The sequence below is a fragment of the Uloborus diversus genome, chromosome 9 (assembly GCF_026930045.1).
Source record: "Uloborus diversus isolate 005 chromosome 9, Udiv.v.3.1, whole genome shotgun sequence".
NCBI classification, from domain to species: Eukaryota; Metazoa; Arthropoda; class Arachnida; order Araneae; family Uloboridae; genus Uloborus; species Uloborus diversus.
This window is the reverse complement of record NC_072739.1, coordinates 3,595,235-3,667,323: the sequence shown is the minus strand read 5'-3', so window position 1 is coordinate 3,667,323 and position 72,089 is coordinate 3,595,235. Positions and strand designations below refer to the sequence as shown.

The 72,089-nt window shown below is 36.0% G+C and overlaps 1 protein-coding gene across 1 annotated transcript; it reads left to right on the top strand.

The window, feature by feature from the left end:
- Nucleotides 1-43,490: 43,490 nt before the first annotated feature.
- On the top strand, nt 43,491-63,402 carry LOC129229705 (probable low affinity copper uptake protein 2). Its single transcript, XM_054864070.1, has 4 exons — nt 43,491-43,575; nt 52,036-52,164; nt 58,361-58,371; nt 63,031-63,402. The coding sequence occupies exons 1-4, from the start codon at nt 43,491-43,493 to the stop codon at nt 63,262-63,264; spliced, it is 459 nt and encodes a 152-aa protein (XP_054720045.1). The 3' UTR covers nt 63,265-63,402.
- Nucleotides 63,403-72,089: the final 8,687 nt, after the last annotated feature.

The following is a 72,089-nucleotide window of genomic DNA, read 5'->3' as shown; positions in this document are numbered from 1 at the left end:
CATTATAATGAAAACACATTACGTCTTAAAATACATGTCGAGTGCCAAACTTTTGATAATGTTGCCATCTAGCAACCATGCTGCCAAAGTTTTCGCCAAGCCTTCCACCAGTCACATGATGTATCCATGAACCAATTTTTTCATCAGCAAGTCTGGGAAAGCTCGGTCTACTCTTATTATTAGTCTATGTATTGTTCATGTTGCCACCATGCTTGCTTCCCATGCTTTAATTTTACATTTTAATGTAGATTTATTACTCTTCAATAACTGATGCATTTTTTTTTCTTTTTTACATTTTAATATGAAACTTTGAATGTCGTCAGATTCTTTTGATAGAACTTTTCATGTTACTAAATAGCGTGTTTTTTTTTTTTTTTTTTTTTTTGGGGGGGGGGGGGGTCTTTATTTATAGCATAGTTCAATTATTCCGTGGTTTATTTAATATTTTTCCGTTATAGGTACGCCACTTTCCGCATTTTAAATCTTGGCTATTATTTTACATTTTATTCATTACAGCCATGCTTGGTCAAAACTAAATAGAAACTACTTTTTGCTGATGATACCAAAAGTTGTTTTGTCTCTATAAAGAACTTTTAAACAAACCAAGCAATTGAGCAAAAATAATCATCCAAATAATTAAATTAAGCCGCCCTAGAATGCAAAATAATCAACCAAATAAAAAAGCAATCTATGAAAAAGCGTGAAAAGTTTGAATAAAATACTCCGCCAACTAAATAAAACATTAAATACACCAACAAAATGTTAAATAATCCGCCAAATAGGCAAGTCACACAGGGCTGTCCACAAATGTCATGGTTTGAGAGGGGGCTTTTGTGTTCTTAGGCTTGTGAAATTGTGATAAGAGGAAGGGAAGGGATAGTAAGAAGTGTGACAACACGCATTTTTTATAAGAATATGTAACTGAAAAGTAGCATGACATGTGAAAAAGGGGGTGGGAGTGTGAGGAAATGGAAGTTTGACACTTTGTGACAATTGGGGATCGGGATGGGGGTCAAAAATGTTGTAAAAAATTGTGACACCCTCAGTCAACAAATTTTTATTAAATTATTGCAGAAAATGGGGAGGAAGCATGGTGGTGACATTTAAATAAGTAGCAATCGAAAGAGAATTGCAAAACATGTTACTGGACGCACAAATTATTTGCCCTTGTGTCCCCAATATCGAAATATGAGGTCGTAAAGCTTGCCGAAATTAAATTCAAAAGTTGCTTAATTGTTAATAGTTGCTAGGTTTGCTGCACCAACCCAATAGAAAACAAGTATAATTATATTACTATTGATGTTTGCCACTAAGACAAATTAGCAATGTTCATAATGCTGCCATAATAGCCATAAATGAAAGACTTCTAATTTCATTAGTATATTTCACTTCTATTTCATTTGTAACTTTTAGTTTTGAGTTATTCATAAGACAGTTTCCTATTTTTATTGAGAAACCTCAGTAGGTTATCTTTCCCTGTGGTTGTCCTCATAATTTTTAAATTAGGAGAATTATCATAATATGGAACATGCCAAATTGGCGAAAAAAATTCCCACTGATCAAAGCCATTTTTGTCCCTCATACCTTAGTTTTATAATTTAATGGAACTCTTCATTTTAGTGTATGACTTGTTTTTATTTATTTGATGAATTATTTACTACTTTAATTGCTTAATTTAATCATTTGGCGTCCCCCTCTTTTCAGTCTAATGCAGCTAAAAATTAAACAATAAATTTTAAGTTGGCAGCGCTTGACAAGTAGAAAAAAGCACTTAGTTTTGACTTGTTTGGGGAGAAAATTGTGAAAATGCGCCAAATGTTTCACGTTATGATTCCTCTAATTCGCCAGGATGTCATCGACGAAAGATTAAAATGTTCGTCTTCTAGTAGCCAAGTTAGGTGCACTTCCAAATGAAGATGAAAAAGCTCGACTCAGATGGGTGATATCAGACATAATAATTGGGAGATTGTTCAAGCTGCGTCTTTTCTCCTTGGCCATACTTTCATCAACAAATAATTTAACTTCATTTTTAGACATTTCTCCTTCTGATTGAGGTTTAATTTGCTGTATCGTTCTGCTTTCTTGCATTCCGCTGGATTGTGCCTCAATTTCTTCCTCGCTCCGTACCACGCCATCTTCTCTCGTCGATCTGTGATAGGTTAGATCCTTTGGCTGATTTGATGAACATCCTTCTGCAAGAACCATCCACATCAGTAAGAATAGGGACAAAATCAAAATTAAAGTGCAGTAGACTTGCGCTTGAAGGACGTTCAACGAAAAAGCTGTTGCATTGAAGGCAAATATTATGAGGTGATTTTGGTATGAACGCATTATTTTGTGCAGGATTGCAAGATCATCATTAGTAGATGTTGATCGATCCAGATATCAACTCAATTCAGAGAAAAAGTATTGAACACTTTGTAAAGTTAGTTAAAAATCTGTTGAATGGGTTATGATTTGTATATCCGTTACCGTTGGCATCGGTATATCACGACGCACTTGTCCCTAAATTCTTTTGTAGATACTCTCAGCTCATAGGAGTTTATCGGGTTCATACCTCGTTTCGACTCTAGTTATTGTGCTACACTCTGGCTGGGAGCATGCTCCTATCTATTTTCATTTCACTATTTTTTTTTTTTTTAAATTTCTTATCGACATTTTATCATTGTCTTAATTTTATTTTATTATTTTTATTTATTCAATTAGCCTAGAAATCCCCCACGGGGGAAAAAAGTATAAAACTTAAAAAAATATGTAGGAAGCGAAAAAAAAACTTAAACTTATTTAAAAAAAAAGAAGAACTTTAGTTGAAATTTACTTTGAAGAGCCTTCGGCTAACTATTATGGTACTCCCGTTAGAGGAAGCCACATCTCTCGTACATCCACGCAACCATCTTCTGCGCCAAAATAAAGCCATGTCCCCAACCGGGGAACTTTCAACATACCACACCAGAGGATAAGGGGCAGGGCCCCAGGTGCGTGCCTCAAGCAACAAACTTATATTTCCGTGGCATAGGAGTTGTGAAAGTCTGACTGAAATTTCAAGGCTGAAAACAGATCATGGCCCCACTTAATTCTTACAGGCCGTGACAATCGCTGAAACTCATGGCAACAAAGAGTTCGCTACAGGGAACCCCTCTTTCCATTACGTTGCCATTGATTGGTGGATTCAGGGATTCTATTCAGCGCCTCTTGCAGTCAAAATGGACGACGTCCAATCAAAAATAAACAAATTTTGAAACGTTGACATTGATTGCTGGATGCATGAGCTGCATCGGTTTAACACAGAAAAGTCATATAAATTGTCTAGGCCGATGCCGTCGCAACACATTGTGACGGTAACGTCTAGGCCCGTAAGCGCCAGCGCTGTCTAATGGGACCATGAGCAGATCTAAGAGTTATTCGAAATTAGTCTCATGAAATGAATTTCAATTAAGGCTGAAACAGATCCAACAGTTGCATACTGTTTGACCGCGGATTGTATGTAATTTGGCAATCTGCCAAGTAAAGACTATTCCATTTAAATGAATCTAGCAGGGGAAAAGGGAAAATAACGATGGGATTTTGAGGCACGCGTTTTATAATGTCACTAGTGCTTTATTCATTTATTGCATTTTCTAAAATAAAATAAGGGAAAACAAAAATTACCATGGAAACAACAAAAAGAAAAGATAGTCTTTTCATTTCGTTCAGGAACGTAAAAGCAAAATGGTAAGCTCAAAACTTTGTTGTGAATTAATAAATCAATTTTTGCCGTGAGAATATACAGGGTGTCTCAAAAGGTCGTTTACAAACTTAACATGCTGGTCTGTCATATCATGATGAACAAGATTTACATAGGAACATGTGTTCGCAAACGCAATGCTGGCGCACTCCATGCACACAAAGTCAGACACTAACGGATGCACAACATGTCACATATCTATTATACAAAGACGGTTTTATACAACATTTTAGTCTTTTAGGAAAGCTTAAAGCAGTTGCTAAAATTTGAGTCCTGCCAGCTCTCATAATCACGCTGCAACGACAACGCAGCGATCAGAGAAATCTTGTCAGAATGGATCGTTATTACGACGGTCGGTACTTCGTTCGTTGCGACGGTGTCTGACAGTTAAAGGCAGCAAATTTCAACAACAGCTATAAGCCTTCCTTGAAAACTAAAATGTTGTGTAAAATCGTCTTTGTGTAATAAATATGCGACATGTTCTGCATCCGTTAGTGCCTGACTTGGTGAGCGTAGTGCGCCAGCATTGGGCTTGCGAACGTATGTTACTATGTAAATCTTGTTCATCATGATATGGCAGACCAGCATGTTAAGTTTGTAAACGACCTTTTTGGGACACCCTGTAGATCGAATATACTTTAGATTTAAAAAATGTTGCTGTGTGAATATTTTCATTTTTTACAAAACTAAGGCTAAATAATAGAGAGGCAAAAGTGCACATCTGAAACAAGCCAACTAACACCCCTATAAACTAATAGATACGTCCATTTCCGCCTATAAACCGGACGTTAACCTTTCCATGTAATCGATGGTCCGACAGTAGGTGTTTTGACACATCCAAATTATATATATTTGATGGCTTAGTTCATTTGTTTGGTTGAACTTTTTTCATTTTAATGTAACTATATTAGTCTTATTTAATGCAGTTTTTAAAAACTGCAAAATCGCCCGTCAAGATATGACGGGAGAAAATTGTTTCTACATTTATACGAAGCCATTGCCGTCTTGGTGATATTTTGATAGCTGAAATTTTAACCCAAGCTCCAGTGGATGAACCTTAAACTCCAGTAGATAGCGTTCATTGTTGACCCCTTTTTTCGTTCCTTCATTCCCCTGAAATGACACAGTCCTACCAGTAAAACAGTTGAGTTACTGTATCGAGTTCAGCCTTGTCACAGTAAAGACTCCCCCCCCCCCCCCCCCATGTTAAACATTACCAAAACACATTATCAAATTATCAAGTCGTGGCGCGAGTTTCATTGTTGATGATGTCAGCAGCGTTACTCGATCATTGGCTATAATATATAGGAGGATTAAATTTCCAATTTCAGCAATATTGATTTTTGCAACGTTTGACAAACGAAATGCTTTTTTTTTTTTTGACCAGTTTGGCGGAAAATGAAGAAAATGAGCCGTGAAAAGTAGCACCCTTAACCTGTTCTTTTGTAAAAGCTTTCGTGGAAATATAATCGTATACAATTTACGCTCATAAAAGCGTACTAATTCTTTTTCCGCTGAAACTGATCCTTTTACCTTGCAATAATACACTGCCCTCATAAAGTTAAGGTATAACCGTTTTTTTGTATCTAATTTGCAAATAAATGAATGTAGAAACAAAAAATTTGGAGGATATGTGCATGAAATGGATTTTTATTGAATGCGTTATAGAAATTTGTATAAGTGTATTCCAAAAACGATTTATAACAAAAAAAAGCTATCTTTACGGAAAAATCCATTCTTGAAGAAAACAGAACATCACAGTGTTATGTTGCAAAATGTCAGAGAAACAATACTGTTACAAATCCTGTAAATAGTAATTATTGTAGGAACGTAACCTGTAAATAGTTTCCCGTAATGAATATACAACCCCTTTTTCATTCGGCTAAATTATACGACCCCTATTTTCTTTCTTTTCATTGATAACGGTCTACTACTTTACAGAAGCGTGTGGAATATTTGAGAAATTTCTTTTCGGTGTATTTAAGCCGTTAGCGATGGATAAACAGTTAGTTTCGATTGAGATTTCGAGCTGAGGGCATTTTGCTCTGTTTATAGCGAGGCATTTCGCTGTGTTGTTTTCGTATTTGGAAGTAAATACGTGTGTAAACGTTGAGTTTACGGTGTTGTGTGATAATTGCTTAATTGCTGATGAATAATTTAGCAGTGGTTGAAGATCTTTCCTGTACATAGTGTAAATAAATTTCCTGTGTTTTTATCAAGAACTGTGTCTTCATTTCAAGAAAGTGGAAGTCGCACCGAATCCGTTACAATTTGGCGCCCAACGTGGGGCTTCTTCTGGACTTTCTTGGAGTAAGTCTGACTTTGGACATTTTTTTCATAAAGACTTTTTTGAATTTGGACTTTATTTTTATGGTGATTACTCGCGCAATGGATGAACAATTAAAACAACTTCTTGACGCAATCAACTCTGTGAAAAATGATATGGCGACTAACCAAGAACAATTAAAAAATGAATTGGCGACTAACCAAGAACAATTAAAAAATGAATTGGCGACTAACCAAGACCAATTAAAAAATGAATTGGCGACTAACCAAGAACAGTTAAATAGTGATTTAACTGCTAAAATTACTACAAGTCAAAATGAAATAAAAAGTGACCTAACGTCGATGAAAACCATGATGGAGAATCAACTAACCGCCATGGGAGATAAAGTTGATGCTCTGGAAGAAAAATTTGATACTGTGGAAGAGCGTATCGCCAATGTGGAAAATAAGTTGGAAGAAGAAGACAAGAAATTTACCTCATTTAAGGAAGAAATAATTAAAGACATGGAAAGGAGATTGGCGACCGCGGAAAGCAGCTCTGTACAGTTTGGCGCTCCCACATCGGTTGCTCGACCGTCCATTAAACTTGCCACATTTGATGGGAAAACTTCGTGGCGGGTTTACAAAACTCAATTCATGATAGTGGCGGAAGCGAACGGATGGGACTCTGCTACCAAGGCCTGCCATCTTGCAGCATCCCTGAGAGGTGACGCAGCGGACATTCTTCAGACCCTTTCGGACAGCCAGCGCCTGGATTTCGCCTCCCTCACATCTGCGTTGGAGCTTCGCTTCGGTGAGAAGTGCCAGAAAGATTTCAGCCGACTCCAGTTGAAGTCCCGTTTCCAGAAAACCGGGGAAACCCTGCAAGAGCTAGCGGCGGACGTCGAGAGACTGTCTCATCTTGCTTTTTGCGACTGTCCTGCGGATGTTCGGGACAACCTGGCACTCAACTACTTCATCGACGGAGTTCGGAATCCTGAGATCCAGAAGGCCCTCCGGATGGCGAATGTAAACGACTTGAAATCCGCTTTGATGTATGCGATGAGATACGAGGCCGCCCAAGAAGCAACCCGTGTGGATCGCCATCTAATCCGGACTCAGGAAGCTGATGAGTCTGATTCCAGGTCGTCCCACCTCGCTGAACTTGAGAGACAACTCGGTGACTTGACAAGACATCTGAGCAGCATAACAGCCCATAAGAAACAAGAGCAGAAGTGCTGGAATTGCGGTAGTGAAGGACACCTGCGAAGGAGTTGTCCGGCTCGCCAAGCTACGCGAGGGAAGGAAATCACCACCACTAAAGCTCTGCAGATTTCCTCTTCTAGTAGTGGCAGTGATGGACTTTTCATTTACGCACATGTAAATGGGAACCTCTGCAGACTGATTGTTGACACTGGAGCCAATGTGACAATCATTAGGACAGATGTGGCTCGTGAATTTGGATTGAAACTGTTGTGGACATCGCCACGCGTAAGTCTCCAGACTGTGACAGGTGACAAAATTGAGATTGAGGGTAAAGTGGACTTGGAAATAGTGTTTGGGAATGCCACCTACCATCATACGGCATTCGTTGCTGATATCACGGACCCCTTCATTCTCGAATTGGACTTTTTGAAGAAATATGACTTCACTCTCGACTTCAAGACTAATGAGCTGCACTCGATGAGAGAAGACATAGCCGTTTTCCCTGCAGAAAGTGATGCAAAATCCGCTCATCAAATAATAGCCCAAACAGATCTATCGATTCCCTCAAGGTCAGAATCATTAATACCTGGCTCCCTTGAAGAAAGCAATAGTTTTCGATTTGGACTCATTGAATACCCTAACCTAAGCAATAGCCTAAAAGGAGTGCTGGTAGCATCTACGCTTGTGGACCTTTCTAAGGATGTAATTCCTGTGAGAGTCGCCAACGTGAGTGAAAGGCCAAGGAATATCCGAAAAGGTGAAGTGTTGGCAACTTGTACTCCAGTAAACTGCATCATTAGAAGAATCAATTCCCCTGAGACTGTGTCTTCTGAGTCCTTGACGTCGAAGTTAATTGGGAGTGCGCCATTATCAAAAGATCAGAGAACTGCTGCGGGACAATTGGTGGACGATTTCAAGCATTTGTTTTCATCTACATCGGAGGATGTTGGCCGTACGAGTTTAACGCAGCATAGGATTTACACTGGAGAACACCTCCCTATTAAACAGCATCCAAGACGACTACCGTTCGCCAAGAAGGAAGAGGTTGAGACCCTCCTGAAAGAGATGAAGGAGAATGATGTAATCGAACCGTCATCCAGTCCCTGGGCTTCTCCCATCGTCTTAGTCCGAAAGAAAGATGGCTCCACCAGATTTTGTGTCGATTACCGACGGCTGAATGAAATCACCAAGAAAGACAGTTACCCTCTTCCACGGATAGACGACACCTTGGACACTCTTTCCGGACACAAGTGGTTTTCGACCCTGGACTTGAAGAGCGGCTACTGGCAGGTTGAGATACACCCTGATGACCGAGAGAAGACAGCATTTACAACTGGACAAGGCTTATGGCAGTTTAAAGTGATGCCCTTCGGCCTCTGCAATGCACCAGCTACGTTCGAGCGTCTTATGGAGACAGTGTTAAGAGGACTTTCTTACGAATCCTGTCTGGTCTACTTAGACGATATCATCATCGTGGGACGCAGCTTCGAAGAACATCTGGCAAATCTTAGGAAGGTGCTGCAAAAGCTTAAGGAAGCCAATCTGAAGTTAAGCCCGTCCAAATGTAATTTGTTCCGCCGGGAAGTGAACTACCTTGGTCACATCATCTCTTCTGAGGGTGTGCAAACCGATCCAGAGAAGGTATCTGCGGTCAGGAGTTGGAGTCGTCCCGAAAACATCCATCAGTTGCGAAGTTTCCTGGGGCTCTGCACGTACTACAGGAAGTTTGTGAAGGGTTTTTCCAACATTGCACGACCTTTGCATAAGCTGACGGAGAGCAAGCAAAAGTTTGAATGGTCCAAAGAATGCAAAGATGCATTTCTACGACTGAAGGAGGCTTTAACATCAACGCCTATCCTCGCCTATCCTCAGCCTGAAAAATCCTTCATCCTGGACACTGATGCGAGCAACGAGGGAATTGGAGCTGTTTTATCCCAAGAAATTGACGGAAATGAACATGTCATCGCTTACTGGAGCAAATGCTTATCAAAGTCGGAGCGAAATTACTGCGTCACCAGAAAGGAGTTACTGGCCATAGTGAAAGCTGTAGAACACTTCCATCATTACCTCTACGGCCGAAAATTTCTGCTTCGGACAGATCATGCCTCGTTAACTTGGCTTTTGAACTTCAAGAATCCAGAAGGCCAGATAGCCAGATGGATACAGCGGCTCCAGGAATATGACATGGAGATCAAGCATCGAAAAGGGTTATCTCACGGTAATGCTGACGCTTTATCAAGGAGACCCTGTCCTCAGAACTGCCACTATTGTTCCCGAATCGAGAAACAGTATGGAACGACTAGCCCTACCGCCTATCAGGTGACAGTGACTCCAACATCATCAGAACCTGATCCATGGAGTGATGACCAAGTTCGAAAAGATCAACTTGAAGACCCCGACATAAAACCAATTTTAGAGTTCATGGAAAGTGACAGTCGACGCCCTAGCTGGCAGGACGTTTCCATCTTCAGTCCTGCAACAAAAAGATACTGGGCTTTATGGAACTCGCTCCATTTACGGAACGGCGTGCTACACCGGAAATGGGAATCTGACGACGGCAAGACATCTAGGTGGCAGTTACTACTTCCTCGATCCAGGATTTCAGATGTTCTGAAAGAAATACATAGTAGTGCGACTGGAGGACATTTTGGTGTCTTGAAAACTCTCAATAAAGTTCGGGAGCGCTTCTTCTGGAGCAAGGCGAAGGATGACGTGGAGAAGTGGTGCCATTCTTGTGACGCCTGTGCTGCTCGTAAAGGACCGAAGAAGAGGAGCAGAGGGAAGCTACATCTGTACAACGTTGGAGCTCCTTTCGAACGAATTGGGATCGACATCCTGGGTCCTCTACCAAGAACTGCTGATGGGAACAAATACATTCTTGTGTCCATCGACTACTTCACCAAATGGCCGGAAGCATATCCCATTCCAGATCAAGAGGCTACCACCGTAGCAGAGACTCTAGTTCAACATTGGATCTCGAGATATGGAACACCTTTGCAGATTCATTCCGATCAAGGGAGGAATTTCATCTCTGCTGTGTTTAAGGGCCTATGTCAAATTTTCGGAATTGAGAAAACTAGGACAACACCACTACACCCACAATCGGACGGCATGGTGGAGAGATTTAACCGCACAATCCTGAACAATCTCTCGCTTATGGTTTCCAGAAATCAACAGGATTGGGACAAGAAGCTGCCTTTGTTCCTGCTGGCCTACCGCAGTGCTGTCCACGAGACTACCGGATATGCCCCATCTCAGATGCTCTTCGGACGAGAGCTTCGGCTACCTTGTGATCTCGTCTTCGGTCGTCCTCCGGATGCGCCTTCATCGCCTGAGGAGTACATCCAGGATCTCCAGGCCCGGTTGGAAGACGTTCATAACTTCGCACGAGAGCGAATCAACATCGCGGCGGAGAAGATGAAGACCCGATACGACACAAGGTCTACTGGACATGAATTCAACGAAGGCGACAAGGTTTGGTTATGGAATCCCATCCGACGGAAAGGTCTTTCACCCAAATTGCAGTCGCATTGGGATGGACCCTACAAAGTCCTTAACCGACTAAATGACGTCGTAGTGAGGATCCAAAAATCACCTAATGCAAAACCTAGGGTTGTACATTATGATCGGTTAGCCCCATACTATGGCCATAGTTCATGAGTATTACGTAAACAACCATGGTTGATAACATAAAAGTTGTAGATAATTTTTGCTTTTAATGTTTAGTAATATTTCTTGTTATTATTGTGTTTTCTGTATCTGTTAGTTATTAATTAATGTGTATATTTGTAAACTTGTGATAGAAGTTTGGCACCCTTTCTGGGGATTGTACTGCCCGGGACGTGCAGTCCTTAGGAAGGGGGCAATGTTACAAATCCTGTAAATAGTAATTATTGTAGGAACGTAACCTGTAAATAGTTTCCCGTAATGAATATACAACCCCTTTTTCATTCGGCTAAATTATACGACCCCTATTTATTTTCTTTTCATTGATAACGGTCTACTACTTTACAGAAGCGTGTGGAATATTTGAGAAATTTCTTTTCGGTGTATTTAAGCCGTTAGCGATGGATAAACAGTTAGTTTGGATTGATATTTCGAGCTGAGGGCATTTTGCTCTGTTTATAGCGAGGCATTTCGCTGTGTTGTTTTCGTATTTGGAAGTAAATACGTGTGTAAACGTTGAGTTTACGGTGTTGTGTGATAATTGCTTAATTGCTGATGAATAATTTAGCAGTGGTTGAAGATCTTTCCTGTACATAGTGTAAATAAATTTCCTGTGTTTTTATCAAGAACTGTGTCTTCATTTCAAGAAAGTGGAAGTCGCACCGAATCCGTTACAATACAAAAATGTATTCTAATAAGGAATGTTTTCCCTCTAACTTGAATTCATTGGCGGCATCGATTATCCATGCTGTTTATTAAGTTGTCGGATAACCGGAATAGGAAGCAAAGACCAGGCACAGAATAAGCCTTGTTCCAGCTCATGTAAATACCTTGGAGGAGGGTTTGAAGCATCAACCTGTCTGCCAAGATAGTCCCAAAGATGTTCTTTCGGATTCATGTCTGGAGATTGAGCTGGCTATTCTATTCGTCCCAGGGGCGGATGGGGCCGGCGGGCAGCCTGGCACGCATTAAGTTTTACAATTGAGTAGTACCAAAAAAAAAAAAAAAAACATGTTTTTTCCCTTCTTTCTTCCTTAAAAAATAAATAAATAAATAAAATCTATGGCAATATCATAATACCCGGTACATTTTTCAACGACTTATAAATAACTGCAAGAAAAGCAAAGGTTAAAAATTAAAAAAAAAAACTACAAAGTCATGTTATAAGAAATAAGATGATTTTCTGTGTGTCGCGTCGATAAGATAATTTTTTTGCATAACTGCCCAAGACTTTCTAAGGTCCTAACAACTGTTCATAGGGAACAATGAACACGTCAAGGCAAGGCCGTCGCCAGAGGAGCTGCCGAACCGAGCCTGCCAATTTTAATTTAGTAATGACAAAATAATAATAATAATAATAATAATAATAATAAAAGAAAGAAAGAAAACGTTCTAAGTATTAAAAAAGTAAATAGTAATAATAAAATACTAATTAGTGGAATTCCAGGGACAAAAAGTATTTTTCAGCAAAATGTTAAAAGAAAATGCAACTTTTGAATGTTAAGCAATTAAACCTCTGTATATTAGTTAGGAACATCCACGGTTCTTTATTATGATTTACCTAACTGAAGGCCGCTGAAATGTATGTTTTGAAAACATTTTTAACGAAAAAAAGTATCCAGCACACAGTACAAACCCATGACAAGCTTCAGCTTAATACAAGAAATGAATAGATAAATAATAATGACGGATTCAGAGGGACCATCGAAGCATGTTTCAAATAGAAAAAAAAGTTAAAATGATGTAAGAGATATTTAAAACACGGTAATGAATACCAGCAGTTCTAAGTGTTTGAATCTACAAAATGAAAGTAAACCAATACTTTATCAAGAGATGCCGGAGGCATGATATTTAAAATTAAATAAATTTAGGAAAATAGGACCTACGGTGTCACTGAAAAGTACCACAACAGCCCAAGATGTTAAAAGATTATTTTAATGAATTCCAAAAGCTTTAATTTCAAACGTGTACAGACATAAGGCTGGGAATTGAAAATTTCAGTATGGAAAAACCAAAGAACTAAAATGGTATTAGAAAAGAAATACTGTAGGGAGGTTTTTCCACAACTATGAATAATTTAAATGAAAGAACACAGGGACTTAGCCAAGAATTGGGAAGGGGAGAGGGGCTAGAACCTTATCCCTTCTTTTTACACCACCAAGGTAGCCTAAAAACGATTTAAGAAACTTTTATTTAAAAAGAGTGCCGGGGAAGAGTTTCCAAATCGGAACCTCGTCCTTTCTTTTATCGCCTATACAGTCATCAAAGATGGCCTACAGTTGGTATTTAGGACTTCAAATTCGAAAATTTTCTAGAAGAGTGATCATTCAAATCCTGTAGAAACGCCTCTATTTCATCCTGAAATATCATGTAAAATTTCATTAAAAGGAAATGAAAATTTTCAGAGGTCACCGAACCTCTCCTCCCTCTTTTATCACCAAAGATGGTCTGAAATTTCGCTTTTAGAGCTTCAAAGCGGAGATCATCAACAAGCTACAACTGCGTTGTAGAATTCAAATTTCGAAAACTTACCAAAAAAGTGTCCTCGAACACCTTTACCCACTAACATTAACTGAAATCGTCTAAAAACTGCGTTTTAAAAGCTAACTTCGAAAAATTTTCATTGGATCGTCCTCAACACGCTTGCCACCATCATTATAGGTCGTCTTGAATTTCGTTTTATGACCTTCAATTTCCAAAGATTTCGAGATGAGTTCTCTCAAAAAAAAAAAACCCTTCACGTCATTGAAAATAGGCTAAAATAACGCTTTTTAAGCTTTAATTTCGAAAAATTGTCGATCTCCGTTACTGTAATATTAATAAGGATTTTCGCTTTACCCGTTCATCACAATAGGAAAGTTTTCGATTTTTCAATTTTATTTTTATATGATAGAGTAACATGCATGAACATCATAGGTGAAAAAAATTTTGCGATACGATAAGTATGTTTTTTTTAAAACTAATTTTTAAAGTTCAAGCGATTGTGACGTCAAATGGCACAGGAAGTGACGTCATGCGCTCTTCCGCAGTGGGAGAAGCCGAAGGTTAGGATGCCTTTGAAATTAGCTTCAAAGACGAAACGTATAAGGCTTACCTTTGTTGTTTAACTTCTCGCGTTTCTGGAATATTAAACCTCTCATCCTCTCGGAAATATTCGAATGCCATCATTGATGTTACTTGAGGAAGATTATTAGATTGTGCTTTAACGAATCCGGCCTCCATCGTGTGTTCAAAAGGATTATTGAATTTCTAAAAAATAAAAATATCAGCGCACTCAAAATGTCCGTAGTGAAAACAAGGGATCTTCGGCGGAAGGCTGCCCATTAGGGCCCTGTGACGTAAGCTCGTGACGTTTCAGAAGAGCGCACTTTTGCGCGTGGATTTTTAAAAATTCATTAAAAATCAATTATGGTGTTTTAAAATTCGGCGATGGTGAATTTTTTAGTTTTGAGGGTCAATTAACAATATCCAATAGTAAAAATAGGAACATTTAATAGGTTGCAACTTCCCTATTGCGTTACACATATTATACATTGCGTTTTCTAGCTATATCGCGTGAACAGTTACCCCTCTTCAATCGTTATTGCATATAAGGTGCGTCTGCAGAGACAGACTTCGATGGAGGGGGGGGGGGGGGTCAATTTATCATTAACAAACTTGTTAAAGAATATCAATTTCAAAAAACTTCCCTCATCCAAAGAACGTCAATTATCTTATAAATTTGCGCTTTGGGAACTTCAATTGATAAATATTGCTTAAAAAAGATTTCCTGAACCCCACCTCTTCTCCTAGTGTTTCCAAAGATAGCGTACACATGCGTTTTTAAGAATCATATTTCGAAACTTTTCCTGGGGGATTTTCCAAATCCCCCTCTTGTAAACATTGCCCGAGATCATTTAAAAATCGTCTAACAATGCGTTTTAGAAGCTACACTTTCCAAAATTTTCCGGGGGAGTGCCCCCGGACACCCCATTATCTACGCGAATATTACACTTTTTACCACGCAGGTGTTCGTATTATTAATTCTTTTTTTCTGAATTCGTAAAATGCAATTCTCCTAGTTTGAATCTTCAAATTCAGGTGATAGCTCCCTCCTAAACGTTACTAGAAAACTAGTTAAAACTAGAAGTTAAAACTAGAAACTGGATCTACTCTCTCTTTTATATTTGAAAAAACTAGAGGGAGGGGCGTTTCCTCTTCAAGGAGCTTCTCCTAAAGGGCCGGCTGGTCTGTAAATGCCAGAGCCGGTACACGCTGCCCCTTTCGCCACTGATTCGTCCCAAACCATGAACCTCAAGATACTCCTCAACAATCCGAGCTCGGTGAGGTCGTGCATTATAATCCATCAGAATGAAGTCATTACCAATAGCGCCAGCATATGGGCGGGCATATGGATCAAGGATCTTATTCCAATATCTCAGACCAGTCAGAGTTCCTCCGTGGAACACATGCAGGTCAGTGTGACCACCGAGCGAGAAATCCCTGCCCACAAATCATGATTCCACCCCTTCTATAACTGTGGTCTTTCAACAGTGTTGGATTGATGGTATCCATTGCGCTAGGACTGGGCCTGCCTCCCCCCCTCTTCCTAAGGAGCCCCAAATTACTTAAAGAATTATGCATAGCATTAAAACTATACGTGAAATGGACACATTTTCAAAATAATGACTTATTAATTGGAAAAAAAAAATTTCGTCAGTGAGAATTTTTATTCACTTTGCCAGTAGAAAACTTACTATGTCATAATTAAGAGATGATCCAAAGGAGATCCATAAATGCACATGATAAATGATTTACATAATTTTTTGATAGGCAAAAGGGCCTCCAAATATGCATTCCGACGGACCCCCAAACCAGGAAATCAACCACTGCATTCCGCTATAGATTCTCCAGGGGGCCTCCAAATTATTGTGGACCTAGGGCCTCACTTTTAGTTAGTCGGGCCTTGATCGAGATGCCCATTTCTCTAAGCTAAAAATAAAAAGTGATTGATAAATGATTGTTTTGATGGATTCATCTGTTTATAGAAAGAAGAATCGGTTTAATAAGTGTTTTTCGCGCTTTTCTCATGTTATTATTTCATGAAAATTAAAATATAGCTTTTGATTGCTAGGAGGGAGTCTGCCATGGCTGTCCGTCCTGATTTTTGTGCCTGTGTTCTGAACTATTTAGAGAAGTTAATTTGATCAATAAACGTAAAAATCCAACAGCATAGCTCATTTTTCTTTTAATCACCTGAAGGGGCACCTCCATAAGATGATAGGGGTAGGGACATCGCCCGTACCTCCCTCTTTGACCACCGACTTTTTTGCTGAATCAGCCGCCTAAGGATGGCGCCCATATGTATTGTGCCTGTTTTAACACCTTTTTCTCGAACATTTTAACCCTTGCCTGGGTGGTGTGGGGCACTAGCGCCGACTCCATGGGGCTTGGGGGACCTCAGCCCCGCCTAATCGATGTATCTGTGTGTGTCAGTTTTTAGAGGAAGCGGCAAGGAGAGCTTTATGTAACGACAAGTTTATTTTTGCTTGAGTGTCAATGAGAATTGTGACTTTTTGAGAATTTTGCAGGCCTTCATGAAGCTCTAAATATTAAGGCAAAGACAAATATACAAAAAAATGTTCCTGTCCGCCTAGACTTATATTTTCAGGATTTAAGAGGACTGCTTTGCGGTGCGTCAAATATGAGGGGGGAGTTTGGTAGACTTCAAAAGTTGGTTTTAAATTTACAATTTCAAGCAATGTATGTCCACTGCATAGCTCCAGGGCACAACCTGAGGGTGGCATTAAGGAGCAATGCCCTACCTTTTATGACTGATGCTCTACTTATAAAATTACACTGAAAAATGGTCTAATTCTGAGGGAAAAGTCCCCGAAACTCCCACCCTATAACATCCACAAAGATACTCTGAAATTACGTTTTAATAACTTCAATTTCTGAAAATTTCGAGAGGAGAGTACCGAACTCCATCTCTCTCACTAAGTTCATCAAAAGCGGCCCAAAATTGCATTTTTAGGACTTTAATTCCTAAAAATTTGGACGAAATGCTCCGATTTCCATTATTTTGCCTAACGTCGTCAAAGATGACCAACTGAGTTTTTGTGACCGAGATTTCATATTTTCAGGGCTAGAACCCACTAACCACCTTTTACCTAACATATTTGAAGATCGTTCAAAATTGCGTTTTCGGAAATTCAGTTTTAAAAAAATTGCTGGGGAAGAGTCTTTGAACCCCATCGTTACTAAAGATGGCCTCAAAATGCTGTTTTTAACACTAATGTTTTGAGTCATTTCCATGGGAAGCCCCCCCCCCCCCCAGCCTCCCCACTCCCTAACATCACCAAAGATCGTCTAGAATTGTATTTTGGAACTTCTGTTTCGAAAATTCCAAAGGAGATTTCCGCATCCCATTACTTTCCGTCATATCATCACACATGGAATATTGTTGCGTTTTCTAGAACATCACTTCTAAAAATTTCCATGGGAGAGCCCCTTTTCATTAATATCATAAAACATGGTATTATCTGCATTTTTAAAACTTCAATTTCCAAAAATTTCTAGGAAAAATTCCTTGAATTCCTACGTTTCTTCCAACGTTACCGAGAAAAAATTCTACCACGTTTAAGTTTTAAAATTCAAAAAAATTACCAGGATGGTCATCTGAATCTCCAATCCCCAACATCACCAAAGATTATCTATGTTTTTCCAGCTACATTTTTAACAATTTTCTGAGGGAGAGCCCCCGTGCCCTGTTTCTGTGCGATATTACTTTACGTCTGAGATAATGTTGCTAATTGAAAGGCTTGCTAGAAAAAGGAGGTAGCTCCAAATTTTGATTTTCAAAAGGTCAACATTAAAGCTTTAAACACCTGATCACATTCCAAACAAAAAAAAATTATGACTTCTCATGTATAACTGGTTTGAGAAACGTACAAGAGAAGTTATCAAAATAATGAAAAAGAAAGAAGAGGATTGGTGTTATGCAAACCTTTTCAAAACATTGAAATTGGAGCTACCTCCTTTTTAGCAGCAAACCCCTCAATTATCTTTCTCTGCACATATTATGTATGACGCAATTCTCCGAAATTGTGTGCTTATATTCCAGTAACGACCCCATCCTAGTACCTTAAGACAAATGAAATGGTCTAATTGAACCAGAAGATTTCTATGTACCAATTTTTATATTATTTATCTTGGAAATCCCATGTTACATGTTGCTGGTTTGAAAAATTATGCTCTTGAAAATATGTAAACTATCATTTTCAAGGTTCAAAATAATTCTGAATTTTTCTTTTTTTTGTAGGGAAGGGAGGCCCCATAAGAGTACATACCCCCTTAGACCCCAGAAGACGTCTAGCCCTTGCCCCCAATAATTTTTGCAAGTCGGCGCCCCTGATGTGGGGTATGTTACACTCACCAGCAAAATTTCAATTCTAAAATATCGTCATTTCATTTTACAAGATTGCGCCATGAGTTAAAATACCTTTTATATACAAAAGTAACTATCCATAATAGAGTAAGTAAGCGGGGAATGCAGACGATTATTTTGCTGTTTGGGGGGCAACGAACTCCACTTCCCAAAAGAGTTACAATTTTCCCTGTTGTGTTTTTTGTAGTTATTATTTTTTATCCAAATTAATTATTTTCCTTCTAGACGTTGTCAATTTATAAATTCGTCTTTAAACTGTTTTTTCGATAGAAATTTCAAACTGGATTCTATAGGTATCGAAAAATGAAGAAGTAATATTATGTTAATTTAAGCGTATAGACGTGTTGCTGTTACTGTTATTATTCCAGCAAAATTTTTATTTTACTTCAACGTGTACCTAGAAAGTAATGGGGAGATTATCTAAATCAGAGGTTCCCAAACTTCTGACCTCCGTGGACCCCCCCCCCCTCCCCCGGCGAGCGCCCCCCCCCCCAAAAAAATGATTCGACACAGTTAAATCTATTTTTTTCCTATTTATTTTCACGCTTTTTTCCCCTTAAATTTATTTATTCATTGTTCTGTGCATTTTTCAGATCTCTTGTCTGGTTTTCATTTCTTACACTATCATTTTGAGTTATGTAAGTAAAATTCTATTTGGAATTCAATTAGGAATGAAAATGTTATCACCAAATTTCTGCAACAAGTTTACTAATAAAAATGAACTTTTGAAGCCAGTGAACAAAACACTGTTAGATTACTTTAAGTGTGTTAAGTCATGCACACAAAATTAATTAATGTGGAGTGTGTTGAGTTCCAAGGGGGAGGGGAGACTGCTGCGTACTGCTTGTACGTAAGCAAGAACTTTTTTATTCCTCATAAATGTGCTTTCCTTTTGAATTAAAATACCGTTACTCGTCCTTCAATCTCAATTATATTTAACGTTTTAGCTGGATAGCACCGCGGAGCCCCTGGCATGGACTCCCGGACCCCCGGGGATCCGCGGACCACACTTTGGGAAATTCTGATCTAAGTAATTTAAGGGGAGTCAGTACCCTAAATACTGGGAGAAATACCGTAGCTCATGGTGAGCAAGGTTCAAACATTAAGGGGTAAACTCCCAGCTGGGCTGACGCCCAGCACGGGGATCTTCCCCGGCGCAATAAGTACCAACCCGTCCGTAGCACTTAACGACTATCGACCGTCGCACCCAGCAGTGCGGGGGGCCCGCTACGCGGACCCCCCGAACGGTGGAACCTAAGGCTCACAGCTAAGTGGTGGGGTGTGTGCGGAGAAAAGTACCCTAAATACTTTCAGAAGTTCGATTTTTTTATTTTTATATATTTTGAAACTCTATTTCAATACCTTTTTGATGATACAAACTTCTTGGCCGTACTCTTATTAGAAGTAAGTTAAAATAAGCTTTTGAAAAAAATGAAAACCTATTTTGATGAGGTATGATTTTTCCCCTTTAAAATGCAATATGTTGAAATGGTATTTTTGAAATAAAATGTTCCTTTTCTCAGAAACTAAATTGTGTTAGGCTTTGAAATTTTTACCACCTATTACATACATCTAATTGCATATACTGAAGTAAAATTTTTCTCATATTCCAAAAATATTATTTTAAAGAATTGATTTCGTGTTGCGAAATGGGCATTTTTTGAAAAAAAAAAAAGTGACTTACACATTAGATTTTTTTAGAAAAACTAATCATTCTTTCTGTAAAATTTTACTTCAGTACAGATAAAAGAGTCTACTTAAGGTACAGAAAAAATTTCATAATTGTATCTTTAATAGATTTTCAGAAAAAGGTACATGCTGTGCAAATTAACATTCACGGTATAGGGGTACTGACTCCCCTTAAGTGCCTAAGTATCTATCTCTAATAACTAATTATCCAAGTAGCTATCTCATTAATTTCTACATTTATCTAAGTAACTTGAGAAGTGAAACAATTAATTTAATAAACGAGGACTTGTATCAATGCTTAAGTTTAAATTAGCTACCAGTTGCCATTTGAGATTGCTAGGCTAAGGCTACAGCGTGAAACTGAGGATCTTTCGATACATCAATACAATATAGCGTGTCATCTTTATGTTGATTCCCTTGCTCTATGATTGCTAGATTCTAGATTCATGCCTATTTATTGAGCAATCCCATTGCTTATTGTTCTCAATTGACTGTTTTGAATTCCTATCATTTGATTCCCCCCCCCCCCCGTCTCCCTCTGCAGCACCGCCGTCCGTTTACCGGCCTCACGATGCTGCTCCTTTAGCGAAAACCGTCTCCAGATTGCGACCATATCCTACACACACACGCATACATAACACACCTACACACACATATACACACACTCCTACATACATACACACCCCTACACACACACTCCTACATACACACACATACACACACACACGCATACCTACACACACATACAAATACACATACACACACATACACACACTCATGCCTGCACACAGACACAAACACACACGCCTACATACACACACACACTCGTGATTGCGAAAAACATAATTTGAATTCCAGATGTCAAAATTCAAATTAATTTCTTTTCTTTTTTTTATTTATATATTTTCATTATTATACAATTCACTCGCTGGTACCAACATTCTAAGATTTTTAACTGTTTAAACTTAAATATAGTTAGGGAAAATCTAACATGGCAGAGTGTCGTAATGTCCTGATTAGGGTCTGCATAGTCTTCACAGAGCTGCCAGGTTAGATTTTCCGTTTTCCCCCAACTGTAGAGTGTAGAATAGGTGTACATTGGCATAATAATGAATTTATCGCTGTTGGCAACGGATTTTCGGTTTACCCCCCCCCCCCCCCCCCTTACGTATACATACATCAAAAGGTAAGAGTGGAACTGAAAAACAAGGGAAAGGAAATTTCGTGTCGGCGAAGCTGGGGAATTCCGAATTTCCTAGTTAGGGACATTTTTCAACTATACTGCCGTGGGCAGGTAAAGAGCAGTAACTGCAATTTTTTTTTTTTTTTTTTTTTTTTTTTTTTTTTTTTTTTTTTTTTTTGCATTTTTGTCATCTGATGTACGTTAGCTTTATTGTACAAGTTTGCATATTTGGTTTCCACTGACAAAAAAGCGTGAAAAAAAAATGTCTAATTCCAACATTCCTAATGGGGTTGTTTCCTTCAGTCAAAAGTACTACTTTTAGTCATTGAAATGGATAGAATGAACAAAAATAAAATAACATGGACACAGAAAATACTTTCATTTTCCCAACAGTTATTTTTTGAATAATTTTTTAAACCGTCCGATTTTTCAAACAAGGCGTGGTCTTGATGACGTCACAAAAGATGCATTTTGGCGCATCTTTCTACCACGTTTCCACGTTATGATAATCAAGAAGCGAATTAAATATTGCGCTCTACGCATGCTATCAACCATATCGTTGCCAATACACGTGAGTAAAGATGCGAATTAAATATTTTGCTCTGTGAATGGCAACCCTGAATCCCATTTCATCATTTTTGATATCATCGGCAGAAGCCGTAAACAATGAAAGCGCTCCGATTTAATTTTTTTTTTTTTTTTTTTTTTTTTAATATTAAACTTAAACAAATTATTTAAAAAATGGTCAGATCCTATGTTTTTAAGCGTGCTCTTTCAGAAAAAAAATACTTTTAAAATTTTGGAAACGACCCTATTGTTAGTATTGAATCTAACACACATTTCTTCAAATATCTCGAAAGCTCATTTCTGCAGATACCGCCGTTTGCCTGCCCACGGCAGAAAATTGCAATATTGGTATTGGCGGAATTTTTTTGTCAGATTTTGGCGATTCCATGCATTAATCTGTCATTTTAGTGAGCTTTTAAATAAAAGAAACCACTAAACAAGACTAAAAATTCCCATAAAGTGGAAAACAATTTGCCGAGTAAAGAAATTAAGCCATTAAAACCGTATAAGTGCAAAATAACTAACCGAATAAATAAAACAAATCATTTAATAACGTTAAAAGTTCCATTAAAATCAAAAATAATTCACCAAAGAAATAAAATAACATTAAAAAGTCCGTCGAAATGTAAAATAATTTACCAAATAACTCAGCCATTAAAAAAGCATGCACCAATGTACCCACATTTTTTAATCTTAATTTTTTTTATATATCTTTTAAAAACAATAGATTTTTTGAAAGGCATTTGTTCAATTACTTTTTGAAATCGTGTTTCGATATTCGTGAATTGTTATGGGTTTACTTTGGTATGCGGACGCCGGTTAATTGAATCAGTGGTTAATTGAATTCGCCGCTTTATTGAATCAGCCGCTTTATGGAATCAAAACTGTTTAGAACAAACGTGATTCATTTTAGCGGCCACTGTAGTTTAACGCGTTACAGGGGAGGTGAAAAAGTAGGACGTAAGAGGGGACGTGAGGTCTCAGAGACCGCTCTATTTACATTTTTTTTTAAATCGTGTAATTGAGATACATTTTTGTAATTTCCCTTAGATGTTCTTTGAACTTTTATTAGCACGGGATAAAAATATTTTTGAATTTTGAATCGAAATATACCTTTTCGTCTTAAGTTTCGTCTTTTAGTCTTAAGAATTTTCGAGAAAATCATATGCTGCAGTAAATAACTAACTACTCGTAATAAAAATGAATCTATTTTTTATTAATGATATCATTTTAGTTCTTTAATATATACAGAACATTTTAGTACCAGAAATTTTATTGTATCACGTTACGGGAAAATTTTGACAGCCCTTCAACCATTAGTATTTTGCGTCGTATTTCGAGGAATAATTCAGCCTTCATTGTCCCTAGGCTAGGAACATCATTGCTTAAGGTTTGTGAACATTTCAAACAAGTCTCAACCTCATCTTGAATATTTTGCATCTCTTCCGCATAACGCGGTCAAGAGAAATGAAACCATATCCGCGGTTCTAACATTAAGAGTCATGTCTACGACTGCCGAAAATTGTAGCACTGAAGGGGAGGTGCAGTCTCACAGACCGCTTCTAAAGAATGCAATGAAATATATGCCAAATGCACTTGTCCCCTAAAGGTACTGATAAGCAGGGGGGGGGGGGGGGTGTTCAAGGTCACAAAATGAAAAGCTATTGTGGAAAATCATTCAATCGGACTGCAAATGAAATAGGGTGATCGGATAAACGTTTGAGTGGTCTGTGAGACTGCACCTCCCCTGTTAAGGGTTAAATAGTGATCCTTTTATCCACAGTACTTAAAAATAAACTTACCTTTTTTGCATAGATAATATTATATATTATCCCTTCAGGAAAGTAAAATCCAAAATTTAAGTAAATATGAAAGAAAATGCATTGCTTAGAAAGTTTCTTTTTGCCTTTATTAAACTTTGTAATATGTTGATAATACGTTTTCAAACAAAAAATCAAACACATTATTTTCAGCCATTCGAGCATTTTCTTAAAAAAATTTTTGGAAGAATTTTTATGTCCTATCTACGTCAAACCGCGTGAAATAATTAGCTTCATCACGATCACCACTTCTACAACACGATTTGTTAAAATTAATTTGTAAGCAGAACGATTAAAGTCAAACCAGTTAGTGCGTTAGAAAATTTTCAATAAAACTTTTCCGTTGGAAAGTTCACTAAATTCAAGAAAAAGGCAATGTTCACTGTAATATGTGTCTAAAGATATCCAGAAATATTTCTCACTTGTCAACAAAATAATAATCACATAAATGTTCTTGAACTGGAGTTACCTGGTTCATTCTTTGAGAAACAAAGAGTTCTTCCAGAAGCTCTAAAGCTTGTTATTTAACGAGGGGAAACTTCATAAAACTGAGATTCAAACGTTGTTGGGGCATTGGCAAGGTGGTGGGGTTGGGCAACGATGGTGATGGTGTCCATGCTGACTATGGTCAGTGCCATGAACATGGCCAGTCTCGCCACTTTCTTCGCTGCTGCTACTGCTGTCAGCTACGTGGTTTCCTTCAACTTGGTTGTTGGAAACTTCATTCTGGTTCGTTCCATCGCAGTTGCATGTAGGCGGGGGTGGACATCGATGCTCATGGTGTCCATGCTGGTGGTCATGTCCTCCATGGTTGTGGTTTGGTGCATGCTGGTGATCATGTTCTCCATGGTGGGGCTTGCTTTCTGTCAGCGTGACCATCACAAGCACTGTCAAGCAAAATATCAAGCTCAGACGACTCATTTTTCAAAAAAAAAAAGGATTCACAATTTCAAGTATCAATATTCAAACCACTTTCGCTAAATTTCCTTCCCATCGGGAAGATCTCTCATTTTATACAAAATTTAAGATAAGAAAAAACTAGAATGTTTACGAGATTGAAATGAAGTTAATTCCTTTCAACAGCTTATCTATGCTCTGACATAACCTAAGCCGCTCTACATTACTGTTTTCTGGAGAACCTGCGTAAAGAGGTCATATAGAGTTCTTTGAAACTTACTGGGACAGATAACTCCGCACAGCGATTGATTGATGCATCTGGCAGCAACATGCAAATATTGCAAACGGGAAGATAACTTATTTTTATAAGGGATATAATCCGATATGAATTTATTATCGATTAGGAAGTATTTCGCATCAGAAAAACAACTTTCTATTTAGATTTCTGGAACGACGATGGCTTGCTGATTGACTTTGTGCGTCGAATATCGATCAGTTGTCTTTGTATAACATATTTGATTTCATTTCATGATAGCAAGAAATCTTTAATGGGTTTTCTAGCCTACTTTCCGTAAAAAGTAAAAGAAAGAAAACAGCATGGAAGAAGACTTAATAAATCTTTTTGTATCGTTGGAAACAAAAAGAAAGAAAAAAAATTAAAAATAAGTAAAATCAGTTTTAAAATATCGAAAATTTAAAAATTGGAAAGTAGGGTTTGAGATGGGGAACATGTGTGTTTGCCGGTCTCCCCTCTCCCATACCAATAAGTTTTGAGTGAACAATCTGATTCGAGCAAACTTTTTTTTTTTTTTTTGTTCATTAGATCTCGGCGAGGAACTCCCCATTCCGAAATTTTCCTTTTTGATTTGAACAATTTTTCGTTCAGTTTTGAACAGTTCAAAAAAAAAAAAAAAACTTAACATTTGAGCCTACAGGGGAACTCTAGAACAAATATTGATCCCAAACTTGAAGGCAATTTGCTTGCTTCAAACAACCCGCTTTGTTGGAAAAAGCTCTTTGCAGAAAAAAACCAGAGCAACAGATCCCAGTCCAGTGAACAAAATAAATGTTTAATGTTCCTGCAAAACTTGATTAAAGCTTGAAAGAGCGGGTCCAGAAAAATCTACAAAATATTCCGTACGAGAAACAAATACTAAATTTTTCCTAAATTTAAAAAAGCACCGAGAAATACTCAAAACTAAAATGCTCAATTTTTAAATGCAAGAACATGCTACTTAGAGATTGTATGCCCAGAAAATAAGGTACAAATTTTCCCTTGCTGAAATTTAAGAATTTTTTTTCTTTAAAACTTTTTGGTTTTTTCCGTTCTCGACTAAGAAATAATTTGCAGGCTTTCTCAATTATCTGCGACGTACGTCGTAGCCGCACCATCATGATGTTTATGCTACTGGAGGGTGTTAGTATAAAAACTTTCAAGGGAGTATTGTCCCCCTTTTAACTCCACCCATGGATTTGCGCGCGACAGCAATAATAATTTCTTTAACATTTGCAATTTGCAAAATAGTCTTATGGGTCTCAGTTTGGATTGCTTTCTGGAGTACGATTTAGGTTCAGAGAATAAGCCAAACAGGGAACACATAGGCGGCGATTGGGACTGAAAAGTGAGGGGAGGGGGGGGGGGGCAAAAAAAAAACCGCCAACTAAAAGCTATAAGACTCATAGTGGCAACAGAAAAGGAAAAAAAGAGAGAGAGAAAGTACAACATTTTGTTTGGGCTGGTTTTGAGAGCAAATGAGTGGTAACTGATGCAAATCTCACAACTTAACTCACGTTTTTATTAAGATTTTAATCAATTTTGTACACAATAACTTTCCCCGAAGAAACGTTCAGACATGAATTAGACTTACATTATTTACCTCAAAGTATTTTGAGGTGTCACAAACACTTGGTACTACTAATAATTTCACTGAACAAGTTTGGCTTGTTTTTAAGTAAAACAATTGATTAACTAATATCCAAACAATGAATACACAATCAAAAGTTACTGCTTGTGCTAAAAATTGTTTCATGAACAGATATACACAGTGGCGGATACAGCCGGCGGGCAACCGGGCATTTGCCCGGTGGGCCGGTCGTGCTTGGGGCCGATCAACTAACAGCAAAGTCTTTCGGGCCTGTCTACTAACAGCAAAATGAAAATTTCGCGCATGTGTTTAGAATAACGCAAATTCGCAAAACACAGCATCAGCTCCTCTTTACGCATAGACTAGAGCTTGCGGGTGGAGGGAGGTAGGGCCGTCACCACAAGAGGGCGAGGGGGGGGGGATTTCTGAAATGGGGCTGCCCAGGGCCTGATTACCACACAGGCTAACTAGGCTTAGGTCTGGGGCCCCAGGTTCTTATGGGGGCCCCACATTTTTTAAAGAATTATGCATAGCATTGCAACGATATGAAAAATACATGTATTTTTAAAAAATAAAAAATTATGACTTATTAATTGGAAAAAAACTTCTTTAAAGGGGAATTTTTAATCATTCTGCCAGGAACGAAGTTACTTGGTCACGATTATGAGGGGGCCCAAAGAGGATTTATAAATGCACATAAGTGATTTATACATAGTTGTGTGATTAGACAAAAAGGCCCCAAAAGTGCATTCGTGCTTTAAAAATTTAAATCAAACACTGCAGTCTTCAGGGGGCCTCCAAATTAATGTGGGCTTAGGACCTCACTTTTAGTTAGTCGGGCTTTGGGGCTGCCAATATATTTTTAGTAGTGTATTAAAAAATAAATGAATAAATTAAAAAAAAAAAAAAAAAAAAAACAGGGAAACCTTAGCGGTCGTAAAAAGTTAAAATACTTTTGGTCTCTTTGACGCTTTTACTTATAAATGACAATTCACAATTGCTTTAAAATGCAACCAGCGGCGGATACACCCGGCGGGCAACGGGCCGGTCATGTATCGGGCTGATCAGTTGCCCTGTCTACTAACAGTAAAATGTAAATACCGCTACGTAAATCCTCTAGCTTCAATCCCTCTTTACGCATGGGCTCAAGCCCGCGGATAGAAGGTGCAAGGCCGTCTCTAAGGGGGCCGTGGGGGTGCTACCAGATTTTCAGAAATGGGTCCCCAATTTCATTTTAGTAATGCAATAAAAAACAGAAAAACAAGAGCAGTATTTAAAAGTTGCAACACTTTTGTCCATTTTTCAATGTTATCTATAAATTGCAATTCACATTACTTTACTTATGAAAGGCAATTCATATGAATTGTAGTTCATAACAGTTGCAATAAAAGTGACAAAAAGTATTTCTTCAATAAAGGTTTAACAGAAAATGCAATCTTAAAACACAATTTGGAGCATCCAAAATTCTGCAATTTAAAGATTATTTAAGTAAAGACCTGCTAAACGTTTCTAACATTTTCTTTTGCGAAAAATAAAATATTCAGTTTCTCTCACTCAATATCCCTCGAAGGGTTCAAGCCCACGGTTGAAGACCCTTCAGTTTAAAAATGATTATATAAAAAAATATATGATTCTCAGGGGCCGCCGACACACCGACCTTTTCTACCATTTACCTTTCCTATTTTTTTAAAATGAAGAATATCATCCTGAAAATCAGAGTTATGTATATAGAAAAATACACAGGTCCCCGAAGTATGGTTTAACTAGGAGAAAAATTAAAATATAGCGAGAGAGATTGGAAATATTGAAATTAATAGTCACACCAGTAGTTCCAAGTGTTTGAATGTAAAAATCGTGTATGAATTGAAAATTGAAACAAAACTTGATCAAGAGGTGAAAAAGGAATGATATTTAAAATAAAATAGAGTGAACAAAAGAACAAAGGTTATTAAGGTTATTTAAGGTCACCAAAGCACCAGATCAGTTCAAGAAAAGTTTTCGTTACCTGGTTCCGCAGATAGCTTACATTTCAAGCAAATAAAAATACTAGGCTGAAAATTTAAAATTTTATTATGGAAAATCTAAATGTAAATTTTTTTGAAGGAGAACACTGTTGGAGGGTGTTTCATATTTTTATCAATAAAATAAATAAAAGAAGATTGGGACGTAGCCAAAAGGGGAGAAGAGAGGGATCTAAAAGCTTATATCTTCCTTTTTAGTCACCAAAGCTTGCCTAAAGTGCGTTTTTAAAACTTAGCTTTTTAAGGAATTCCTGGGAAAAACTCCCGAACTCCATTCCTTAGTTTAATGTCATTAAAGATGACCTACAACAGCGTATTTGGGATTTCAGCTTCGAAAAACTTCGAGGAGAGTATTTCCGTCGCAATCGACCAAGAAACGTTCCCACCCCATCATTAAAGAGCGTCAGAAATCAGTGTCGAAAACATTTCGGAGGCCCCTTAAGCATCTCCTTCCCATAATATCATCGAAGATCGTCTAAAATGATCTTCTTCGGGTTTCAATCTGAAAAAAAAAATGAGGAAAATCCCCAAATTCCTATTTTTTCCATAACATAATGACAGAAGATTTTTTGACCTATTCACAGAAGTTAAATTAAAACCTCAAATTTAAATCTAAACACCACACACCACTCTTCTTAGTAACATTATGAAAGATCGTTTATATCTCCGTTTTCGAATCTACAAAGAAAGTCCCCCTCCCCCTTCGTCAACATCAGTAAAGCACGTCAGAAATCTCGTTTTTAATGCTTCAATTTCGAAAAAATTCCAAGGAGAGCCGCGCCATAACTCCTCCTCCTAAAATCATCGAAGGTCGGTAAAAGTTTCGTTTTTGAAACTAAACTTTTGAATAACTGTCGATGTCCTAGTTTTTATCAAAAAAAAAAAAGCTTACAATCACCTTTTTAAGATTTCAATTTCAAAAAAATTCTCGGTGGATGTTGCTCGATAATCTCTCCTTTCCCTAGCATCACTCAAAATCTTTTAAAACTTCGTTTTCAGAGCTAATATTTTGAAATTTTCCCGGACACCATCTTCTAAACATAATTGAAGATAATATATAAATGCAAGTTCGGAGTTTCACTTCCAAAAAATTGCCGGAGGAGGACTCTCAAACCTCCGCTCTCCCTAACATCACCAGAGATAATCTAAAGTTGCGTTTTTAGGACTACAATTTGAAAAATTTTCCGGGAGAGAGACCCCAGGACCCCATATTTCTGACTCAATGTTAAACTTACAATTAGTTTTCTAATGCTAATATTTAATGACTCCCACATGCAAGAAAATCAATCTTCTCCCTATCTCTCTCCTTATTGATACATGTGTTTGACAAAATTAAGGGGTCACCTCCCTAATAACCTCCCTATTATAACTGAAGTAATGTCAGGAGATACCATTACGGAAATAATCAATACAGCAGCATGCACTTAAAAATACTTAAATAGATTATTACAATAGCCTTTTTTTTTTACAAACAAAGGTTTAGCTTATCTTGTATCAATTGTTCACCATTAAACACAGAAAAGAATTCCATCTATTACATTTTTTTTTAAAGAAAGTATTTAATTTTTTTTAATAATTTCCTCATATTTAAGTGATATCGTTTCCCAATCATTTTTGTAAAAATTAGTATCTATATAAGCTATGGGGCCGCGACATCCCTTTATGCCAGGGCCGATTTCTTTAACCAATCCGCCACTGGATATACAAAGTAAAACAAATAATTATGTTCTGAAAATTTTGACATTTCTGCTTGTTTTATAATTTTTAGTTTTGGTTTCTATAGTGGGAAATAAAATAAATAAATTAAACATAAAAGTGGGGGGGCCCCCTTACTCCCCCCGCCCCCGAATTGCCGCCACTGAGGAAGCATGTGCATGTACATTGTACATGTGCCTACTAAATGTTCTCTGTTAGGCGCATTTTCTGAAGTTCGCAATCTATAGCATGAGCTTGACGTTGGCAAGATTCCAAAAATATGATATGTTATCTTATATGATTAAAAACTGAGCGTATCTATGTATGTACCTATCAATGTCCGAGTTACTTCTCCCGAACGCCAGTGAGCTGACCATCGAACCAAGTATCGATGGGTTCGTAATTTTCTCGTCTCTATGTTTGGCTATTTAACATAATCCTCCGATAATAATCAGCGGAGATATCAATTAAAAACTATTAATTATGATACTTGGATTTCGACCTAAAATCTCTATTTTGGAAGGCTTTCCTCCATTCAAATAATTTTTCATTGCTTCATCTCAACTTTCCGTTACAATCATAATCATCATCATCAATGACTCGACAGCCCGTAGTGGGCCTTGATGGCCTTCTTTAGGAGATAGGAGATCCAGCCAGGCTGTCCTCCTCTTTGCTGTTGACCTCCAGTTTTTATTTTAATGATGGTCAAAATCAGTATCCACACAGTCGACCCATTTCTTTTTTGGTCTACCCCTTGGTCGCTGTCCAAAAAGGCATTGAAGACCTTCAATGCAGCCCTATCTTCCGTGACAATGCTTTTCTTCTTCTTCTTCTTCGGGTTTAATACCCATAACATAAAATGATGCTTTTATTAAAATTTGTAACGTGAAGAAAATCATTGAGAAGAAAGATCTGTTGCCTTTTTTTTTTCTTCTCGAATATGAACAAGCAAAATTCTGGCTTTTGTTTTAGAGGCTTTTCCTGTAATCGGGGGATTTAAAATGTTTAGTTTTTGGTTATTTTTCCACAATCTGCGGCAAAATTTTACCGTTTTCTGTTTGTTTGTTTGTTTAAACCTGATTGTCGAACACGCGTCGATTGACACAACTTTTATTTTCGAGGTAGGTAGACCGTGCAAAGCCGGACGACGCAGCTAGTAAAATGTTATTAGTTGTGAAATTCATTTATGAAAGTGCAAAATGCGTCAGTTGACATTCAATGCACTAAATGATTTTGAAACAGGGATCGAATTTTTGTCCGAATACGCAGTCCTTCTGAGCAGTGGTGTATTGGCGTATATATGATTTTATTTTGGAGGGGCCAATATAACCAAGTTTAGCCATTTATTTTCCATTCTAATCATACATTTTTAATAAAATTACTAATATCTAATTGCCGTAACATTTTTAAAATGAACGTACTTTTTTGGCTTACTTTTCTGGCAGTTGGTTGGTTGGTTCTATTAGTTTTAATGGCGCAAGAGCTTGAATAGGGTATACTGCACCAAACGATAGTTTTGATGATACAATAGAGTGTGGGGGGGGGGGGGGAACCAAAGGTGAAAAATTACTTGAACAATAAAAGACACAAAACTTCTGGAATTTGGAAAAAAATGCTCGAAAGAAACAAGAACGAAGTTATGAATTTTAGAAAAGAGGCCGAAATAATCAACTGTTGATGAATTTTGAAAAACAAAAAACATACTATATACAGCAAAACAAAGAGCAGACAAAAAACAATAACACAGGGACAAAGACTAAATCAAAGACAAAAAGCCAGTCTCCTGAAGGAAGGGGAACAATTGGGGATGAGGAATTTTCCGGCTGTACATTTAAAAAACTTAAAAAGTATGCGTGGAAAATTATTTCGAAAACTTTGGGCCTCCTAGTGGCTCGGACCCGAGCCAACAGTGTACCTTCTCCCCCCCCCCCCGATTTGCACGCCCCTGTAGATGAGCTTAAACTGCAAAACTTCAATATACAAAATTTCCAGATTACTAGTTCCCATCATTTAATGTTGATAAGAAATAAAAATATATAGCGTACGCTGTAAAAAATCTTTATAATAAGTGTACTAGTGGATATCGGCCGTAAAATCTTTATCTTTATTACCGCTTCCAAATCACCATTTCTTTTTTTATGGATATGCCCTCGTATTACATATTCTAGAAAACCACCAGTCATAATATGACGGGTAAAAATTTCTTGGCCAATTCCATTTCTTTCCATTTGTCCATTTGTATGAACAAGAAACTCAACGAGTAGGGCCCTATCGCAATTCGTGATTGCAAAAATCATAATTTTTAAACTAAAAACGTCAAATTTCAAATAAATGCTAGATGCTGGATTTATTTTACTTTTTTTTTTTTTTTTTGTAATTTGAATTTTTGGAGGAAAAAACAACAGTGCCAGATCTTCAATTTTTTGGACATGGAGCAAAGACACTGTCGCCTCATTCATCTTCCTTCAAGCTTCTTGATCAAGTTTTATTTATTTATTTTTAAACGTAGAAAAGGGGATAACTCATAATTACAAAGGCAAGTTTAATACTGAGAAATTTTTCATGTGGAAATTATTACTTTGAAGCAAAATCTATACACTCCTGTTTGTGAAAATTGCAACACCACGAAGGACTTACGCGAGTGAGCTGAAAATTGCAGGAAATGTAAAGTAGGGCATGATATGCAAATGATTGGAATTGCAGACCGGTAGCGCATGCGTATGCTGAGCAGCGCCCTCTGAACGGCGGATTTGACCGAATATAAATAGACGACCGTAGCGAGGCGTGTATGATTATCGGTGGTTATATGCTAGAGTAAACGTTAACTGAATCTTTACTATGCCTCTTCGACGAAAGAAAGCGAAATTTGAGCAAATTTCGGAGTTTGAACGGGGCAGAATCGTCGGCCTTCGTGAAGCTGGATTGTCTTATCGTGCAGTAGCCGCTCGTGTGCAGCGTAACAGCGGCACAATCATGCGTGTTTGGAAGCAGTGGATGGAGGAGGGCCGGACAGCTCGGAAATCCGGGAGTGGACCCCGAAATGTGACGTCAGCTCGCGATGACAGACACCAGGTGCGTATGGCGCTGACGGACCACACAGCTTCTTCTAGACAATTGGCAGCACGGTGGTCAACAGCTACAGGTGTTTCATTGTGTGCTGCATCAATTCGGAGACGTCTGCTGCAGCGTGGGCTGCGTGCAAGGATTCCTTTATACAGGATTCCTCTCACGCTAAACCATCACCACCTGCGGCTACAATGGGCCAATGTGCATGGGAGCTGGCGTGTTGATTGGCAGCAGGTCGTCTTTTCTGACGAATCCCGCTTCAATTTGTGGCACCATGATGGCTGAATTCGTGTCAGGCGCTATGCCGGTGAACGGCACATTCCGGAGTGCATTATAGAACGCCACAGTGGACGAACACCCGGAGTTATGATCCAGGGTGCCATAGCATATCATGGACGATCACAATTGCTACGAATTGTGGGCAATTTGAACAGTACCCGATACATAAACGAAGTTTTACATCCCCAAGCTTTTCCTTTCCTGCAAGGATTGCCAGGGGCTGTATTCCAGCAGGATAATGCCCGTCCACATGTCGCCAGGACTGTCAAATCCTACCTTGATTCGCAGCAGGTACAGCTTCTTCCTTGGCCTGCATATTCCCCGGATATGTCACCGATTGAACAAGTGTGGGATTTTGTTGAGCGGCGTCTTGCTCGTGATTCTCGTCCTGTTGCTTCGACAGACGAACTTTGGTTGCGCATACGAACAATATGGAATACTCTTCCGCAGGCAGATATTCATACTTTGTTTCACTCCATGCCGAGCCGTGTAGCAGCTCTTATTGCGGCACGTGGTGGCCACAGAAAATACTAATTTCTATCTCTTTTTATTGTTTGTTTGGTTTGAAAGTGTAATCATTTATTTGTACCGTTACCTTTCAACTGTGTATTAAATTTCATTCAACTATGATGCTTCCTTCATGGTGTTGCAATTTTCACAAACAGGAGTGTATATAAAAATGGATGTTGGTAAATTTGTGTGTGTGTTCCCTAAGATCTAAGAAACTACCCGGCAGATTTGGCTGACATTTTCACTGTTTGTTCTTTTTGGTACTGGGAAGGTTTATAGACCAGTTCGAAAAAAATCTGACTGATAGTTCCTTTTTTTATTTCAATTTAAGTCGCAATTTTCGTGTAAATGTCCCAATATCGGAGGGAAAAAATGCTTGCACGTATTAGCATTATGTGTCTATCGAAAGCGCAGATTTTTCTGCTGAATCTGTTCGCAAGTTCTAAGTTGTATAAAAAAATGAGTTATGAGCTTTTTAGTTCCATGTCCGAAGGCTTTCATCAACTCAATTCAGAATTAAGCATAGACTAATAATAAGAATAGACCGAGCTATGGCAACCCTTTTGCTGCTCATAAACCAAACCATGTGACTGGTGGATATCCTAGCAACAGCAGGCGTTGATCGTAGCAGACGATCAACGCCCGCGAGAAATAAAATAAATAGAATCGATGGAACACGGAAGAATGATCTTTTATGGAGTCCGATTTGTAAATTTGTTATTCTAAGTTGTAAATATTTTGTTAATATAGTGAGTTTTTCGTTTTGATAGTACTGTGCATTTTCTTTATTCAATTTCAACAACTCTCTAAGCAATTAAAGACGCAAGCGCCCAAAAACAATCGGCATACGGTAAGATTTTTTCTTACAATTTCAATTTAAGATACTGATTCATACATTTTTGCGTTAACGCAAAACGTTTACGCCATTACGTTCACGCCAACGCTGACGTAGCAGTTCCAAATGAAGTAAAAAGTACTGAAATCTGATCAAAAACTAATTACTAATGTCAAAATAATGCATAACTAAAAGAAAAACAGTTCAATCTCTGCACCTGGAAAAAAATTATAATGAAAACACATTACGTCTTAAAATACATGTCGAGTGCCAAACTATAGATAATGTTGCCATCTAGCAACCATGCTGCCAAAGTTTTCGCCAAGCCTCCCACCAGTCACATGATGTGTCCATGAACCAATTTTTTCATCAGCAAGTCTGGGAAAGCTCGGTCTACTCTTATTATTAGTCTATGGTATTAAGTGTATCATCTCAGCTCCCAGTTGATAGCTAGAATTGTTTTATTATTGAATATTTTCTTTTGTTTCGTCTGACTGTTCGAGGCTTTTCTCAAGTAAAATCTTAAAGTAACGTTTCCCCGCAAAATTTGCTAATAATAAATGGATTTGGCTGATCATTTTCCATTCAAACGGAACTTTAATGCAATTAATGGTGTTTTTTTTTTGTTTTTTTTTTTTTGAGCAATCACGATTGTTTACTGTTCTCACTTGACTGTTTTGGCGTGCTATCATTTTATTTTCCCACCAGCACCCTCTGCCAGCACCACCGTCGACCGACTCCTCACGATGCTGCTCCTATAGCGAAAACCGTCTCCAGGTTGCGTCCATATGCTACACAAACGCACATACAAGCTCACACACCTACACACATACACGCATACACACACGAACGCCTACACACATGCGCGTACACACACACAGCGCTGCATACACAACATGCACACACATGCACACACATGCATACATACACACACAGGAACGCATAACACACACACCCGTACACACACAGCACTGCGTACACAACATGCACACACATGCTTACATACACACACACACGCACACACCCACACACACGCTCGTGATTGCGAAAAACATAATTTGAATTCAAGATGCAAAAAATTGAAATTAATTTTTTATTTATTATTATTATTATTATTTTTTTGTTTTGTTTTTTTTTTATTATTTGTGCTGATTGTACACTTACACATTATCCAATCAACCAGCAGAAATCTCGCCAATATTTTTGCAGAAAGATTTCAGTAGCTGATGCATTTGGCAGTTTTTTCAATTGGCGCTGTTTTTGAAGCCAAATGTAATAATGTTTCTTAGCTTTCACCATGTAACCAAAATATCACCAATGAAAGAATTAAAAAAAAAAAAATTAACGTGTAAAATATTCCACCAACTAAATTAGGCAAATCCATAAACAGCACAAAAACTTAATTTTTCTTTTTCACAATTTCAAACAATCGCCAAATTTTACTTCTTTTTTTTCTGGAAACATTTCAGATGAAACTGTTTAGCGCCATTTTATGGTGACCAAAAGTATCTCAGCATCTGGCGACAATATCTCTGTAACGAAAATTAGTAACATATCGTTTTATGAAGTAAGGAGGGGGAGCACTATCGAAGGTAGCCCAAAACGATTTCCGCAAATTTGGTAAAATCGCATCAAGAGCCCACCATGATTGAAGTTTCCCAAAATAACTAAAGCAAGTATAAGGGGATTACGGTCGGCTACATTTTTTTTTAAACAGTTCGTACTTCACAAGCCATACAGAGAAGGTTTTAGGCTCCATGTCAAAAAAAAAAATAATAATTTGAATTCTGAAATTTTGAATTCAAATTATGTGTTTCGCAATCACGAGTTGCGACAGGAATACTCATTGGAGTTATTGTTTCTAGAAACGGCTCCTGTCCCCCCCCCCCCCCCCCAAGCCTGTCCCACTTCCTGGGTGGTTATGTGTGTGTGTGTGTAGGTGCGCGTTCGTGCATGTGTAGACTTGTATGTGTGATAGACCTGTCTGTTTGCACGTAGGTGTGTGTGTATGTGGGTAAAGGCATGTGTGTGTGTGTGAGCGTGTGTGTGTGTGTATGGGCGTGCGTGTGTCTAGGACATGGACGCCACCGACCAGGAGAAGCGGCTACTGGGGGATAGTCGCGCCTGCAGTGGCCGGTGGGCGGTGGTGCTGCAGAGGCCCTGGTCCAAGCTGAAAAAGGAACCACAACATCAAGGACGGTCAAGTGAGAACAATAAGCAATCGTGATTGCTCAAAAAAAAAAGAAAGGTATTAACACATAAATCTTTTTAAACATGTGAAGATTAATTACATGTTTTGGAAATTCTTCAAATTTTGTATGTGTTTAAATGTCATGCTTTCGTTTTAAATGAATACTATTTTGTTCTTTATACTTATTGCTATTTTACTTTTATAGGTAAGGAAGAGGCTCGATTTTTAATAACATCAAAGCGGTGTGCTTCAAGTTCTTTCAGTTAAAACCATTGAAAGTAGCGATTGTTTCTCATAGTTATTACTATCCCAGGAAACGTCGGGTACTTTTGCTAGTAGATACTAAAAGTCGCAAGTCTTAAAACACCAATTTGAAATATCTCTGGCTACGTTAGAGGAAAGGTGGAGAGGGGAGCATCGGCTTAAGTCCCCGGAAAATGTTCTAAATAGAAGTAGTAAAAACTTTTTTACTCAAACATTTATTAGGGTATTAAGAGAAGAGGGAGATGTGTGTATGGAGGAGGGAAGTGTCTGGAAGAAATTTTCAGAATTGAAGTAAATATATTGGTACAGAAAGGAAATAGGGGAAGTTTGGGTTCAGTCCGGAACTTTTCTCGAAATTGATGTTAATTTTGTATATGCTATCTTAAACTAGAAAATCGCACGTCAAGTTATGACGGATGAAAATTGCTTCTACATTTGAACGAAGCAATTGCCTGTTTGATGATATTTTTGATAGTTGAAATTGTAACCTTAACAGTGGCGGCGCGAGAGCAAAAGTAGACGTCGGCGATGCAGTTTTGCGAGGCCCTTTTAATCATAAAATATTTTCAGACAAATCATTGAATTCACGGAATTAATTTTTGTACTAACTATTAGCACTTATAGTTTCCAATTCACTTAATTGCTAGGACAAAAACGTTTCGTGACTAGTAGCGCAATCAAAAAGTTTTTCTTGGTGGTGGGGGGAGGGGGGTGGCACATTGAAAGAGGAAAAATGACCTGATAGCAGGGCCGTATCCAGAGGGGGGGGGGCCTGACGGCCCCCCCCCCGAAACCCAAAATGTTTTTCACCGTAAAACAGAAGTTTTTTTTTTTTTTTTAAATTCCTAACGTCAGAAAAGGAAAATAACTATGTTTTTTTTAATTCTTATTTTGCTATTATTCAAAATTTATAATATCTTGAAGAAATACAGAAAAAGCAGTTCTAGTTCTCATTAGCTGCAAGGCACACTTGAAATTTAGACCTTTAATTAGGACTTCCTGCTTTCTTTCCCAATTCAATTCAAGGCAGTCCAGGGTTAAGGTAGGCCCTTTGTCAGTTCGGTAGATTTTTCAAGTCTACCAAACTGACTTCTGTGCACTTCCTCCTCCAGGGGTGTGCACAGAAATTTTGGGGCTGTCACAAATGCTTTTTTTGGGCCCCCTCCATATTGCTTACCCATATTTTCAACCCTAGGTTTAAAAATATTGGGCCCCATTTAAGCTCGAGCCCGGGCCAACAGGAGTCCCTTCTCCCCTCTGTGCACGACACTGCCCTCCTCCCCCTAAAACTCTTATAAAACTTACACTGTACTGATTTCGAGCCGAGGACTCCCCAAAGGCTGGTCCCCTAGTTTCCGATTAGGCGAGTATCTTGTTACCAAGATGTGACAAATCGGGCTCCTTGATACATCCTGAGTAAAAAATGCAAAAATCACGATTCTCGCGTTTTTATAGCATAACTTTCAAGATCATTTTTGTGACTGATATGTTTCTTGTCTTGCATTTATTTAATGCCGAATTCAGTATCATGGAAGTTCTTTTGTTATTGCTTGTTTTTTTTTTTTCTTACTTCTACTGCATACTGTTAATACCTTTAATATGAGGAAAAAAATAGCACTTACTCTACTCTCTTTCATTTTCTGCACTACTTGTGATTGAAAAAAAAAAGTTTGTTTCGAGAAATATTTTGTTGCATTTATTTTTAACTTAAAATGGGTGTGTCTTACAAAGTTATAATCATTTTGTAAGACTGCAATCAACTTATGAAAAGTATAAATAAAGAGCTTCAAATAATTTCAACTGTTCGAGAGTCTTTGAAAATAATTTAAGTTTTTGAAATTCCTTGAAAAGTTCTTCAATTTTGTATCTCATCAAGAAAATAAAGTATGAATAGTCCAAATGGCCAGAATATTACTTTTCCGTTCTTATTTTCTGAATGTCTGCACCATTTCTTTTAAACTGTTTTGTACAATTTTCATACTGTAGGGCATTTAATGAAAAAAAAATGGGGTAGGGGGAGTGATCAAAAACAAACTTCACTAAAAGCCGATATGAGCAGATGACGAAGTGCTTCTCTTTTCTCCTCTCTGTCCATTAAGTTCCATGATTAGTCGAGCAAGCAGTTTTTATTTTGTTTGATCTTGATTTGCAAAACCCCCGACCCCCTGAAATTATGGATGTTCTACATCCGACTTAAAGGGACACTCTCCTGTTATCCTTACCACTACAAGGTGAATAAGAAAAATAATAAGAAATTAAAATAACAACAGTCCAAAAAGTGGAATCATTAAAAATCGAAACAAAAAGTCTTCATTGTTAACAAAATGTTAACATTGTTATGCGTTTGCTGTGTCTATATATACTATATGTGTGTGTGTGTTAGGGCAATGTGCTAATCCGGGCCCCTCCCGAAAAAAATTTCTGGATACGGCCTTGCCTGATAGAAAGGTGGGTCCGGGGGTCCTCCCCCGGAAAAATTTTAAAATTTTTAGTTTAAAAACGCCATTTTAGGCTTTCTTTGCTGATGTTAGGGGAAAAAAATTACAGAGGTCTCGGTGGAAATTTCTAGAAATTGAAGCCTTAAATATTATAGGCCACTTTTATTGACTTAAAGGGTCAGAGAGTGTCCCAGATCGATTCTTTTGTTTAAAAAATAGGTCAAAATCAATCCCCTGCAAATTCTCGAAATCGAAGTTTCAAAAACAGAATTTTAGACAAACTTTGATGATTTTACGGAAAGGGAGGGAGCTCTTCCCTGGAAAAATTTTGAAAATTATGCTTCTAAAAACTTTAGCAATATTTTATATTCAGGAGCCAGTCCACCTAAACTTTTTGTTGATGTAGTTTAAAAAACCTAATTGCTAATGATATAAAAGAAAGGCGGTATGGGGACCCGTGTATGAATATTTTCTGATATTCAAGCCTTAAAAATGCGATTCTAAGGCCATATTTTGTAATATTAGGTTCGGTAATTTTTGAAATTCAAGCTACAAAAACACAACTTTAAGCGATTTTCGATGTTGTTTAGTATTTGGGGGCTTTAGCTTTAAGCTGGAAATATCGCGAAATGTAAGATCTCGAAACGAAATTTCAGATGCTCCATAATGCTATCGGTGCGCGCATGTATGGAGGGGTGTGTGTTCGGAGGAGCAGCATTTTGAATATTTTCTAATTTTTCAACAAGAGAAAAAGAAAATAAATAGAACGGGGTACGAGGGGGGGGGGAATAGAGTTAGCTGATCAATAAGCTGTAGCTAGTGAATATTTTAAATTCAGATTCCTACAGAATTGGGCCCCGCATTTGCTAAAGCTGGCTCTGTGCAGTCTCCGCTGCACGCACTATTTTGATTACTTTTGTGTCTGTTGCATTTAATAAGAGCTTCAATTGAAAACATGGAAATTTCTTAAAACTTTTGAGAATTTACTTCTGAGAATTTTGCGAGGCCCTATCTGCGCGAGGCCGTCGGCAGTCGCCGACGCCTAGCGCCGCCACTGACCCTAACTCCAGTAAATTTACCCTAAACTCTAGTGTTCATTGTTGACCATTTTTTTCGTTTCTTCATTCCTCTGAAATGGCAGTCTTACCAGTGAAACAGTTAAGTTACCGGATCTAGTTAAGCCTTGTCAAAATAAAGCCTTTCCCTGCATTTTAAACATTACCAAAACATATTATCAAATTATCCTGCCGTGGGCGCGAGTTTCACTATTGATGACGTCAGGAGCGTTACTCGTTCATTGGCTATTATATATATATGATGGATGGATGGCGGCAGGGGATCGGGGTTCCTGGCTCCTCTGGGAAACTTACTGAAACTAAAGTTCTAAATATACAATTTTAAAATCTTTGATGACATTAAGGAAATTGGGAAAAGACACGAGGAATCTCTCTAGAAAAATTTGACACTGAAACGCAACTCAGGACATGTTCGGTAATGATCACTCTGAGGTAATGATTGAAGAAAGGGGAAGGAGAGGGTGAGGAGGTTTCCTCCTGAACTTTTTTTCAAACTAAAATCAATTTTAGGCTATCTTCGAAAGGGACAGTTCGGGGATCACCCCGAAATAGGGTTTTTGGAAAAAAAAAAAAAGCTAAAGTTATCTTTGGATTTCTAAGGTTGTTCTAAAATTTTTCAAAATTGAAATTGTGCAAAAGAGTGGTGATTCTCTCTTTTTCTTCTTCTTCTCTATTTGAGGTATATGCTGCACTCCAACAAGTGGCTTTACCTCTATTGATCCATAAAAGTTCTTTGTCTTCTAAAAAGACAGTGATGAAACATACTTAAATGACAGTTGGCCACTTGCCAACATAAACTGGAAAACAAAGTCCAAGGAGAAATGTTAATCATGCAAGGCTTCAGAATGACAGCCCAAACCAAACAACAAAAGAACAGAAAACAGGAAAGGGAAGGAACACGGCTTGTAAATCAGCCATGAGCGAGGGAGCAACGAAAATCAGAGAAGGTTGATAGCCGAGAGAAAGGCCAGGAGACAAGACAGCACGCGTTTGGAGCCGTGAGCAGCAAAGAAAATATAAGAAAAGGACAAGGGGACACCCCCCATGCATGCACGTAAACAGTCTCTTTCTCTGTTATACTTCCTATACAAACTAGGAGCGCGTGGTTCACAGTGTCATGCTCATTGCAAGTTAAGCACAAGGGGGAGTTACTTAGCTTGATGCGAAAAAGATTTTGCTTTGTGAAAATTGTGCGGGTCCGGGCTCTGGAAAGAAGGATATATCTGTTTTTAAGTGTCAGGTGTGCACTGTTCTCGTAGCCATTCAAGTGGTTATAATTAGCAGAATATTTTGAATTGTTCCAACTCGAGATCATTCTGTCATGGAATTTTGTCTTCTGTTTTTGAATGAGGTCTTCGGAAGAAATCCAATGAAGAATTTGATTTTCTCCGTGTCCCTGGTTAGCCAAACTATCGGCAACTTCGTTTGCTTCGATTCCAACATGAGCAGGAGTCCAGACGAATTCGAAGACGTGTCCGCTATTTGTGTGTTTGTTTATTCCTTGGCAAATCAATATGAGGGAATTTATTATTGACTCCTTCTCTTTCTCTCTCTCTCTCTCTGTCTCGGAGACTTTCCTCCAAAAATGTTTTGAAATTGATGCCCTAAAAACGCCTAAAAATTATTTTTAGGATGTCAATTTTTCAGTTTTTCTCTAACCAAATAATTAAACTTTTTTTTTTTTTTTTCAAATTTACTGCGAGGGAGGAGAGGTAAGGAGCATAGCATTTTTTCATACTGGCTAGAAAAAAAGGGAGGGGGGAAGAAGGCAAGAGAAGGGAACGAAAGTGGTTGACCCTCCTAGTTGCACCACAGCCTGGCGCCTTCGAACTTATTATTCATTTTTGAGCTAAAAGTATGGAAAGAGCATGTGATTTGGGTTGGGAGTATGAGAACATAAGTAAAGTGCTGGGATTTTGATGCAGTTGTTTACACTAGAATCCTTGGGTGCGTTCGACGAGCACGACCGAGAGCGACCGGTTAGTTAATCACGTGACAGCTAATGATCACGTGCTCCAATCAACCAATCAACTGCTTAGAATGGTAACCGCTGTGGTAACCGGTTGATCATAGAACGCTTTGGTTAGTAACCAGTTACTTACCGGTCGACCGGTGAGTTTCGTCGAACGCAACCCTTGAGTGCGTTCGACGAGCACGACCGAGAGCGACCGGTTAGTTAATCAAGTGACAGCTAATGATCACGTGCTCCAATCAACCAATCAACTGCTTAGAATGGTAACCACTGCGGTAACCGGTTGATCATAGAACGACGCGGTTAGTAACTGGTTACTTACCGGTCGACTGGTGAGGTTCGTCGAACGCAACCCTTGTAGGGACTGTAGTTTACCCCTGAACTATAAAGAGCTCCTTTTATAGCACAGTGGACGTCGAGTAACGTTGAAAAAATATTTAAGAAAGACTTTTGGAAATAAACTTCTGGAGAAATTTCAAAGCTGTCAATGAAAGTTTGTGTCTCAGATGCAAAACATGCTTGAAATTCTACGAGATTTTCGGGCAAAAGAACAAATTTGGAGCTAATATTTAAGTATGTTTTCACTCCATGTGTTCTCATACTCCGCCATCACATCACCTACATCAGTTCTTGTTTTCAAAACATTGCAACTTGCAACCTTGCGTAGCACAATTTGAAAAAAGGAAAGAGATTTGGAAAAAGTTTTTTTATTCTGTTACACTGAATTTTTTCTAAGTTGTAAAGGCTATGGTAAAAATTTGTTTATCTGGCGTATTTTTCTGACGTCTACCATGCTAATATGTACTTTTGTAACTTCGAAATATCATTTCAGATGCCCGACTTCCAGAACTATTTCACCTTTTCGAGCAACGTCCAAAATCTCCTCTTTAAAAACCTGTCTGCAAATTCGGATGGAGGTAAAAATGTATATGTATCATTATTTAATTGTCATTATGTATATTTATTCGGAACCTCATTTTTCGTGTAAGGGACTTCGTTTCCGCCATCCAATAGCATTTCTTTTGAAAGCGGTAAAACATTTTTGTAAAATTTGTGTGTACATTTACTAAAATTCATGCATAATTAATTGAAAATTTAGTTTCGTGTGCATTGAATTGTTTTTCCTGAATATATGTTTCAAGCTTTTTACAAACTTTTCGTTGGAGAAAACAAGTTTGAAGAATAGCAGAACTGTTAAAACACACAAAAAGGAACTGTTATCACCATGGGCATAGCCAGGGAGGGGCAACTGCCCTTTTTAAAAGAGAGCCTTTTACCCCTAACGCTCATGCCTAATGTCACCAATGATAATTTGAAATTACATTTTCAGAATTTCAAAAAAAAAAAAAAAAAGTAAAAGAGTCCAGGGCTGTATCCAGAGCTCCCCCCCCACCTCCAAGATGTTTTTTAACGTAAAATAGAAGGTTTTTTTTGTTCACTTACTAATGTCAGAAAATGAAAATAACAAAGATTTTTCATAATTATTGTAACTGTTAAACGAGTGAACTATTTGAAGAAGTATAGAAAAAGCAATTCTAGTTTTCATTAGCTGCAAAGCGTTCTTGAAATTTATACACTTCTTAGGACTTTTTGCTTTCTTTTCAAATTCAATTCAAGGCCAAAACAGGCCTCTTGCCAGTTTGGTTGACTTGCCCCCCCCCCCCCCAAAAAAAAACTCTTATAAAACTTACACTACATGGATTTCAAGCCGGGGTCTTCCCAAGGGTCCGAGGGCCCTTGGTTTTCCGATTAGGCTGATATCTGTTTACCAAGATGTGACAAATTCAGCTCCTTTTGATAACATCCTGCGTAAAAAATGCAAAAATCATGATTATCGCATTTTTGCAGCATATTTTTCAAGATAAATTTTTGTGACTCATGTTTTTCATCTCTTGCAATTCATTTTATACCGAATTCAGTATTTTGGAAGTTCTTTTGTTATTGCTTGTTTTTATCTTATTTTTCTGCATACTGTTAATATCTTAGGCATGAGAAAAAATATAACATTTACTCTACTCTATTTAATTTTCTGCACTACTTGTAATTTAAAAAAATGTTTGTTTTGAGAAATATTTTCTTACAATTGTTTCTAACTTAAAACAAGAGTGTCTTACAAAGTTATAAATCATTTTGTAAGACTGTGCAATCAACTTCTGGAAAGTACAAATAATGAGCTTTAAAATATTTAAACTGTTCTAGAATCTTTGAAAATTATTTACGTTTTTCAAATTCCTTGAAAAGTACTTCCATTTTGTCTCTTATCAAGAAAATAAAGTATGAATTATCTGAAAGGCCAGAATATTACTCTTTCATTACTTATTTTCTGAATCTCTACACAATTTCTTCTAAACTATTTTGTATGATTTTTACTATAGGGCATTTGATGCAAGAGGGGGAGGGGGGGATGTTGGGGAATTGATCCTCACTGTTGATAAATGTCAACGATTTGTTGAACAAGGATTTTTTTTTTTTTTGATTGATCTTGATTTGTAAAATAATGCATTTAAAAAGTTTTGTTTGCCTATCTTTCTTTATATTTTTGTAATCACAATTACCCCCATATAAGGACTTAAAATACAGATTTTTATATGTATTTTTCAAAAATGTTCCCAGGGAGAAACCCCTGGACCCCCTGAAATTATGGATATTCTACATCCCACTGAAATACAATTTTATTCACAAAGTGAATAAAAAATAAGAAATTAAAATAAAAACAGCGGGAGCATTAAAAAACGAGCCAGACACATGAAAGGTTTAGTAGTAAAAAAGACATACACTTGGGAAAATGATCTCTTTCACCTGCGACAAAAATTTCCAGACCGCAAAAGGAAAAAACGTAGTTGCAATAGCTCAGTGCCCCATCAAGTCTAAGTTTGGCTCTGTAACTGAGTTAAGAACTTTATGCGTTTTGTATGTTTGTCTCTCTATATATAGATTAGTGATATGCCGGATCGTTAAAAAAGTAGATCCGCGGATACGGATCCGGATCCGGATCATTAGTGTCAAGATCCGCGGATACGGATACGGATCTTAAAATGTTTTTGCCCAATTCGAATATCCAAGTGTAAATTTTATTACGGAAGGTATTCTCGTCACTATAATAACACTGCTTCTTCAAAAAACGTCATCTCCGACGAAAATATAATTAAGACTATGATTTACTCTTTGAAGAAATCTCCGTTAAAATTGATGGAGAGTTGGAAGGAACGGGTCAGCGCAGCATTAATGCTTAGATGGAATGTGAAAAATTATTTCTAGCTTGCTCGGTAGATGTAGGATACAGGAGCAAGAGTGTAAAGCTGCTACTGGATAGGCTAGAAATAATTTTTTGCATTTTATTTCAGCATAAATGCAGCGCTAACACATTCCACCCAAATTACTCCGACCGACGAAATAACAGAGCCGGAAACACCTTTGCAAAGAGTAAATCGAGACTTTTGTCTCACTTTTTTTGAAGGATGCCGGGAAAAACCAAAATGAAGAAAAACAGAAACCCCATATCAATAATAAAAAAAAACTAATATTAAACTAAAAATTAAAATAATAATTAAAAAAACATGTCTCAGAGGGCCGTTGGCTTCTGAAATGATACCTTATAATTTAAATAGGAAATAAAACCTAATTTAAACGGAATTTAAGAATCATTTATTCAAATATTTAAAAAATTTTAGAATAGAAAAGATCCGTTTAAGATCCGTAAAAAAGTAACGGATACGGATACAGATCTTTATTTTTCCTCGGATATCCGCGGATACGGATACGGATACGGATATCCGGAACATCACTAATATAGATACTAGCTGTACCCGCACGGCGATGCCCGTGCTAAGAATTCAAAGGAAGTCCGTTGAATAAAAAAATCCACTCCCCCCCCCCCTGTTTTTACTTAAGTTTGACGCCTATGGCAGTAAGCAATTGCGATTAAAAGTCACGGTACATCTAGGACAAAAAGGAAAGCCTGTATCCCGTACGAAAAAGGATTCAACTCCCCAGCAGAAAAACAATACAAAAAACTTGGTACATCTAGGACTAAAAGGAAATTCCACACCCTGTATGAAATTAACTATAGAAAAGCTATCGTCTGAGAAAAGGAAAAAAACACAGTCTAGAATTAAGAAAAAATACCCTCCCCCTCCCCAGTCTGATGTCAAATAATCAGTAATCATATTTTTTAACTAAAATGCGTGAACACCCTTTGAAAGCCTAAATGCAATTCTTTGAAATCTAAAATTTTTTGCCAAATAAACAAATAATCCGCGACTACATTGTATATCGCCAAATTTGCCAAGCGACTTTCATATTAAAAAGAAAATCAATTAACATTCGCACAATGAATTTAACAAAATGACAACAGCGCAATAACCAAATCAAGAATTCAGCGGTTCTACTATTCGAACGCAATCGTATATCGAAGATGACGTCACTGCAGAAACAAAAATAAAGTTTAGCCTTGAAAATTGGCTCAATTAGGATAGCGATTAGAATCTCTTATATCTCCTGTTCTAATTAATTGAGAGATGGGACCAACATAATAAGCACGAAACTGTAGTCCTCGACTGGAATTGACTGAGCTGGCGGTGTATTTCATGTACTTTTGCCCTGGCTATAGGGCGGTAACTTACTGAATAAATATCATCTTGTTCGGAAGGCTTCGAGGTGCAGACCCCCCGGGGTGCATTCGAATTTTGTGCCAAGTTTCAGAGCTGTAGGTACTATGGGGGCTTCTGGCCATTGGGTACAAAGAAAGAAACACTGTCTGCTTTATATATATAGATGTTGTGTGTTTTAGGGAAATGTGCGAATCCGAGCCCCTCCCCAAAAAAATTCTAGATACGGCCTTGTAAAAATCGCACGACTCTGTTTTCCCTCGCATCTAACCTCACTGGGTAACACTCGAACAGGATTTTATAGTTTGTCAAATATATAAATACTTTAATTCTGAAAATTTCCACCAATATATCTTAAATTTATACTACTTAATCTAACAAATTTAACAATAATAGAGTGCCCAAAATTCAGGAGGCGAGGGATTTATGGAGTTTAAGGCAGTTTATGGAGTTTAGGGATATATGGAGTTCAGGGCAAATTTTGCATAAAATGGATTTGCAGTTAATATTTATCTTCTAAACTTTTGTTACACCACAAAAATAGGAATTAGTTGTTTTTGAAAATTGTATGAATTTCATATTTACATAAAACATTAAAATTTTTGGGGGTAAATGAGTGGGAGGGCAACGCTACGAGTTACTACCCCGTGTGACACCTGTGCTAGGAACTCCACACCTTGTAACGCCAAAATACATGTATGCATTTTTTGTTGCTATTTTGCTCATTAAATTTTGCTTTTTTGTTTCCCTGGCAAGTGACTATATGATAAGCTTACAAGTTCATCAATATATCTTTTGTTAATAACTAATCATATGTGCATCTCTTAAATGTTTTGAAATAAATGAAGGTCTAACTCTTCACACCTTCATTGTTAAGCCAGATTGTATTGACATACTGTTAATTTAACAGTGTGAAAAAAATTGGAGATTAAAACGGCAGCAACCCTGACATATCTGTACATCAGAGCAGTATCGATGCATCGGTTTGGAAAAATATTCTACACCGGTTTAACGATGTGGGGTGCGCACCTGTTTTTGGCGATGCATCGCCCAGCCTTAATAGAAATAATAGTTTGGATTTATTTTTTTTTCTTTTATTCAAATACAAATGTGATAACCAGCAACAAGCTCTGGGCCCAGCTAGGCTTGTCCTAGTCAGTTTATTAGTCTCCAATGAAGATCAATGGCCCTCTTAAAGCTAGCCACCCCCTTCCTTATTACCGCTACTTCCGGTAAACTGTTCCAAGTGCCCACGACCCTACTAAAGTAGTAATTTTTCCTAATTTCCTGGTTAGCCCGAGATTTGAATAGCTTAAAACAATGACCCCCTCGTCCTGCTTTCCGTGCAAAAATTTAACCTGTTAACATCTTTCATTTTGATGAATTTAAACAACTAAATCATGTCCCCTCTGACTCTCTTTTGCTCCAAGCTATACATATTAATCCTATTAAGTCTGTTATCATAGTCTAAATCTGAAAGTTCCCAAACTTGTCTATTAACCCTTCTTTGAACCCTTTCCAATACAGAAATATCTTTCCTGAGATAAGGAGACCAAAAATTTCGAATGAGATCTTTTCTGCAAGATTGTTGGAAAAGATTTATGGTTTTAGTTGGGTTTCTCCCAAGGATCAGAATTTAAATTTGTTAATTTTGGGCAGTTATGGTGCATTTGGAAAATGTATTCCCGATACCCCTCCTTCCTATGGTTGTTGGGATAAATCCTCTTCGGAAATTTATACTGGCTATGCCACTGCTGCTAACCACATAGTTTCCAATTAGTACAGATACAAGAGTTGAAAATTTTTAACTTAATATACAGGGTCCATTATGAAAGTAATGAGCATAATGTTATTGTGACGCGACGATAGATGGCAGCACGGTAAAACCGGCTGGGAAATGTGGTGCGGGTTATGCCCTTTCAATGCATCCAGTCGTCAGTTGCTTTCGAGCAGTGTGAGCGGAGATAAGTGCCTCCGCTTGAGGTATGTTTTCAACTTTTGTAACATAACGCAATGGAGCGTTCGCTTGAACAATGATACGCCATAAAGTTTTGCGTGAGGTTTGGAAAAAATGCAACCGAAACATTCCAGATGCTGCAAGAAGCCTTCAAGGATGATTGCATTTCAAGATCACAGTCTGGGAAGTGGTACAAGGCATTCAAAGAGAGCCAGGAGGAGGTCGCCGAAGAACCCCGTTATGGATGTCCCCCCCCCCCCCGGTGATCCCTCACCACCTTACAGTCCCTACTTAGCTTCATAGGACTTCTTTTTGTTTCCGCGACTCGAGAGAGAGAGAGAGAAGAAAGGAAAACATTGGGGAACCTTGGGAAACATCCAACACCATGTTACAACGTTCCTGAGAGGCATTCCCTTGGAAGAGTTTCAGGCGTAGCAAACACGTCTCCGCATGTGTATTGATGCAGGAGGAATGTATTTTGAAGAAAATTAAACATTTGTACAAATTACGATCAATAAATATATTTTGCCAGTAAATGCTCATTACTTTCATAATGGACCCTGTACGTTCAAATAAAAGGAGATGTGTACTATCAAATTATAAAAAAATTTATCTCCTATTCTATGCATGACAGCAAAATTATTTATGTCACATGATGGCTTTCATTAAAACAACTCCAGTTTCATCACTTGATATCAAGTTGTTTACTTTGAAGGCCAAAGGTCAAAATTCTAGGGTAAGAAAACAGATAAACTTCAGTGGTCAGGAAGTGAACTCCCTTAAAAGATTAGAACGTTTTGATTACGGCTGTAAGATCTTCTTGTTAAACATGACTGTTTTAAGAATTACTTAACTTATGTTTTTGTTTGCATAGGTTACAGAAAAGTTATCGACATTTATCCAGGAGATTTGTGCATCAGAAAATAGCTAAAACTGATATATTCCTAAGCTTCCAATTGTTTGGGTTCATATTTTTCTCTGTAAAATTACATGACGTCATGATGAAATTATATTTAGTCTTTAAAAAGGGAAACAAGTTAAATTGTTTTACTTTTTTTATTGTAATTCGCCCATTTCTTCCCATGGAAAAATCGACATCTAAACCAACTAATAATGGGTATAGGAAATTGACAATGATTAAAACATTTTTTAAAGTAATATAAATTTGACACTTGGCAGTAACAGCCAGTTTAGTATGTTGAAACTTGAAAGATATTAAAAAATATCAACTCTGGTCTGAAATCTTAATTTTATATAATGCATGTGTGCTTTTGTTGGTGACAAATAATGTACATATTATGATTTCTGTGCTCCTTTTAAGTCATTTTGTTTTATTTTATGCAACCCTAACTCATGTTATAACCGGCTTGCTCCAACCTTTTTAAAACGGCCCTAATACAAATAAGATGCAAGAAGATAACCATTTTTGAAATATTACTTTCCAACCAACCAATACAAAACCAATACAACATGACTATTGAATATCTTTGATGAGAGCCATTAAATATTTTTTATTGTGACCTTTTCTTTGCTTCATATCTTCACTTAAGGGAGAATTTTTTAAAAATCTTATTATTAAAGGACAACACTAGAGTACTGAGGATTTTTTTTTCTTTTTTTGACAGCATTCTGCATTTGTGTACGAAAACTTAATTCAGATTTCCCTGTCTTTTAATTTTTTTTCATTATAGGGCAATTTCATTGTAATGTGTGTGACATTTCTACATTATTTTTTTTCTTTTCAAACTTCTTTTTCATTATCTCAGAATAACAAAATCAAGCATTGGTATCTTATTTTACTTTGTTTTATAAAACAATAACATGCAGAATATATTTATTCTCAGTTTTTTATAATTAATTATTAATTTCAAATATCTTGTAATGTGCTATAATTTTAGTTTTCAGTTGTCACAGACTTTTTCAAAAAAAAAAAAAAAAAACATGGAGCCAGAAAAAACTTATATTTACAACACTTGGTTTTTATTTAATTTTTAAAAGTGTTTGATTTTGGAAATAAGGCGGGATCTGTATGACATCACAAGTGATATACTTTGGCGTGCTACTTCATTAGTGTATTGAAAAAAAGAGCCATTAAATAGTAAGATTAATAGCAACCAAAATAAGAATTATTGAATGAAGGCTCTTCTGGAGGAAGCAAACATAAAATTCATTACTATTATTGTGCTGTGATATTTTTGTCTTTACCTAATGCCAAAATATTGTGCTGATGGCATCAGTGAATAGCATTTTATCACTTGTGATATCATGCGCAGAAGTGTAAAAAATGAAATTGAATGTGTGTATTGATTAAAATAATTTTTTAAAAGTGCTTTGTTAAATTATGTAAACAATGCTAAAATCCTATGTTTTTAAGCATGCTCTTTCAGCAAAAAAATACTTTTAATGTTTCGGAAACAACCCAATTGTCTTATAAATAGATGGTAATATTAACCAATGCTTGAGTTTTTGATGCTGAACTTATGAAAAAGAACTTTAAAGAGAAAAAATGGTGTAAAACTGTCACACACGTTATGGTGGAATCGCCTTTTATATGGTTTAACCACACAAAGTCTAAGATTTTGATCAGCACAGTTTTGCGCAGGAACTATCTTTAGCCTAAATTGAGAGATAGGTGAAGTAGATTTTTATGGTTTTAGTAAACAACTTTTAGCTTTTTAATAATTAACATAATTATTAAAATATAAAAATAACACTTCCTGTCAACACATAAGTAAAGAAATCTATGCTGATGCAGAGCATTAAGATATAGTTTTGTTATCAACATACTAATTTTTGTTATTTTCATTTTTTAGGTATGTTTGGACTTTGTATGGGTGTTGCAGTTTTTACTTTTCTATATGAAGCTGTGAAAGCTCTCCGGCATTATTTAGTGATCTTGCAAATGAGGCAGAGAAGCAGCACTAGCTACGATTTATCACAGAGTACAGAGTCAAGTCGTGGATCATTGTTCAAATGGTTGAATCCCACACCATTAAAAACACTCGAAAAGTAAATAATAGTATTTTCTTCCTTTGAAACCTTTGATTCTAGTATTTATGAGGTAGGGTTACGGCACCAGTAACAGACAAGGGTCTAGTAACAGACAGTCGTAAATTTGGATTTTTTAAATTTTTTTATTAATTAATGTGTTTAAGGCACTAAACATGGACATGGATCCGTGGAGAAGCTAAAGTACAGCTACAAGAATAAAAAACACAGAAAATCTAAACTCCAAATACAATATAAAAAAATACACACAAAAAAAAAACTAAAATTATGTAATATTAAAAACATTTAAAAAGTCTAGAATCAGCAAAAAGTTTTAAAGAAAAGTTCCTTCTTTGTCAACCCTATACAACTAAGAATGTGTTCAGGTGCAGCTGGATGTAAATTGAATGAGGTACAGGTGGGAGAAGACTTTTTCTCCCGCTACAAACTTTATTTTTATGGTGTGTCCAGTACGCAATTGTGCTAAGCATGAAGACTTGCATCAACTAAGACTGGAATAAATTAAGATTCCAGGCTTGTGGGCCATGTACCAATGATGGGATGGCACTTCTTTTAAAGATCTTTAATAAAAGACATATGGACAAATTTGGGTTTAAATAATAAGAATTTTAGGCTGGTAAAACTGATGTTGTTGCAAAGCATGAATATGGTAACACCATCTAGTGTTATCAGAGAGAATTTTATGAGCCAGTTGGTATTGACAAGGTAGTGGTGGAAGGTCATGAACAGCTACCACTGCTAGTGTTTCATGTTTATTTGAATTCAATAAGGCTTTAGTTCTAAAAATAAAGAACTTTTGCACATTTTGAAGAGGAAAGGGGAATTCTGTTCATTATACTCATCCTTTCCTCACCCTATTTGTTACTGGGTATCATCAGAGTTGTCGGTGTCTGTTACTGGGGGTTAGATCTTTTTTTGAAATTGAGCAAACAAAATTAGAATTAACTCATTCAAAGGATCCAGAAGCAGCCACGCCTTAGATGAGATATTTTTGTGTGTTTGAAAAGTAGTTTAAAATGCCTAAATATGTTTAAAGGCTTAGAAAATTGAGTTAACCTGAAAGCAATGTCTTAAGCATGCCCGGTAGCAGAAACTGCGAGACGTGTGTCGCAGATTTTTCAGCTTCCTGCAGACAATTTTAACAAAAGAACAAAAAGAAAGAAAGAATAAATAAATAAAATTAAAAAAAGAGAAATACAACTTGGCTAAGATTGTTTAGAGATCATTTTTTGACCAGAAAGTCGATGGATGCTTTCAGCATATCAGCTAGGAACGAAGACGCCATATTTGGTCATTCACAAGATCGAAGTAGATAAGATGCTTAAGTGCATAAGTTTTCAAAAACGAAGCAGAATTGGATGTTTTATTTAGCAGCAAAAACTAATGAAAAATAACTTAAAATGTGCAGCAAATCGTTTTATTTTTATTTTTTTAAAGTAATTTTCTTGAGAAATGAAAAGTTTTAGATTTAAAATTTCACCTTATCCTCATTGCTTTGGACGCAAAAGCGCTAAAAACTTTTCAACTAAAGTGTAATCTCATGAAGATTTTTCTTTTTAAATTATTTTTTTGCAACAAATTCAAAAATTTATATCCTAATTTTCGGCGTAGTCGCCATGTTTGGTCATTCCCAAGATGTTGGTACGCAAGACTTGATAAGTGCCTACGTTTTCATAAACATCATTGGATGTTATTGCAATGCAAACTGCTGAAAATTATGCAAAATGTGCCATTTTTCGGATAATTCTTAATTATTGTCTTAAAAAATGCAAAATTTTATCTTCAGAATGTTATCTTATCTTCATTGCTTTAGAGGATAATGTGCTAAAAACTGACTATTTCATCTAAGTTGTAGTTTTTAAGGATTTTGAATTTTTTTCTACTTTTATGTTACTAATTCAAAAATCTATTTAGAATCATGCATTTTTCGCGTTGACGCCATGTTTGGTCATTTGCAAGATGGAAGTAGACGAGACTATTACTTCCCTAACTTTCCAAAAACAGGATTTGATGTTTACCTCAATACAAACTATTGAAGATTACATAAAATGTACAATAAATCATGTTTCTTTTAAAATGATTTTCATAAAAAAATGTGAATTATTACCTGCACAATTGTATTTGCTTTGGAAGCTTTGCTACAAACTGAAACATTCATCTAAAAGCAGTTTCCTGCCAACTTCTCTTTTTAAAATTTACAATTTTAACTTAATTTATTTATTAATTCATTTTCTGAAAAGAAAATTCAAAAACCTATTTTAACTTAAATTTTCCACATTTGAATAAATATGTATTGAATAATTGCTTTTCATAGTGCGCAGAGTTCTATTTATTTTTATGAAAAGTAGTGAAAACTGTCCCCCCCCCCCTTTTTTATACTTTAAAACGCGGCGACAGTGGTGGCCACTAAGTTTTTCAAGTCTAGCGGACACTGGGAAGTTGGAAAATTTCTGAATCTTGACCTTTACTTGTGTATTTTATGAAAAATTAAAATGATTAAAACTGATAATAATGCTGCAGATTATTTTCAACTGCCCAAAATAGTGTCGCAGACTGGCTAGAAAGTTTCTGCTACTGGGTAAGCATGTCTGTTACTGGTGCTATTACCGTATACTATTGAAAAAAGTTTTAACTTTTTAAAAAGTTTATTTAAAATTTTTGTTTTTTTAAATTGTATTTTTTTCAACATACTTGGTATGATGATTTTATGTTAGTGACTAATTTTGAATATATATTTATGTGATTTAATGCACATAAATAAGCCAAATTATTTAGAGTGAATAGTGTTTAATGGATATGCTAGGGATTTCAAATTGTTCAACAGTAAATTAGCCCAATTTTTAAAAGTCTTGCTAATTATAACAAATTTTAAATGACAATTTTTTTATACACAACTTCAATCAGAAGGCGACATATAATTTCATAAGAAATACAGTAAAACCCCTCCTAACGGACACCCCTCAAAGGCGGACACCCCTCTTATGCGGACAATTTTTATTTCCCAGTTCCAATGCAAATAACATTTTTAAACCCCTGTAATGCGGACACCTCTCTATTGCAGACAAAAAAATTTGTCCCGTTAGTGTCCGCATTAGAGGGATTTTACTGTACTAAGCAAACAGTTACATATATTTTATATTTGCCGCATGTTTTTAAGTTAAATAAGACATTCAAATACAATACGATTGTGCATTTTTAATTTCGCAGAATGGCGAGGATGGGAATAAGTGCTGGGGATATTTTTAGCCGTCAGGTGTGTTCTGTGACTCTTCATTAGCATAAATCTCAAATTTTATCTGAACTGCATCATTAGACTTTGAACAATTGCTGATGGAGCAACTCAATTGGGAAGAAAACTGAAAACATAAAGGCCTCTGTAGAGAGGATGAAGATCGTGTATTGACCGGGATTGTTAACGGGAATTAAACTTGGGTTTTTCCTTATAAACCCGAGTCTAAGCAGGACTCCATACAGTGGCAGAAAAAAAGAGACAGCACCGCCCACGAAGTTTAAGGTGACACAATCAGCTGAAAACCACATGGCGGCGATCTTTTGGGATTCAGAAGGAGTATTATTGATTATAAAGATAAAGGTGTCTGTATAACAGGAGAATATTATCCTTCAGTATTAGAACAGTTTTAAGAAGCAATTAAGGAAAAAAAGAAGAGGAAAATTGAAGAAAGATGTGTTGCTCCTGCATGACAATGCTCCAGTTCACAAGAATCATCTTGCGTTGGCTGCCCTGCACAAAGTAGACTTTTGATATTAAGAATCATCCACCCAATAGTCCAGTCCTGGTCCCAAGTGAATACTACCTGTTCTTCAAAATGAAAAAAAGATCTTGCGGGAAGAAATTTACAAGCAAAGAAGAAGTAAAACAAGCATTTTTTCAACATATTTTTTGGTGAAATATTCAATATTTTTTTATGCTGGTATAAACAAATTTATTGATATATCTGTGAAGTGTTTTTGGGTTGCAAGGGAATAGATTGAAAAAGAAAAATAATATTGCATTTTAAATTACTATCCTTGTCCTCCATTCCACAAACTTAAAAACGACCCCTCGTATGTATATAAGACTTAATTTTCCAACCAACCTTTCTCATGACGGGTAGTATGTTTCCTTTCTCACATTTAATTTTGAACAATCTTTCAACATGAATTTGAGATTCAAGGGAAAACTTTTTGCCCCACATGGAACTTTCAGAGAAGGGCAAACCATAGTTTGTTTCACTGAATTTATATTTCATTACATTTAGCTCAGTGATTAATATTTGGTGCAGGTTCTGTAACTAGTGTTTTTAAAAAATGAAAACACTTGGTTATTAAATTTTGGAGTATTTTAATTTCTAAAGTTTTATACCCAGATTTTCTAACTGACATCCCGTAAAGCCTTTTAGTGAAATAGTTTGCACAGTTGAATTTCATGTTCCTAAGCAAGAAAAAAGCTTTTGCGAAAATCCATATTAGTTGCAAATGTTTTTTTTTTTTTTTACTTATCCCAAAATTGTCTAGCAGAGCTAGGCAATCTTCATAAATCCAAATATCTTAAAAAGTCCAGGAAAAATTGTGGGTTGCTCATCCTTTGCAAATCCCAAGTAAGTCAAGATGTGAGGCCTCACCAGCAGAACACTAGTGGCATTCCGGAAAGGTCTTGAGACCCCCACAAAACCTGTAGGCTCTCGTATGTCCACTAAAAAAATCTGGAGTAGGCGTTCTGGTGGGATCTACAGGGTTGCCAACTGCTCCGCATTTTGCGGAGTTGCTCCTCAAAATTGGTGAATCTCCGCGGCTCCGCAAAGAAGTTATTTTGCTCCGCATTTCCCGGCTCAACGCTTTCAAGCTTAAAGTTTGCAATTTTATCATAACACGCACGTAAATATGAGAAATTAAAGATGCTTATACTCAAATATTGAAATAGTGTTTAAAGCTGTTTTATTAATTTAAAAATAATTATTTTTATACTAGTGCTTAAAACGATTATTAAGGTTTTAAAACAATTTTAGGTCAACTGTTTTGGTTATTTTTATTGATTTTTATACAAAATTCCGCACTGCTCCGCAAAATTTTAAATAGCTCCTCAAAATCAGTACAGATGCTCCTCAAATTGTTTCTCCAAGGTTGAAAACCCTGGATCTACGTCTGAGATTGAAAGATTCACCTGGATATTTTGCCAAATGCCATGAGTGGGTGGGAGGAGTTTTCATTCTTAGTGAGGAGAAAGGAGCAGCTTCAAATGACCTATAGATCTGGGGCAACGAAGTAGCAAATGTTGTTTACTAATGAGTAACATTTTATGGGACTTCCAAAATTCAGATAAATTTTATATGCAAAAAAGTTGAGGTTGTGAACAACATAACTTGAGGTTGTCGTCGTTTTTGGTGGTTGCAAGCCTATAACCTCAGTTTACCCATTAAACACATCATATATTTTTTTTGGAAAAGTTTATTTTTCTCTTCATATTCAATACGATGTCCAATATCTGCTCCCCCTCCCTCTGCAAGAAAGTGTTTTGGTTATAGTTATGTTGTGACTTGCCACTGAGTCTTTGATTTCAGCTGCGGTGCTTGTTACGGCTTCTTCCTTTTACGTGCAATGTTCGGCTTAATAGTTTTTCTGTTTATCATCTGCGGTTTATATTTCTTTTTATGTATGGCAACAGCGAAGAATTGTAACGGAACAGGGGGAGTTTGTGAATAACAACGTAGTAGTTGAATATGTTTTTTCTCGCCCTACGTCGGCGGAGAACTGTTTTATGTTATATTCAATAAAATATCTTCCTTTGTTTAAATACGTTTTGGAATTAATGAAGTTTAGAATTATTGATTTATGAGATTTTCTGAGTGAATTGGAAGAACAGTGCTTAAACACTTAAAATTTGGAAACTCTTGTTTTACACTACATGAAATATGGTTTAGGGACAACCTAATTAAAATTAATCACCATAAACAAAGTTTAATGGTTTTTAGCACTTAAAGGCAAAAAGTAAAAATGTCTGGCAATGTTTGAATTTCATTCCTCAATTTTAATGATAAAATTATTCACCAGTAATGAAAATACTAAAATAGTAGAAAGTCAATGGAATAAATTGTTAATTATAATGATATTTTAAGCAATTTGGGTTTGTAGTTGTATATCAGGTAAATAGAAGATTATTTATGACATAGCATGTTAAAATGATTATAATTTTATCAAATCACATATCAGAGAAGAAATTATTAATTTATGCAGAGTTGCAGATGAATGTAAGCCAAATTAGTCATTTACTATATTATTCTGCCGTGTGTAGGTAAATGAGTTTTCGAGATATTTGAAGAAATATGTGTCGGATTTTCAATACTAAAACCATTGGGACATCTTGGAATTAGATGTCTTTTTTGCGTCTTTTTTTCTGCGGAAACCAAATAAGCGAGCTTGTACAATAAAGATGACGTACAATAGATGACAAAAATGCAAAAAAATGAAAAATTTGCAGTTACTGCCCTTTACCTGCACACCGCAGTATTATTATTAAATTATTATTATTTTTTTTGTTTTTGAAATGAGTTATTTTTACAGTCAAACCTTGATATCTCGAACCTCCTTATCTCAAAACCCTTGATGTCTCAAGATAATCCCTCAAAGTCTCCCCAGCATTTTCTATAAAAACCCCTATGTATTTTCCATAGTTATCTTGAAATTTATTTTTCCAAACCCTTGATATGTCGAAATTTTTGCACAGAAGCAAGTTTGAATTATCGTTTTGCTTTGGCAATTTTTGTAGTAAAATTAGTTCCAGGGACAATTGCTTTACGTTTTTCATCCCTTTTCTTGAAAATTTTGTGAATAGGGGATTGGGGCAAGATAATGAGGGAGTGTTAGTATGAAGGGGGTGCTGTGTTTTCCCCAGAGTTTAGAATATTTGTGCATTTCTCTCGAACATGTTGTCCACTTTGAGGAAAGGGGTTCGATTTCTGGTCCGTCAGTTTTCAAGAAAAAACGGAAAATGCGTTCCTCATTTTCATCATTCTGCTTTTTTAATTCCTACAAAATGGCTGCTGAGAACTTTTTGAATGTGAGGTTACTGGTTAAAGATAAAATTAGAATTTTTAAATTTTTAGGTGAAAAACACCCAGTTGAAATTGTTGTTCATTTCAAAATCTCGTCCTGTGCACTTTCGACAATTGGAAAATTTCAAATCTAGTGAAATATTGAGGACTACTTTATTCGAAGTGGTCCCATAGTTCATATATAAATGCATATAGTGTACGTCTGTGTAAATGTGAGAGTTGCTAGTGTAATTTTTTTAAAACCTTGACAACTCAAAAACTCGATATCTCGAAAAATTTTCCCGTCCCCGAGAGATTCGAGATATCGAGGTTGCACTGTATTTATTTTGAATAAATGATTATACTTAATGTTGATAAGTTTACGATGTTAAATGGAAATGCATATTCATTTCATAAAATAGATGAGCATTTTATGTTTTATATTCGCACAAAATTCAAATGCTGCAGTTAAAAGTTTCAAACCAAATATTTGATTTGAACTTTGAATATTCAGTATTCGGCAAAGTCTCATATTCGGTTTATCTATTGCAGATTCAATGTAACATGCATGCTAAAATTAGTTAAGATTTTCTTTAGTAAATGTATTGTGACATTTTTTAAAGAAATGAACCATGATATTTAAAGCTCTAGACTAGGAATTCTGAATAGTAGCCATTAGCTACCAGAGTCCCCAAACATAGTAGCCAGTTTCGACTTTTTATTTTGTGCGTATTAATGATATTTTTATTGGTTTCATAATTATCATTGTTGTTGTATCATTTTATTTATCTTTTTTGTTAATTTTTTATTACAGTACAAACTTGTTTTTCCAGATCATATTTAACTGAGACCAAAGGCAATCCGGATAAACAAAAATTCGGATAATATGGATAAAAGGCAAAACATTTTAAGTACCGTATATACTCGCGTATAAGTCGAGAAATTTTGTCCAAGAAATGAGATCAAAGGAAGGGGGGTCGACTTATATACGGGTCAAATTTTCCAAATTTTTTTTTCTGATCAACGAGAGCTGGGAAGCTACGAGAAATGCCGATGTGCAGTTACAGGTAGTTGCTGATAAGTTGATCGTGTGAAAAAGTAAACTTATTCAAAAATAATAACTAAAAAAAACCTAAATAATACACATAAATAAAGATAATTTTATTCCTCTTTATTAAGGATCAAATCAGCAATTAACAAATATCGTGAAACGTATGAAAATATTTATCGTCAACAGTCACGCCATTCAGACTGAGAGTGCGTTCGACGAGCACGACCGGGAGCGACCGGTTAGTTAATCACGTGACAGCTAATGATCACCTGCTCCAATCAACTGCTTAGAATGGTAACCGGTTGATCATAGAACGCCGCGGTTAGTAACTGGTTACTTACCGGTTGACCGGTGAGGTTCGTCGAACGCAACCTCTGATATCATTGACGATTCTGCAGCCGCCGATGTATTGTCAGGAGGAAAAACTAATTAAAGTTCTTGGTGAACCTCACAAATGTGTCTTGGTTGAGTCAAATTAGAAAGCATATTTAAGTAAATCATTAACATTTATTAGTGCTAAAATACAACATGTTAACAAGAAAAAAGGCTTCTTAAAAATATATTATTCTTGTAGAATCCTATCCAGCAATAATAAAAATATTGCAGCGAACATGAGCAATAAATATAATAGTTATACCACAGGTGCTCCTAAAAAAGTTCATCTTGATAATGGAAAAACAGTCCAGCGATCTCGAATCATCTTCCGCCATTTGATTCCAAACGAAGTCTTGAAACATCCACGTAAGGCCGGCCGGCTCGATTCATTTGGCATGTAGATCAAGTGGAACGCGATTCCATCATCAACAGGGCGATAGATCCCAGGGCTGGTAGCCCCATAGACTAATAATAAGAGTAGACCGAGCTATGGCAACCCTTTTGCTGCTCATAAACCAAACCATGTGACTGGTGGATATCCTAGCAACAGCGGGCGTTAATCGTAGCAGACGATCAACGCCAGCGCGAAATAAAATAAATAGAATTGATGGAACACGGAAGAATGATCTTTTATGGAGTCCGATTTGTAAATTTGTTATTCTAAGTTGTAAATATTTTGTTAATATAGTGAGTTTTTCGTTTAGATAGTATTGTGCATTTTCTTTAGTCAATTTCAATAACTCTCTAAGCAATAAAAGATGCAAGCGCCCAAGAGGAATCAGCAAACGGTAAGATTTATACCTACAGTTTCAATTTAAGATACCGATTAGTACATTTTTGCGTTAACGCAAAACGTTTACGCCATTTCGTTCACGCCAACGCTGACAGCTCCAAATGAAATAAAAGTTACCGAAAATTGATCGAAAACTATTACTAATGTCAAAATAATGCATAACTAAAAGAAAAACAGTTCAATCTCTGCACCTGGAAGTTTTTTTTAATGAAAACACATTGTCTTAAAATACATGTCGAGTGCCAAACTATAGATAATGCTGCCATCTAGCAACCATGCTGCCAAAGTCTTCGTCAAATCCTTCCACCAGTCACATGATACATCTATGAACCAATTTTCTTTATCAGCAAGAATGAGAAAGCTCGGTCTACTCTTATTATTAGTCTATGGGTAGCCCACTACCACAGCTTAGGCAGGAGGAGACATCCAGGTAGCTGAAACAGGGGAAAGCGAGATGTCCACCGCTTAAATACTGCTTCGATGACGTTCCACACAATTTACATATTCTTTGTTGCAAGTTCGATGAAATTCCCTAAGAAAACTCAAAAAAAATATTTTTGGCAACACTTAATTTCGTTGAAACCGTTACATTGACGGACAAGATTTTTTTTTTCACTGCGATTTTTAACTGAACCGTCAATCAAGCACCGTACGGTTTGTTTACATTTTTCTTACTACGCATGCAGGAAAGAACGAAAGTTTTGGGACTGTATTTAATTAGTGCGGCGTCAAGATATGGAGAGTCCCCTCACATAAAAATAGGTAAGTATTATTAATATCATTTCCCCAGTACCGGAAAGTCAAGAAAACAAATAAAAAATATCAAATATTTTGACATGTATACGATGACGCGGTGATGACGGAAGCGGACTTTAATGAACTTTTTTTTGCGTCCGACTCGGAATCCGAGTTTGAAGGCTTTTAGAAATGTTTTCCTATTTAATTCCTATTTTATTTGTAAATAAATGCGTTCATTATTTTGAAATTTCTTTGAAAATAATTCGCGATGTTTTTGGAAAGTATGGGGGTCGACTTATACGCGGGTTTTAGATTTTTTCTGGATTTTTTCTCTGAAAAAGGCGGAGGTCGACTTATACGCGAGATCGACCTATATGCGAGTATATACGGTAGACAGATTTGTCTTATTACAGCAAAATCAATAATGCTTTGTAAGAAAATTGCAAAGGATCATTTTGCGCAAACACTTTTGTTTTTTATTGCTCAGCTGCAATGGTGTAGGACTGACGCTCCAAATACGCGGTGATGTTTGTTCGATTACTAGATTTAATTGCAAAAGCTATACAGGAAATATACCTACATTTAATCCAAATGAAGAACAAATCTTTGGCTTACTTATAGTTCCGTTCTTTCAATCATAATATAAAACTATTTTTTAAGTAAATGTAATTGTTTTTAAACTCTACCTGATCCAGATCAAATTTGATCTGAATTCACCAGGGATCCGGATAAACGGGGGACGGATAAACAAGATTCTACTGTATTTGAAATTAATAATTAAGATATTTTAATTTTACTTATATACTTTTTTGAGTGTATTATAACAAACGTTATATTTTATAGGTTGAAGTTTCATGTGCTACAAACTATGTTACATATGCTTCAACTTACGATGGGGTACATGGTAATGTTAATTGTAATGAGTTTCAATGCATGGTTCATAATTGTGGTTATCATTACGACTGCACTTTGCTTTTATTTCCATGAATTTGTTTTGTCCCGCAAGTCTATGATATTGCCTGTGGAAATACCAGGGAACAGCCTATAAAATGGCTGTCCAAGTTTCTGTTGCATTTAAACGCATTTTTTTCGTATGGCAAAGTGTTTTTTCATGAATCTCTTATTGACTTTACACTTTTTAAAGAGAAATCAAAATTTATCATACTGTCATGTAATCAAGTTAAAAAAATTAATCTTTGACTTTTATGTTAATTTACATTCTTTAACTGAGTAAAGGGGGTTCAATAAAATAAGAGATTTCGAGTTTAAGTACATGTGTATGTTCACAATTGCTGTCCAATATTTTATTTTATTTTTATAAAGTGTCAAGTGCTTTTTAAACAAAATTTTTAGTCTTTCTATCAAAATTTTTAGTTCTTAGTATATTTATGTGTATAAAAGTAATAATTGTTGAGTGATCAAAACATTGATAGCCTATTTTGCTTTATGAGATACTTTTTTTACCGCCTTAAGGTTGGCAAGATATGTCATCCATTTAACATATAACACTGGAACTATCCAATCGCTAGGTTATTAAGGACTAATGATCAACTTAACAGGATGTAGTTGAGATGGCTGTTAGTGCTGTAGCCATCCCTAAATAAAGGAAAAGTGTTGTGCAAAAAATCAAGTTTATAATTTTAACATGTGAAATAATGAAGACTATTTTTCTTATTTCGTTTATGTAGATGAGAAATGCGTAAGTTTATTCTACTAGTAAGCATTTTACGCTACCTATGCTAGTTTCTCAACATATCAAAAGTCAGGCCGTCCTTTCAAATTTTTCCGGGGAGGGGAGGGGTGGAGGAAGCAAAAAGTTTATTTTGAATTTATATTATACCAAAATTAAATTATACCAAATATCAGAAGGAAAAAAAAACAGCACCCACTTATATGTGAATACATTGGTTGTCTATAGCTAAGGGGGAAAATTGACATCCTGACCCCCCCCTCCCTGCCCTAAAGGACTGGCCAGTTAAACGTGTCTTCTGTTAGGCATGACTAACGTTGAAAGATCACAATTTTAATGAGCTTTTTGAACAAATGATTTATAAGCTGTTATATAATTTTTTAAAACCATGGTATGATCAGTTGCAGAATTTTGATGCTTTTAAGACCAGCATCATATTTGTTTTGTGTAAGTAAAGGTTGAAATATATAGCACTTTTGGCAAAAGAAAAAAGAATATTTTGATTTAAAATTTCTGATTTTTGTGCAGTTGGCAACTCTGATGGTGAATATCTGAAAAGTGTAGTTTGAAATTATAGATACATGGTATTACAGGCTCAAATATTCAATACTTTTGGGAACAGTCTGAAAGTTTGTGTTTCATTGTATTAATAAACAAGAGCTAATATTTGACATATCATCTTCTGTTCAATTTATTTATCTAACATGCAGTTTACAACTTATTTGTAATCCATGGATTTTTAAAATTTTTTTTGTTCTTATCTTCAAATTAATATGTATCACAACAACAGGGGGAGGGGGGGAACTAATCTGTGTGTGTGAAGACTAGCAAAATAAAGAGTATCTTGCATTGAAGTCATAAATAATGCTGGGTTTTATTTATTAAACTATTTTTATTTTATTTTAATGCTTGACTTATTCATTGCTTTACCATTAAGGGATTAATGGCAGCTAATGTATATTTATCATTTGAGTTTTTTTTCTTGTCCAAGTATACTTTAAAGATTACTCCATCCAATCGCTTCAGATATTTTTCAATTAAATGACAGTTTTTGTCTCTGAAGAATCTATCATTAATGCATTTAGTTTTTAGCATTTATTTTGCTGTTTTTTTTTTCCGATTGCATACAATCACACCTCGTAAGGTTACCCCTATGCATATGCTCTATTTTGTGAAGTCCCGCCTGACTTAGTTAGAAATTCTGTACATTTTGTTACTGCTGATATGGTTGCTCCAAAGTCTTTGTGCCTGTTTATAAGGTGATTCCCTAAAATTAACAACAACAATCTTCCTCTTTCAAGGCTTTTTTTAGTTCTTCTATTAAATTATTGTTAGTCTTCTATGCATACTTTAAAGTTACTTTTTAAACTAAAAACTTTTACTATTAAACTTATTCCAGTAAGTTTAAATAAAGCCAAATAATTTATCTAATAATAATGTACTATTTCTGTTAAATTTATATTTTTTAACTTGTTTTACTTAAAACAAATTAAAAAGAAAAACTTATCCAGGAGTTAAATTGGATTTTTCCAACAATGGGATAAAATTTTATCGTGCTTTTAAGGCCGCTTTTGTATAGTCTCCATGGGTGACCTTATAACAAAATTTGGCAGCATGAATATTTGCTTATATTTTAAAATGGTTCGAACCGGAAAAGGTATACAACATTTTTAATTGAACACTCATAAAGAAAATTTATTATATTTCAGGGTTTGCTGATATATATCATGATTATATATCACGATATATATCCAATATTTATTTTGAAAATATCATATTTTGATATTTTGGATATTTAATTTTCAAACTACGATATGAACAACAAAAAAAAGTATGTGTATTAATAACATGAATGTTAGTCATTTAAAATAAAAAAGTCATATAGGTTACTACTCTTTACTAATAATAAAGCTGAAAGTCTCTCTGTCTGGATCTCTGTGACGCGCAAAGCGCCTAGACCGTTCGGCCGATTTTCATGAAATTTGGCACAAAGTTTGTAGCATGGGGGTGTGCACCTCAAAGCGATTTTTCGAAAATTCGATGTGGTTATTTTTCTATTCCAATTTTAAGAACAAAATTCTCATAAGATGGACGAGTAAATTACGAAATTATCATAACGTGGAACCGTAACATGGGCACAAGCCAATTGGCAAGAAAATTCACCATACATTATTTGTAAATATGCAGGCGAACCAAATGAGCTTTTAATTTTCTATTATGGGCAAAGCCATGCCAGTACTGTTAGTATAAAATAAAGTAATATAGATACCTACTATATTTATATTATATATTGATATTTTATTAATATAATGTAATATAACTTTTATATATTATATTCATAAATTTTTTAGGAATGTAAGAATTTTAATATAGACTAGCCTGCGTGCCCGGCGTTGCACGGGCTACTTAAAAAATGAAAGAGCTGTTCAATTGATGTTTTTGTATTATTCTGACATCAGTTTCTAAAGCGCTAAGGAGTAAATAATTACGCGTAATGCAAGGTTTGCAAAACACCAGTAGAGCATATTTTTGGCAAAAATATCTTTAACGTTAATCATAGTTATCAATCATACAAGTTATGAGTATTTTCAATTAGCACAAAAGATGAAAATATATGCATTATCAACTATAATCTGTGCTCACGTTAAAATGAATTACATCTGATAGACTATATCTGAACTATTTACATACAATTACAATAAGCTTTTTAATAGAATGACACATACTTTTTGGTTGATTACGTGAAACTAAAGCACCAAGACTAAATAACTACCAATAAGCATTAATTTAATACCAAGTGATCATTTCAATTTAGCTTTAGTTAAAATCCTTAAAAACAATCTTTTTTGTTTAAATAGCTGTTTCACAAAGAAATCCAAAATATCTTAAGTTAACATGTTCTTTTAACGATATAAACTGTATTTTAAAAATAGAAACAGGAAGAAAAAAGAGTGTTATTACAATTCGAAAACTCACCCATGTGACGGGAAATGTCCAATAAAATAAACATAATTAGTCGCACATTCTAAGTGTACCAAAATATGAGGCCGGTGAATGATAAACTTACACTACAATCAATAAACATAGCTAAAGAAACAACTTTTATATGCTGAAAAGAGTTAAGAACGTTGAATGTAAAAAATAAAAAAAAGACAGACGATAAAATAAAGTCTGCGTCCGAATAGGACAATAAATTTTAAACTTATTTAAAATGAAATTCTAAATGGAAACGTTGTTTTAAGATTTGGAAAGCAGCCAAAAAAATCTCTTAAAACAGTTATTAGAATTTTATTTGCTCACGCATATGCAAAATGGCAACAGGAAAGAAATAAAAATTCCTGAATAACGTTATGTTAATTAACGTTTTGATTAATATCTCCGCTAATTAAAGTCGCACAATTACGAGATTGGTCCTATTGTTTTCTTTGGAAAATTTCGAATTGATCGGTATCTCGTTCGACTCTCGATTCGCAGCGGTTCTCGAGTAGATAGATCTTCAGACAGACAGACAGACAGACGCGAACAGATTTTAATATTATAGTGGATTAAAAATGCCTTAAAAATTAAAAGTTGCACAGAAAAAACGGAAAATGTCTTATGGCTGTGCTGTGCATAGACAAATGAGTTTATATTATATAGCTTTGTTAAATAAGCTAACAAAAAGCTAATAACGCCAGCAAGAGAAACAATGAGTAAAGCAGCAAATGCTTAAGTAACTCAATTGAAATCAATAAAAATTTAAAGTAAAATAATAATTCTAAAATGCATGTAAACAGTATGTATTACAATAAACAATTATTCTAGCATAACATTTGGTTTTAAATAACTTTTTCTTGATTTAAGTTTGTGATAGTTAATATCCAATGTATCAGTTATATTTAATTTTTACAAAATTAAATTATCACATTTTGCTAATGATTTTATATGTATCTTTCATGCATAAATAAAATTTCAAGTGCAGTAGACCTAAAAGTAGTGTTAAAAATGGAGTTTGGTTCTGTAGATAACAAAATACTTCATTCTAGTGATGACTAATTGTATAAGTGTAATGTGTACTTATATGGACTTTTATGCACAACATGCATAAAGAAAGCATAAATTAATTTCGTCTTCTTGTTTATAAAGTGGAACTGGCTATGTTAGTCTTTTGGCAGTTGTTAAGAATTTCTTTGTAATTCTTTGCAGAGCATTAACGCATCCATGATCACTTGCGTCATTTCCATGATAGAATCTTCCTTCGCTAACAAATCAGAAAGATCATTTCTATTGTCTAGGAATGGCTCAAAATTTTCAAGGCCAATGTTTTTGGTTTTGCGTCACTGACGTCGGTATTCTCATTGGTTTTGGCCTCCTTTTTCATTCCTAAAAGCTCTTCTTCCAGTGATTTCTGAACTGTGTGAGTTTAATAACTTTACTTCAGGAAAGAGCTCTGGAACCAATCGCATAAGATGTCTCCAGTGGCCCAAGCTCGATTATTTGCACGCCAAAATGCAGTTTATTACCTGTAATCTGCAATCTTTAGGAGTTTGGACTTTTGAAGTGGGGGGGGGGGGGATTTTTTCTGTTTGCATTGCCGCATCTGCGTAAAACCGAAAATCATCCGCGTAAAATAAAATAAAGGTATCAAATCTTAAACCGTGTATATAATTGATATCACGTAAAATAGACTCGCGTAAAACGAGGGTCTACTGTACATAAAATTTTACAAATGAAAGAAACAGTTTTAAATTTAATATTTTAAAGTAATAATATAAGAAAATAAACAGCAGTGATTTGAGGTTACAGTAACTAGTTAAAAACTTGAATTCGCACTGATTGAAAACATCAGATATATCGTCGTCTCAGAGCAACAGTAGGATATCTGAGTGTTATTCCTAGGATTAAATGGTCTAACTGTTGCTCTTAGGCGATGATATATCAAAATATCGGATATTTTTGATATTTGCGAAAATATCATGATATTTTCAAGCCCTGATTGTATTATAGGTTAACAAAATTCAAGTTTATGTGTATTTTTTAATTTCAATGAATCAGTAAGAGGTCTTTTAGCATATTTGTGAGCAATTTTTTAAATGTCTGTGTTGTGAAGAATATACAGTGGCTCCCAAAAGTGTTCGTACACTCTGACATTTTTTAGTTAAACCAAAATAACGCAAAACTGAATTCGAATATGAAGTCCAATATTTTTTTACATCATGCCTATGTCATTCTAAATACAACCCAGTAGTTTTTTCAAAATATTGACTGATCTTCTTTTTGAAATGGGTCAAAAAACGAAGAAACAGAAAAATAACACGCCACAAAAGTAATCGTACACTCAAATATTTTCGAATAAATTCGTAATTAAAATTATCATATGTTGTTTTTTTTTATTATTTTTGTATTTTGGTGACCCTAAAAAAGTCATTTGGCTTACATTTTTTGTTTATTTATTCCTTAATATTGTGCTTTTTTCTTTAAAATGGCTGGTATTCGTAAAAAAACAAGAAACACCATTCGAAATTTGAATTTTTTCCTTTCAATAGCAGTAAATTGGCTTGAAATGTCTCTAAATTAGTTAATTTATTCCATTCTATTGTAAAGTGCTTGATAAAATGCTTTAAAGAAAGGAATCGGACCGAAAACAAGGTAAGAAAAGGTCAACCGGCAAAGTTGACAAAGCGTGATCGGTGATTTAAAGTTAAAAAATATATGTATGAAAAATGCACATTTGAGTACTGTAAAAGTTTCTGCAGAGTTAAATGAAACATTTGACATTTAATTTTCACCTACAGTTGTTCGCCAAGTTCTCTGATTATCTGGATTAAATAGGACCTCTTCCCGCAGAAATTTTCTTGATCGTGCGAAAAACAGAAAGCTTACGCTTTTCGTCGCAAAATTAATGATAAATAAACTCAAAACGTTTTGGAATTGCATCTTACTTACACACGAATATAAATTCAACATTTTTGGTTGAATTGTTGCATAATTGTAAATAGAAGAAAAAAATGAGGAACTTAATCTTGAGAACTTAGATAGATCAGTTAATCAGGACGGTGAAGGTGTTTTTGTGTGAGGGTGCATATCAGCATTAGGACTTGGTAGTTTGGAATTTTTTGATGAAATAATGAATCATGCTGTTCATTTAAATATTTTAAAAACCAATTTTAAACTCTTAGCCAAAAATTTGGTTATCGGAAACAATTTCGTTTTTTATCAAAATAACTATAAGAAGCACACGGTTTTCAACGTTTGCGTCTAGTGCCTCAAAAATTGTCCTAAAGTTTAAAAAATACCCCTTCAATCTCCAGATTTGAAACTTAATGTAACATATTTAGAGATATCTGGAGGCTAGATTACGAAAAATACGGCTTTGAAACGAAAATAGAGCAAGAAACGGTAAGGCTCGAAGTGTGGTTGAACACTTACTCAGAAATTACGCAAAAAAAAAAAAAAAAGAAAAAATAATGAAACATATTCCCAGACGTTTAAAAGGTGTTGTTGATACTGCATGATATTCTACTAATTAATAACGTAATAAAAAGTTAGATTATTCAATAATATATAGACATTTTTTAAAGTGTACGAAGACTTTTGTGAGATAAAATTTCCGGCACTTTTTGGTTTTTGATTTTTAAAAAATTAAGTTTTCATGTTTTTAAAAAAACTTTTCATGTAGTTTTGTCGAAAATGGATCATAGATCTTATAATTAAATACCTATTCCGAAATATTAATTTTAACCAATGGATAGGGGCCTATTTCATCGAAAGTCGCAGGTGTACGAAGACTTTTGGGAGCCACTGTATAAAATGCAAAGGAAATTTTCAATCATGATCAGTTCCTATTTCATTTTTGTACTAGAGCTTATGTAATAAAATGTTATTTGTACAGAGATTTTATATTGCATGTTATGAAGTATAGAGATTTTGTAAAGGAGTTGCTTTTAAAATAATAAAATTTTATCAAACTTTTTCATAGAATGGACTTTTTTCTTCCTGTGTGTGAGTTTTCTGTTTTAGGAATAATTAATAAAATAAATTCAAAACAGGATAAGTTAATGTTTTCGTAACATGTAGACACACAGCAAATATTGTAGCTAACCCCTTTTTATTCTGGGTATGCTTGCCATGTGGCCGGCGTAATCTTCAACTGGAGATTTTAATAGCAATATATTATAATTTTTATAAATAAAAAGATTTATTTATTAAATGAAATCTTTGAATAAATACTTTCATCCTAAATCATTTCAATAAAATAAAGTGGTTAACTATGAATTAGGGGCAAATTCAACTCTTAAGAGAATTCAATTGCATCGAATGTGATCAATTTTATCTACCAATAGGGCAGCCAGAAATGTCCTTTACCCCACCCTGATGGAAATTTCTCATTACTGTACTGGTGGATAGATTGGATCAAACCCCACACAATCATGTTCATAGAGTCCCTTAGTGTAAAAATATAATCTATGTTTTCATATAGATTTCAAACAATAGTAGTTTCTGCTTTTCTTTCTGTGAAAATTTTTATTAGGGCTCTAGTCGGGGTTGGGAGTCAAACCAATATTAATAAATATATATATGATGAGTTTTACAGGGTGTTTCAAAATGAATAGCGGGGTTTTAACATGTTATAATATTTATTACACCAAACTTACAGTCACAAGTGATATATCAAATGAAAAAGAAACTCAAACAGTTTTTTTTTGTTTGTTGGCATCAGTGCGCATGCTAACTGGTACTTCTTATCTGTAACTGGTACTTCTTCTCTGGATACTTTACAGCTATGGCTCTTCCCTAAACTGACACAAGATGAACCAGAAAGCTTCATCTTTCAGCAAGATAGTGCGCCGCCTGACTGGCATAATGAGGTACGCGATTGGCTTAACCTAACTGTACCCGACCGCTGGATTGGCCGCAAGGGGCCTAATGACAGGGCTTGTTTCCCATGGCCTCCACGGTCACCCGACCTAACGCCGTGTGATTTCTATCTTTGTGGGTTTATTAAGGACCGTGTGTATGTGCCTCCACTGCCAGCCGACCTTCCCGAATTAAGGAACAGGATTGAAGCAGCTGCTGCAGCAGTTACTAATGAGACACTCATCAAAGTTTGGGAAGAACTCGCATATCGTCTTGACGTGTGCCGAATGGTGCTCGCATTGAACACTTGTAGGCTATTATGTAAAACTGTTTGAGTTTCTCTTTCA

Bases quoted from the DNA above. Each gene is read 5' to 3' on its own strand.
- LOC129229705 (XM_054864070.1), top strand. From the start codon at position 43,491: ATGCCCGACTTCCAGAACTATTTCACCTTTTCGAGCAACGTCCAAAAT. The intron at 43,576-52,035 runs GTAAAAATGTAT...TTCATTTTTTAG, and splicing joins GTCTGCAAATTCGGATGGAG to GTATGTTTGGACTTTGTATG.